This window comes from Benincasa hispida, chromosome 11 (genome assembly GCF_009727055.1).
Source record: "Benincasa hispida cultivar B227 chromosome 11, ASM972705v1, whole genome shotgun sequence".
In the NCBI taxonomy this organism is placed as follows: domain Eukaryota; kingdom Viridiplantae; phylum Streptophyta; class Magnoliopsida; order Cucurbitales; family Cucurbitaceae; genus Benincasa; species Benincasa hispida.
Genome location: NC_052359.1, coordinates 64548167 through 64620255, shown reverse-complemented (window position 1 = coordinate 64620255; position 72089 = coordinate 64548167). Strand labels below are relative to the sequence as shown.

At 37.3% G+C, this 72089-nt stretch overlaps 2 protein-coding genes across 3 annotated transcripts in view; both read right to left on the bottom strand.

The window, feature by feature from the left end:
- The window catches only part of LOC120091274 (protein virilizer homolog), a 25856-nt gene extending 13371 nt beyond the window's left edge, over positions 1–12485 (bottom strand). Inside the window, exons 1-13 of the mRNA XM_039049232.1 lie at positions 12161–12485; positions 11951–12039; positions 11576–11699; positions 9417–10037; positions 8859–9227; positions 8635–8739; positions 8331–8513; positions 5902–6043; positions 1745–1926; positions 1527–1612; positions 1397–1445; positions 599–665; positions 40–503 (exon numbers count right to left, since the gene is read on the bottom strand). Coding sequence (XP_038905160.1) covers positions 40–503; positions 599–665; positions 1397–1445; positions 1527–1612; positions 1745–1926; positions 5902–6043; positions 8331–8513; positions 8635–8739; positions 8859–9227; positions 9417–10037; positions 11576–11699; positions 11951–12039; positions 12161–12235 — 2556 coding nt within the window. The 5' untranslated portion in view covers positions 12236–12485. The remainder of the gene's footprint in view (positions 1–39; positions 504–598; positions 666–1396; positions 1446–1526; positions 1613–1744; positions 1927–5901; positions 6044–8330; positions 8514–8634; positions 8740–8858; positions 9228–9416; positions 10038–11575; positions 11700–11950; positions 12040–12160) is intronic.
- A 31614-nt stretch (positions 12486–44099) lies between these two features.
- Positions 44100–61810, bottom strand: LOC120091280 (DExH-box ATP-dependent RNA helicase DExH1). Of its 2 annotated transcripts, XM_039049242.1 has the most exons (16): positions 61529–61810; positions 57659–57804; positions 57280–57379; positions 56968–57186; positions 56795–56890; positions 55982–56257; positions 50630–50833; positions 50389–50544; positions 49582–49674; positions 47843–48057; positions 47128–47287; positions 46573–46846; positions 46305–46497; positions 45961–46147; positions 44795–45163; positions 44100–44448 (listed from the first exon to the last, which is right to left on the bottom strand). In XM_039049242.1, exons 1-16 carry the CDS (start codon positions 61808–61810, stop codon positions 44317–44319), a joined length of 3102 nt encoding a protein of 1033 aa, XP_038905170.1. In that variant the 3' UTR covers positions 44100–44316. The 2 variants fall into 2 exon arrangements, with proteins under 2 accessions (XP_038905170.1, XP_038905171.1); XM_039049243.1 differs by lacking the exon at positions 61529–61810 and having other exon boundaries at positions 57280–57383; positions 57659–57799.
- Positions 61811–72089: the final 10279 nt, after the last annotated feature.

Sequence of the window (72089 nt, the reverse complement as noted above, 5' to 3'; positions counted from 1 at the left end):
ATAAAACAATTATAAATAAATAATAAGACAATAACATACCGAGTTCTCTGAAATATATGCCAAAATCTGGAATGCAGTTGTTAATTGTGCAATAGAAGAGTCACGAAGAGTAATACCATCAAATGTCTTTTCAGAAATGGTTTTACCAAGATTGTCCATTACATTAACATCAGGTTCTCCAGCATTATCTAAATCTGTTAACTCTGACACTAAAGTATTAGCTAAATTTGAGTTAGCATCGCCTCCAGATGCTAATACAGCAGCGTATCGAAGAAGACCAACAGCCCCACTCTTATGGTAAACAACACCAGCGTCTATCCATTCCAACAATCGAGTGGGAGCATCTTTTCTATTAGACCCTGGAGGAGAAGAATGCAAAGCCTTGTAAAGCTCCATGGCATGCACAATCCAAGAACCAAGAGAAGATGCAGTCGAGTCCGTTACAATGACTTCAAAGATCTCAGCAGCAGCGTGAGATATTGCAAGATTAAGAGGCAAAGCACCTGAATAACACCAGAGGTGGGAGAAATAAACATTTTCAACAAAAGAAAGTTGCAAAACTACAGAAAAATACTGCCGCCCATAAAAATAAGATTACCACTATTCCTGCTTCCTGACTCTGGTTCTTTAACCAACCGTAAGGACTCGATAAAAATGACAATGGCCTGGAAAAAAAATTGACAATTAAGTCACCTCTAAACTTCTTAAGTAACCATAATTGTGTGTTTCTTATAATAAGTAATCACAATTGTTTGATTCACACAAAAATAAATTAATTAATAAAATAGAGCCAGAGCAGTGAAAAATTATCAGCCAATCAATCGAGTGATTAGCGTGTACAAATCAAAATGCCATTCTATTTATCATAGGAATACAAGTTATCAATTTAATGTTGGTATCTAATGAAGTTTGTAGAATTTGATTTCATTAAATTATCTTCAGCTGCTTGGGGTGGCATAGACTTTTCTCATCTTCTGATTTTTTTTCTTTCAGAAACAAACATGGGAATTGATGTTGCAAAATTACAGTTGAAAATACATGAAGAAAACGATGAAACTCCCAAAAAAGAAAAAAGAAAATGATCCCAACCCCCACAAAGAGCCAAAAAGAACAACCCAATGTCAGAATTTGAATCAAGACAATTCATCAGTATCTTCTTCTGATATTTATGTTTGCTGAAACTCCATTATTGTAATCATGTTAGGAGGTTAGTAATAGTGTGCTTTAAAGGTTATATTGTCTGTTATTGGTACTGATCATTGTAACTTTTTAGCTTTTCACTTAAAGATGAAAAGTTCTGTTAAATAAATAAAAGTAGGTTACATAACATAGAAATTGTAAAGTAAAAACTTTAATTTCCTGAAAGTTGTATGACAGTCCAACAAGCCTTTAATACCTCAGGAAAGTATGTCAGAGCAAGCAAGGCCTGGCGTCCACATTCAGACCTGCAAAACAGAAGGTAGGTCAAATGATTGATTATGTCAAGTGGGCGAAAGTTAAAAGGAAAAGAAAATCCTGAACTCCACCTAGAAATACTACAAAGTTCCCACAAGACCCATAGAAATTCTTCTGAGTTTGGAGTTGTCATAAGTAAGCGATCAATTGCCTTGACCTGCATAGAGTATATGAAATTTTCTTTATATCACAATAACTTCATAGTTGAAATGCAACTTCGTAGGAGAAAAAGAATAATAACTTGAATCAATAAATCAGGTACCACTGTTATTTACTGAGGAGAACTTACCACTCTCAAGTGTATCCGTACGATCATAGAAACATTTGAGGGTTTACAAAAGAAATTGTTAGATATAAGGGTAGATGCATATCGAATGGGCATACACTCTTCCAAACTGGCCTCTTCATCACCCTTTAAAGCGTGAAGAATTGTAGCTGAAAGTTCATAATGGTGGAGTAGGAATATCAGACCTGAAAAGCAGACTTAATATCAATGGCTATGATTCCTGGATGTTAACTTAATATTTATGGCTGTATCTTTATGGACAAAAATGAAGCAACACAAAAGGATAGAATGGAAAGAGAATGGGAATGAGAATGAGAATGAGAATGAGAATGAGAATGAGAGGTAAAAGATAACGACAAACCTTAGCTATAGACATCGACCATAAATTTTATATCATAATTCAGACTAAAAAGAATAAAGCCTAAGCAGTCAACCTCAAAATGACTTCTTTCGAAGATATGGAGATCTTCTTCCAATTATCATGAGCATTGAGTCTTTAGATAACAATTATTGAGTTCCAATCCATCTAAATCTCAACCACTTCTTTTTTCCTTGTTGACCCAAAATGCTTGATGGTGAATCTGTTGTGGCTTGATTTGAACTATATTCAATGTTTTAAAAAGCCCTCCTAAGCGAGGCGCAAGTCTGGCACAAAATAAGGCACACACCTTTCGCGAAGCCCCAAAACTGAAACCTTGGGCCTTCAAATTTTTCACTATTTTTTAAAAGTAGTTATAATCATGGTTTTTCCTTCTTTATTAACTAAAAAAAAAGTCAATTTTACTAAGTCTAAATGAAAATTATCTTGTGTTCAGGTTCTTTTATTCATACTTTCACTTCAATTATGCTTTCTTCTCTTATTTATGTAGTACTTTTATATATAGTGCACCTTAATACACACGCACGCGCGCGCACACACATATATATAAAGATCCACGCCTTTTTTTTGCACCTTACACTTATGCCTAGAGGACTTTTGCGCTTTATTGCGCCTTAAGTGTTAAAAAAACATTGACTATATTATTGAAGAACACTGTTCTGTTTTTCTTTAGAACTCGAGGACACAGTTGTGCATCCTAAAAAATAGATCCTATTCAAGTAAGGTCGTTAGACTATCACATCTTTCTAAACTTCAAGATCTTCAACTAGATAAAGAATCATTCTTGATGTGTTTCATCATAGATTCTCTTACCATTTCCCAAATAAACGACCATCCCTTTTTTCATAAGAAACAAAACCATCTCACATTTGTTGGTACAATGAAATATATACAAAAGAAGAATCCTATTATTGATTCCATTGGCACTATTATGCAACTTCTCTTTCCAAAACTAGTTACGGAGACACATTCAAGGCTCTAACATCATGTTGATCATAATTATTTTTTTATGTAAGAAACAAAGAAAGCGTATTAACAACGATGTTGATTAAGCTTCTTTAAAAGTCAATTGATTCCAACTTCTCCCTTAGCTTGAAGTAGATCAACCAAAGCTTCTTCAAACCAATTGAGTTGTTTCTTATGAAGAGAGATATGAAAATGGCAATTACCTCTCTTTTCTTCCAGCTTAAAAAAAACAATTTGATAGTGGCCGGATGAAAAAATAACAACAAAAGAGAACCTCGAAAACTTCAAAACATACCAAAAGATTAAGAAGCTAAAGAGGAGAAAAGAGAGTGTTTCATTGCTCTATGGTTGTCATTCTCTTAGTCCATGAACATCCATCCTGATTGCTTAAACCCATTTGTTTCTTGTTCAAAAAAAACTTCAAGGGTTTTCGACTGGGGGTGGTAAAAGGCAATATTTGCTGGTCTCTTGACCCTTTGACTTTCTTTTCCACCAAATACCTCTTTTTCATATTGATAACCGAGACCAGCCTTAAAATGCTCCTTGTCAAAGTTGATTCAGAAGTTCAAAGTCCCCAAAAGGTGAAGATCTCCTTTTGGCCATTGGCTCATAGAAGTCAGAATACATATGATAGGATCCAAAGAAGGAATCCATCTCTCATTCTCGGTCCTTCAGATTGGCCCATGTGCTGGTGTTGTCAGAAAACGATAGACCATCATTTTCTACTCTGCCCTTTTGCTAGTCGTGGCCGGTGTAAGTTTTTGGCTTTGTTTGATGTGCAGTCTTCCTAATAAGGTAGATGGCTGGATGATGGAAGCTTTGGGTTGCTGGAGTCTGAAAGACAAAGTTGGGGTCCTTTGGAAGTTTGCTAGTGGAATTTGTGGCGTGAGAGAAACAGAAGACTTTTTTAAGGTAAGTCCTTGCCTTTCGAGGCTTTTTGAGATTTTGTACAATTAAGTACCTTATTGTTGGTATCATTTATAAATTCTTTCGTAACACCCCTCTTTCCTGGATTCTTTTGGATTGGCAAGCTATTTGTAAATAGTTCTTTGGGTGGGGGTTTCCTCTTCCCCCAGCCCTTAGGTTGTTGTTTTCACCCTTCCGAAGTAGAGAGTAAGATATCTCGATAGGTCAATATCCTCCCATGTGAGACTTGCCCAGCAAAAGGCAAGTAAAACAAAAACAGAGTGGAAATATTAGACCCACACAAAATAGAGAACTATAGAAAAACTCCATTAAAGGATTAAAGGTCCACAAATGAACATCCCGCAAACATGGCACCACTCGGCCAACAAAGAGAGAGACAAATTTTTAAAAAATGTCGGACAATGTGCACCCAAAACAGAAATTATGCAAGAGGGAAGCCACAAAAGAATGAAGGACGCAACCCACAAAATCAGACTGCAAGGGGGAATAAATGATAATGACGAGAGAAAAGAAGGTAAGGAAGTTATCATCCACCAACAATCTTCCTAAAAACAGATCAATGAATCACTGTGCCATCCTGATTAAAGAACCTTAAGATTTTTGGAAGTAACCAAAAAAGATGGACTTTCACAAATTTCTAAAAGTGCCTTCAACCCAACAAGTTTCTGAAGGTGCCTTCAATCCTATGACTCAAAACCCACTCAACTAGATGAAAATCAAGTATTATTGTTCATTGTGTATTCCATGCCACAAAACATCGATCTATAAAGAAAAACATCATAACCATTTAGTTAGTGAACCCACATTACAAAGTTCAAATTTAGAACTCCTCATACACAACCCACCAAAGCCAGCCAGACGGCACAATCTCTCACCTCACCAAATGAGACCCACCCTCGTGAATATTCTCACAACCCTTATTTATCCCTATCGATACCATTTAGTGGAGGATATGAACAACTACGAGGAAGAGGGAGGATAAGGAGGTCTCCTTGCTCACATCCCCAACACCCCTGAAAGATGATGTTCTCCCCCTAACTTACCATTTCTCACAAAATATTAAAGTTGGCAGCTCAACATAACGCTAAACATGTAGGATAAGGATCACTGATACATTTTATTGGTAGTTTTTTCTATTAGAATGTGATGAGAGCGCTACAGGTGTGTCAACCTAGTTGAGATATCCGGGTGTGCCTACTGATCCCCTGATCTTCTTGGATTTTCGCTTCTTTTCTAGTTATATCTCATTGTAATTCGAGCATTAGTCTCTTTTCATTTCATCAATGAAAAGTGGTGTCTGGGATCCTTTTCTCCAAATGTTTGGCATGTTGAATGCTCATCACTGGTGCTATGATCGAGGAGTTCCTCTTCGATCTGCCTTTTGGGGAGAAAGGCTAGTTTCTTTGGAGTGCTGGTGTGTGCGCGATTTTATGGGTTTTGTGAGGGAAGTGGAACAGCAGAGTTTTTTCTTTTTTGGGGGGAAATATAAACATGCAGAACAGCAGAGTTTTTAGGGGAGTGAAGACGGATTATAGGAAGCTTTGGTCCCTCATTCGTTTTCATGTTTCCCTTTGAGCTTCGATTTCGAAGACCTTTTGTAATTATACTATAGGCATGATATTGCATAGTTGGGATCCCTTCCTGTAAAGGGAGCCCCCTTTTCTCTGGGCTTAGTTTTTTGTATGTCCATGTATTCTTTCATTTTTCCTCAATGAAAGCCGTTTATTTTACATCAAAAAAATTTACTAAATGCATCAAAATTAGCTTAATTGCATTATTTTAGTTAGATTATTATAAAGAAACTTAAAGTCTATGATGTCTATTCATTTCAATAACACTATCGTATTGTGCAACACAAGTAAGAAAAAGTAGATGAAAGTTTGACAACCTGAGCGACAGAAAAGAAGTGAAAGGATAATGGCTTCAATAGAAGACACAATCTCCAAAAACACATCCATGATTTTACTCTCTTCTGAACGCCTTATGGAGGATGACAAAAATGCAGCTGAAAGAGAGAAAAATCCTCTCTCCTGCTTTCAAAAACATATTGCAACATTAGAATTCAGAAGATCATCTAAAACCAAGAAAATGAAGATCAAAAGTTATGGTGATCATGAAATTAGCGCTCAGCAACCAATGAAAAATATATACTTTAATTTAAACTAAGACTGTATGAAAATAAAGAAGGGGTGCCAGGACATTTGCAATGATTTCTTCAAATATTCCATAATTGTTAAAAATTGGTAACAATTGGATATTCTCTCTACACCAGCAGTGGGAACTGAGATGATCATGAAGCATCCATAGGAGGGCCAAGGTACTGATGGTATAGTTATCTTAGTGTAAAATTGAGTCCCTCATAAGGATAACTTAGTCAAGAGTAGGAAGATTGTTCGGAGATGGAAGAATTTTGAGATCCTTTTTTGGGAAGGACATAATGGTAGCAATCTCTCTCATTTAGTTAAATGGGATTTAGTCTCCAAATCCCAAATTGAAGGTGGTCTCAGTTTTGGTGGACTTGCAATCCAAAATCGGGTTTCTTGGCTAAATGGGGATGGAAACTCATGTTTGATTCAAATCCCTTTGGTGCAAAGTGGTTCATAGTATTCGAGGAAATGGTACAAATAATTGGCATACTTCTGGAAGGTTTGGAAAGAGTTTGAGAAGCCTGCCCATGGATTTAGTATATCCAAAATTTGGCTCCAATTTGAATCTGTTGCAACTTTCAAACTTGTCTCAAGAAGAAGAATCAATGTTAAATGATGTATAATTAAATCTACCTTCAACCACAAACTTAAGCTTTTGGGTCAATTGGTGATTTAAGATGGTATCAGAGCCCAAAAAGCCCAACCGGGTATTCAGTCCAATAAAAAGAAATTGAGATCCGATCAAGAATGGTGATCCCAAAAGAGGCACTATCTTGAGGGAGCATGTTGAGAATCCCACATTGAAAAAACCAAGGGAATTCACACTTCTTATAAGATAAATGGGCTACTCCTCTCATTGCCAATTGGTTTTGTGATGGAACCCCATATCATCAAAGATAGAATCAGAGCAGATTGGTTCAGGATGTTTTGTGTTCAAGCCCCTGCCACGTTGTTTCCTCCCCAATTAATATTGATTTCCACTTGTTGGGTCTTCTTCATATTTCAAGTTCACAAGTGAGGGAGAGTGTTAAATGATATATAATTAAATCTACCTTCATCCACAAGCTTAAGCTTTTGGGTCAATTGGTGATTTAAGAATCAGTTTGTTGGATACTTGGGCCGATAATTCTCCAAAGATTGATTTCCTCGGTAATACAGCATTGCTTCTCTTCCCAAGGGGTCAATCTTTGACCATTTGGATGAAGCTTCTTGTTCATGGAATATTTTCTTCAGAAGACTTCTCAAAGATGATGAGATTATCGATTTCCAACCGTTGCTTGGTGTTGTAGCAAGAAGAAAAGTTAATCACAAGCCAGATTTTCGCAGTTGGTCTCTTGACTCATCCGGCAAATTCTTTGTAAAATCTTTGAGAAAGCATTTGACAGTATATTCTCCTATTTGTGAAGAGGTCTTGTCAGGTTTATGGATGTCCAAAGCTCCCAAAAGAATCAATATTCTCATTTGGACAAAGAGTAATGATTCGTTGAATTGTTCAGATGTTCTTCAAAGAAAGCTCCAATGCATTATCTTTCACCTATTATATGTCCTATTTGAATAAGGAATAGTGAATCCTTGCAGCATGCTTTGACTGTTCGTATTCGAGCAATTGTTGGTGGAAACTTTTCTCATTTTTCAAACCGGGAAACATCTTACATCTATCAATTGGTCCATCCGTAGCTTCAAAGAAAAAAGTCATATGGTCTAATGTAGTGAACACTTTATTATCTGAGTTGTGGTTTGAACGAAATAAAATGGTTTTTCATAACAAACATCTTTCTTGGAATGATCAATTTGGCTTTTCTCGTTTGAAGGCCTCATCATTGTGTTGTCTTCCTAAAAGCTTTGTAGGATATAATATTCAAGATATTTGTCTTAATTAGAACGTTTTTATGTTGCTCTCATTATTTTGTTATGTTTTGTTGTTTAATTCACTTTCTATTATGATTTTGTATCCCTTTCGATTTCTTGTATTTGTTGGCCTTAATCTTTTTTCAACCTATATATGAAAAGTATTTTTTACAAAATTAAAATAAAATAATATAATATAATATTTTAAAAAATAATTAATTAATTAAAAAAAATAAGCCCCTAAATACTAGGCAAGACAATATAAAAATGAAGAATCAAGAATTGCTCCTCAAATACAGAGACAAGTACCACGGTTGCAGACCTTAAGAAGTGCAAGTAAATGAGGGTCTGCATCCCATTGTGAAAATCTACACTTCGACGAGGATATCAAGCAACTTGTTGCTTTACATGTTAATAACACATCAGTATGACCGAGAAACAATGAGTTCGTAGCACAGGAAGGTGGAGAAGGATCTTGAATTGGCCCACATAAATTTACCAAATTCTGCAATTATACTTGTTAATGGACACAAACTGAGAATTAACTTTAGAGAAGAAGTACCAGGAAAGTCAGTAAGCCGTAACTAGAATGGAAAAACAAACAAATGCAAGACAACAAAACTGACCAAAATTTTTTTTAATTGGGTCTTCATACTGATAAGCACGTCCAAATGAACATTTGAAACTCTGCCAGTGCTAGAAAGACCTCCCAATACAGACAAGATAGCACACTGCAAAAACGATATCACAATTTTTCCCTCATACAGAATGAAAACGTAGCCATCTATAAACCTATCATTTATAGTCAACAAGATGAACTGATGCATACATGTCCAAATGAGAAGACTACCTCATATCTTGAAGCAACTTCATAAAAGCTTAGGCGTTGAAGGATATGAGTTGCAAGTGAAGCAATATCATGACGTGGTTTTTGCAACAACAAATTCAACAACTGACTATAACCTTCACTAGCTCCAGATGGAACATTTTCGTCTTCACGAGGCCACCAACCTAAAAAGCCTTCACATCCAAATGAATGCCGGGAAGCATGTTCAATAACTGCAAGAAGAAGTAACGTGGCAGAGGTAGAATCTTGCAGCCCACTACACAGAAGATGCACAATTTGTTCCATTCCACCACCATTGACAAAATGGAAGCAACTCTCTCTAGCAGAGCACAAGAAGAGAGCCACACTCAACCCAAAAATGACACTGGTGTTCTGAAATAGGATAGAGAATCAAAAAATAAGCAGAAATACTTTTCTTTTCTTTTCTTTTTTTCTTTTGAAAAGACAGAAAACAAGCAGTTAAAACAGCAAAGAGGAGAAAATGTATTTTAAAAGAAAACAACTTCAACTAATTTGGAAGGCGTTCAACGTCTCAAATAAAAATAAAACATCTTAAAAAACCTTCGATTTCCAAGGACAGCCAACAGTTGAGGAGCTCAAGTTAAAATTCCAATGCTTGCTCAAAATATCCACCAGCTGTTTTGTAGAAGCCAACTCATCCTCGGATTCAAGGAAAGAAAACTCAACGGACAAGCGAGCTGATACATCCTTTGAATCTTGCATAGCTTTACACAACTTAAGAAGATCCTTTTTGGCATTATTGAAAATAGAACATAATCTTTCTGAATCTTCTGATCTCTCTCGTATGTAGGAGACATAAGAGGAAGCAGTTGAAATTACAATGACTAATATTTTATGAATTGCATCACCTAGACTCAACTGTTCCAACATGCTGTCCATTAACTGTAAAAATTGCTTAACCTCCACTGAAATGTCCAATACAACACCAGGCTGTGACAACTTCATCAGAGAAGTCATGGGCTCATCAATCATCAAACTATTTGAATGTAAAGCCAGAGGGAGATCTTCTAGGTTCCCTTCAGTAGAGGTAACAAGGTTATTTAATGAGCTATCATCTAAACCAATATTGAACTGTCCAAGATCCTCTGCTGTATTTCCATAGATCACCAAACTTAGGCTGCGGTAGCTGCCTCTAACAACTAAATGGTTACTTACAATAGCCTGTCAAACAAAATAAATACTATTCAACAGCAAAGAAGTCAACCATAAGTAATAATGCTACCGAGAAGTTAACATTCAAAGAAAATTTTTAATTTCAAGTAATTCAATAATATACCAGATCTAGTCGTTTCAAGAATAAATTAGAATATATATATATATATGGAGGCAATTTTTGTAATTTTTTCTAGAATATAAGTATATGTATAGAGAGAGAGAGAGAGAGAGAGAGAGAGAGTTTACAGACAAACAACAGAACACAAGAAGACATACAATCATCTTAATTCTTCATGAAAAAATCTAACAACCCTTAGTCATCAAATGCCAAAAAGTGATAGAAAGTGAACCTTCTCGTGCATCTCAAAAAATTAAAATAAATAAATAAAACAAAATCTCGGACCAAATAGTCCCAAAGAAACACAACTTAGAAACCATCAGTCCTTGAGAGCTCTAAATCATCCATAATATGTTTTTTTAAGTAGAACCAAACTTTCATTGAGAAAAAGTGAAAGAATACGAGGCATCAAGAAAAATGAAGTCCAAAAAGAGAGCCAAACAAGAGAAAAGGACGCCAGCAAAGTAAAATGAGATGTAAAGGTAATTACCAAAAAGTTGTCACTGATGCCCACACAAAATATATAGAACCTAACAATGGACCAAATATCAATTGAGTCCCTATCAACGCCTCCAAAGGTCCAACTATTTCTCCCTGCAAGCCCCACAAAACTGAACAAATGCCCACTTGTCAAAAAAGTATCCCCATCTCTCGAAAAGGCAAATAATGGAGGAACTCCTGGAGCATATGATGTAGTGTACTCTTTAGTATACTGTTTTTTGGTTGAATCTCTCTTTTATTGTGGCTTTACCGTGGCTGTAATCTTATTTTATTGTTGGAGGTTAGTCTTAAGCCTTTAACCCCTGTTAATGGCCAAAAGTTAATTGCCTAGTTACTGTTAGTTATTTAGTGAGGCTGTAATCTGTTGAACATTCAATTTTATTGTTGTCATTTGGCTTAGTTACTGTGCCAATGACTTAAAGGCTAGTTTGTAGCCTTCTAAATAGGGGTTCATATGTTGTAAGAGGTGTTATTCAATAAAGATTTGATTAAAAATCCACCCAGATTAATCCTACAATAGCAATCTCTCTATATCTGAAGAAACCAAACACATCAAAGAATACCATCCACTAGTAAACAACCAAATATGTATCCTTGAGCAATAGTCTCTTTCATTTCCTTAATACAAAGTTTAACATCTTGTTCCCAAAAAAAAAAAAGTGAACGATTCGATACTATCCGAAGCATCCCATTTTATCCTTATTCAAAACTGGCAAGGTCATTTCCAATGAAGATTGCAAACCGTGCTATTTGTCAAGATCTATCACTTCTAAGGGGAACAATGCTTTTGTAAATTTCATACATCAACGGAATTGTTCCTAATCAACTAATAATGGCCTAAACAACATAATTGTGTTGTTACTCAAAAAATCAGTAATATATCATCAACACTATGATAAATTTTACATCTCATACAATAAATTACCTCGACTTCCAGAACATTCGATGATGAATGAGAATATAGAAAAGGCTGGCAGAGGCGCCTAAATCTTGTCTCTCCCTCGCATTGAACAAACACTTCCACGGCAAATGAAGGGGGCAAAGTAGCACTGAAAATGAAAAGTAGATGCGCATTAAAAACGAACGCAACAAAAACTTGCTCCCAGGCCTCAATAACGAAAGAGAAGTTTGAGGGAAAGGATAAGAAGGGCATTACAGCCACAACTAATTAAGATGAGAATTGCACTTCACTAAGCAAACCTTCAATTTAAAATCGAGAATCAAACTTTCGAGTACAAATCTAAAAACCAAATGCTCAAGAGTAAGTAACAACAGGTTCAATGTTGCAAGATACACTTACCCAGCGAGTGCAACTGCTTGAGAGGTAGACGAAGCATTCTGTTCAATAAACTCACACGCAGTAATAACAACTGGCTCGGCAAATAATACCTGCGCTTTCATCAAGTAAGGAATGTCAGTTGCAGAGATGCTTATATTCGCATTATCAAACAAGAATGTTCAGATTTGGTAGCTATGGCATTGGACAAAATTTGAAAGAAAGGGTACTTGCCTCGTCAACGTACTCGTCCAGGTGGGGGTGAGCGAAGGTCTGGGCAAAGAGGACGTAGGGTTCCGGCCGACCCATCTGAAGAAGATGATTAGACAGTTAAAAGACCATGGAAGGGAAATGCGGGGTGGTGATTCTGCGACCTAGGGTTCCGGCGATGGGTAAAAATGGAGAATTTTGGTATCTGGAAGGGTTTTTGATGTTGTCGCCACCGACCTGAGCGAGGGAAATTGGGGTTTAGCGAGTCGGAGGAACAAACTGCTGTGAGTTGCGAACTCGCTCCTCGGAACCCAGTCCGGCGCGCCGACTTTTCTATTCTTTTTTTTACATTTTTTAATTTAATTATTATACTTTTAAATTTATAACTTTTAAATGGTAGGTATTGAGATTTAATCCTTATAATTTACGATTTTAATAATTTTAGTATCTATCATGAAAAGGTATCAAATGACATATTTTTTAAGATATATATTGATAAAGTGATTGAAAATTGAATTTATTTATATATTATAAAGACTAAGTCGTTATATATATTTGACATTCAATTTGGATGAAATTTTTCATCATAAAAATTAAGGGTTCATATGATAACGTTCTTGTTTCCTATTTACTGTTTTTCTCATTCTTTTAAAAATTCACTTGCTTGTTTTTAAAATTTAAGAAACTTTTATGAAAATAGGGTCAAATTTGACTCCATATCTGGTTTTCATTTTATATAATATTATTTCTTTTACTTACTAAAACTCATCATTGGCCTATTGGTAGTCATATATGCCTAAAATATTGTTTCACCTCTTGGTTATGTGTTTAGCTCCCAAATGGGGGAAGATCATAAGCAGTTTTTTGCTATTTTCTAGCATCAGGAATGACGAACTACTTCTATTTTGTTTTTTCTTTTTATATTTATTTCCAACTTTTATATTTTATTTATTTTCTTTATTGAATTTGTTATTGGCAGAATCTGCTATGTTTATATTTTTTTGCATTTTGAATTTTAAAATTCTCAAATATTTAAATTTATGTTTCTTTTATATATATTTATTGCCATCTTTTATGTCTTATTTATTCTTTTTATTAATGTTTCTATGTTCAAAAATAATTTTGTATATTTATATTTTATTTTTATTTTGAATTTTAAAATTCTCCAATATTTAGATATGGTTTTTTAATATATTTTTATTTTGAATTTTATATGTATATTATTTTTTTATATTTCAACTTTTGAGTCATGTTTATATATAATTTTACAATGTGTATTTTTTATTTTGTTTTTTTCTTTTTATATTTATCTCCAATTTCCAGATTTTATTTATTTTCTTTATTCATTTTGCTATTTGCAAAAACAATTCTGCTATATTTATATTTTATTTTAATTTTTAATTTTAAAATTCTTCAATATTTAGATTTATATATTATTTTAATTTTCAATGTGTATATTAATTTTTTTATATTTCAAATTTCAACTCCTAATATGTGCACTTTTATTTTTTTTCTTATATATTTATTTCCATTTTTTTATTTTATTTATTTTTGTTAATTGTTCAATTTACAAAAATAATTCTGATACATTTATATTTTATTTTAATTTTGAATTTTAATATTCTCCAATTATTTAGATATGTTATTTTAATTTTCAATATGTATGTTATTTCTTTTTTATATTTCAACTTTTGAGTGTTAATTTTTACAATATGCATGTTTATATTCTAATAATTTTAGTATGTCTGAAACAAGTAAAATTTTACCATATATAGATTTTGTTGATTAAGACATTCCTTTAATCTAATTTTAATATTTTACAACCACGAAATTTACATAAAAATATAATTAAATTGAATTTGACTTGACATCACTTAAGACAAACGACTCGAGTTACAGATGACGGTGTCGATCAAATTTTGATAATATGTGAAGGATATGATACAATTTTGTTATTATATTTAGTTGTCATCAAGATTTGTATTAAATGACATAGATTTTTGATAATATCTTTTTCGATGTTTAATGTATAATGTATAATATATCTTCTTGTTTTTATATTCTATTTAAAAAAAGAAAAAGAAAGAAAAAACAATAACCAATAAATAGTTATAAAACAAGTTTTCTGTTTCTAGTTTTTTTTAATAAATGGAGAACAATAATATTTATCAAACATATTCTTCTTTCTTGTTCTTGTAAAAGGGGAAACATGAAATAAGGAACGGAAAAATTATCAAACGGTCCATAAATTGTTACAAAATTATGAAGTATAGTGACCAAATCATTCCTTATTAAAATTTAGTGACTAAGGGCCCGTTTGATAACGCTCCTATTTTTCGTTTTACCGTTCCCTATTTCCTATTTTTTAAGAACTAGAAACAGGAAAATGTTTGATAATTGTTCATGTTTCCTATTTCTTGAAAAACAAAACATAAACTTGTTTCATAACTATTTATTGTTTCTTATTTTTCTTGTTTCTCTTTTTTCTTCATCTTTTTTCCTTTTCCCTTTTTTTGTAGTAACATGATATAAAAAAAAAATATGTCATACAATAAACATCAAAAAATAAATTACCAAAAAGTTTATATCATTCAACACAAATATGTCTCGATGCAAACTAAAAAAATAACAAAGCAATATCTATCTTTCAAATGTTGTCCAAATTTAATCGATCATGTCATCTCTTTCTTCGAACTCGTTTTCCATTTATTTTCATTATCATCTTCTTCACCAACAGAGTTTTATTTCTTCCAACATCATTTTCATCTTCAAAATCTTATCAAAGCTTTGTTGATGGGCAAACATTTATACTTTAATAGTAGTATCTCCAAAAATCCTCAGAAGCTTTGCGTAATGTGCAATCATTTTTTTTAAAACTTATTAGCTTTCTTATTCACCTATAAGAAATAGCACAACAATATATAACATAAACTATGATTCAATAGATGATTAGAAATGAAGAAGAGCACTTCCAATTTAATTATACCTTAAAAAGATCATTTTGTTGCTCCTCTTCTAGAGTGATAATGCCTAATAATAGATCTCAACCATTTCTTGTCATATCACCTAGTATTTTTTTGAAGTCTTTGTGAATTTGTCTTAATTTATTAAACTTGTTTTTCAATTGATCATGAGTATTAGTGTCACAATCGCTCTTTCGGAAGCTTCTCTTAGCGATTGTGCGGCACTTGTTCCCGCTCACGAACAAGCCAGCCAACTCAATTACGGACTGCCGATGGCACACCGAGTGCCTCTTGCAACCTCCACCCCCGTTTTAGGGAAAACGGTTTTAGAAAACGGGTTTGGAGAAAAGGTTTTCCGTTAAAGAAAATTTGTTGGAGGGGTGTTGGAATAAAGAAAGAAAGATTGTAGTAGACTAGAAAGCAATAAGCAACAACAACGGCTTTATAGAGTACTACTCCGGGTATGAGGAAATGATGGTTAGTCTTATCCCCATATAGTGCATTCTGACAAAAAAGCCAACTGGCGCCCTTGCATATGCAAAAGGGCGAGTGGTCACTTACAATGAAAATGTAAAGGAAGCAACTAACTACACTAATACAATACAGGATGTGAAAGTAAGCTAGAAAGGGGTTGGATTGGGCATGCGGCCATGGGCAACAGGCCCTGGACAAGCATGACCGTTACATTCTCCCCCACTTAATTGGTTGACGTCCCCGTCAACCGACCTTGTTCAAAACCTGCAATGGCTGGAGCTGCATTCTTCAAGTTTCGGCCCGCTCCCAACTGATCTTCTTCGTCGGGGAGATCCTTCCATTTCACTAAGAACTCTGTTAGTTCACGTCTGGGTCTTCCAATACGGCGCGTACGTTTATCCAGGATTTGTGCAACTTCTTTCTCAGCAGAACTCTTCATCGTGACCGGTGGGCGTCTTAGCATGTTTCACTGTTCGTCCTCGGGATCGGAATGATAGGGCTTCAGGATACTCACATGGATGACAGGATGAATCTTCATCCATGAGGGTAACTGAACCCTGTATGAGGTTCTCCCGACCTTCTCAATTATCTCCACTGGACCTTCATATTTCCTTACTAGCCGTTGGTCTCTCTGGCCGCGGAAACGAAACTGTTCCGGTCGTAGCTTGATCAGGACCTTGTCCCCAGCTTGAAACTCAAGGGCCCTCCGCTTCTTATCAGCCCACTTCTTCATCCTCTTCGATGCTCTTTCTAGGTAGGCCGAGCGATCTCAGAGGTTTCGCTCCACTCTTTAGTGAAGTTATGTGCCTGAGGACTTTTGCCTGCATAAGGGTGGTCCACCAAGTGTGGCATGAGTGGCTGTCTGCCGCACACGACTTCGAAGGGTGTTTTTCCGGTCGCGGAACTCTGCTAGCTATTGAAGCTGAACTGAGCCACATCTAACAACTGGACCCAGTTCTTCTGCCTAGCGTCGATAGAGTGACGCAGATATTCCTCGAGCATACTGTTGAAGCGTTCCGTCTGTCCATCGGTTTTGGGATGATAGCTAGAGGAGATATTCAGTGATGATCCCAATATTCTGAACAATTCTGTCCAGAATGCCCAGTGAATCTTCCGTCCCGATCGCTAACAATGCTCATGGGGACACCCCATAATTTCACGATTGTGTTTGAAGAACAACTGAGCAGTCATCACGGCTGTGCACATTTTCGGCGTTGGGACGAACGTGGCATATTTCGAGAACCGGTCGATGATAACAAGGACCGATTCAAACTCTCCCACCTTGGGCAAATGGTGATGAAGTCGAGAGACACACTCTCCCACGGTCTAGAGGGCACAGGTAGGGGTTCCAGCAGACCCGCTAATTTCGCCCTTCAACCTTATCTTGTTGGCAGACAAGGCAAGTTTGGTAAATTGCATGACATCGTCTCGAAGACTTGGCCAATAGTAGCCTTGCTTCAGAAGGGCATAAGTCCTCTGCCAACCATTATGTCCTGCCACGGTGTATCGTGACACTCCTTCATCAGTGACCTTCGTAACTCCCCGGATTGGGGATGTAGAGGCGATTGCCTTTGGTGTTATAGTAGATCATCTTCCACCCAGAACTGGCGTGTCTTCCCCCCTGGCCAACTGTAAGATGGCCTGCGCTGCTGTATCATTTGTCAAGTGAGTTTTGACAGTTTCTCGTACTGTTGCACTCAACGTACTTGCTTGTAGGCGGCGCGAACATGCACAGGGCCGCATGTTCGCTCTTTCGGCTAAGAGCGTCAGCCGCTTGGTTGCTCTTCCCCGGTCTATGTTCGAATTGGAAGTCGAACTCCGCTAGACATTCCTGCCACCGTGCCTGTTTGGACGACAACTTCGGTTGGTTGAAGAGAGTGACAAATGGAGTTATTGTCGGTCTTGACCACGAACTTGGCCCCAAGAGATACTGTCTCCAGGCCCTCAAGCAGTGAACTACTGCTAACATCTCTTTCTCGGAGGCGGCATACCTCCGTTCTGCATCATTTAGTTTTCTACTCTCGTACGCGATGGGGTGTCCGTCTTGGAGGAGAACACCGCCCAACGCGAAGTGGTTGGTTGATTCCCCTTTGCAACCTCTTCATCCATTATTATAATTAAAATAATTATAATAATGCTTTTGCTCCAAAACTCGAGAATTTAGACACTAATCTAGTAGCCATTGAATCCGCACAAGGGACAATAAAATAGGCCATCAAAGCCTACTTCATCAAGAAATCAAATTCCATAAATCAAGGAGATTTGAATCATCAATCACCAAAATCTTCTATATCTCTCCTTAGTTATCTAACCTAGTTTAGGGAATTTGTAGATCTAAAATCAAGGATTCATTTTTTTTTTTTTTTATCTACTCTCAGTTGAGAGTTGATTGCTAGCAGGACAATTTCACCTCCTTTGAATGTAAGTTTTTCAATCGATTGAAGCTAGAAATATACAAAGATTGTGAAATTGGTGCGCACCCAAATCTTAGAAAAAAACAACAATAACTGGAAAATAGACTAAGCAAACCTAATAACTTGAATTAACCGACTGCGATGATTCGGTTTAATCAGTTTCTTTTGGTTTTAGTTTACACCCTGGCGTCAATGCACAGTTGGAATTTTCTTTTGCACTGAAGTTCAAACTTTGATAATGGTCTTCACTCTTCAGGTAGGGAAAATTTAGTAGGAAGCATATTATGAAACAGAAGATGGGCAAGACAAAGACTCCAAACAGAATGTTGTCATTGATCTTTCTAAAAGATTGAAAGACTTCTTGTTGTAAACGGAAACTCTCAGACTATGAACAGTACAACAGCGAACGGTTAGGAATCGACAGTCGGACAAAGAACATAACTTGTAAAACAAAAGTTCGTTACAAGCTGAGTCGCGGATCTCACTTGCTTTAAGACGTTTCGTGACTCTGCTCAAGTGTGCATGTAGATCAAAGATTCTACCACGTCGTCCCAAGGATAAAATACCCAAAAAAGAAAACTCAACCGAAAATGCACCGTTGTCGACAGAAAAACACACCTTTAGACTGGATTGCACGGAAAACGAAAAAAAACTAAAGAGAGGGAGTGATTGAGAGAGTAGGGAGAATGAAAAAACGATATGATGTGAAATGCTTGATGGAATGGCGGTGGCGACGTGTGGGATTTCCACCGTACCCACATTGGTCTATCTTCTCACTCCCTCTAAAACATGGGTGCCCTTTGGACTCACGGTCCAACTTGGGAGTATAAAAAGAAGAGTGCATTCCCCAATTTAACCATTGTGGGGTTATGAAAAGCCAACTTTCTTTTAACATTCGTATTGTTGATTCATCGCCAAAGATGGCTTAGAACCAATAGTTCATTATCTAATGGATTTTCCATTCTAATACTCCATCCGAGAGTAATCCCCCACTTTAAAATTTAAAACCTAAGAAAAAACATTTTTCATCAAGCAGTTTCATTCTATACAACACTGTGCGTAGGCAAAGGTGTCTTACGACTTGAAACTTTACGTAGTGTAAATGATTTAGAACATACTAGAGTAACCCTTGGTTTTAAACTCTATCTCTAACAACATCTCACACACAGTGTCACTAGGGTGTAGTTCGAAAGCCCGTGCTTTAATGCCTGGCACGTGTATCATGGTTTAGTGAACGCTCTAGATAGTTTGCCTAAAATAAAACTCCATAGGAAGCGGCCCCCACTTTCACATTCACATAGGTAAGTCTATCTAGATACTCCTATAGCTAGGTACCCCCACTTGACATCAAGTATAGATCTCATTAAGAACTGAGTTCAACCTCTCTTATACTTCAGGATATCATGCTCAAACTCTAAGTCATATGAATTGAACTTTGTGAGTGTTTTAGCATGATTCACTATATATCACTTATGATTAGTTATTAGCCGTTGAACCTGTTTATTGGGATCTCCAGTCTACATGTTGGGTTTTCCTCACAGTGATTCATCTTTCTATAGGCATGAGTCCCATCTTTTCTGAGGTTTTGAAAACCTTCTCTCTTGACGGTTTTGAAACCTTCTCTCTGGCCAGCTCTTCGTCAAAGGATCTGCCAAGTTTCATCAATATGTATATGATCCACTCTAACTGCACCAGTAGTGAGAAACTCTCTAATGGTACTGTGCTTACGCGTATTTGTCGTCTCTTTCCGTTGTACAACGGTTCTGAACTTTAGCGATTGCTACAATACTATCGTAATGGATCAATATGGCTAGTACCGTTGGAATCTTTAAATAGCAGAACTTCTAAGTCAATCTACTTCTTCACTAGTTGTCGCTAGTGCTATCCATTCTAACTCCATCGTAGACTGGCTAAAAATAATTTGTTTCTTGGACTTTCAAGAGAAACTCTGCTGCTATATTAAAGAATAGCATTTGTAGCCTTTGAATCATCCGAAGAGAGTTCTAGTTCAACATCGCTAAGCCCTTCCAAGACAGCAGGAAACTTCTGATAATGTAATCCTAGGTTTGGTTTTCTTCACAGTACCTCATATCTCTCTCTCTAAGCATTCTAATGTTCCCTTACTAGTCTGCTTGTAAACCTATAAAGTAATCCTACAACATAACTATGTCAGGTCTAGTGCAGTCAATAGCATATCTAAGACTTCCTAGGATGTCATTAACCTTGAAACCCTTAGATAGGATTAGGTTATCAGACTTTTCATGTCACTGCTTAGAGATTGTTTTAGACCATGAGAGATTTGTAGTTTACCAAACCTTATTTTGCCTTCCTGGACTACAACTCCCTTAGGTTGATCTCGTATGCTAGATCCCTTCGTCGTCACCATTTGGGTGGTCTTACATCCATTGACCGTCCTCTATAAGGGCAAAACAAAGAGAATAGGACAAGGATGAGGCGTAATTCTAGCACAAGAAAGAAGGTGTCAAAGAAGTCTATTTTTCTCTTTGCTACAGCCCTTTCTGCCACTAACCTGCCTTTAGACTTGTCAACTGTTCCATCAGGTCTAAGTTTCTTCCTTAAGATCCATTTGCACCCTATTGATGAAAAGTCGGCATGCGCACAGAAAAGAGAATCGATTTTACTCCAATTTGCCCAAATTAAACATGCAACCCTAAATGAATTAATTAGGGTTATTTGAAATAATACCTTTGAAGCTCCCCTAAAAGTCCCTCTATCGTTGCTTGAACAGCTGACGGTACACAGCGACACCACTAGAGCTGACCCTACTATCCTCTGCTGACTCAAAACCGTGGTCGTGGAATTCGATGGATGAAGAACCCGAGAGAGAGAAAGAGAGATGGAAATAGTATAGTGAAATTTGGGGGTTTGTGGATTTTTCAACCAATTTTTAAAAACTAATTTTGCAAAATTTCCAAAAGTTTTTAATCCAAAATGACAAGCCCACTATTTATAGAAATGACCATGCAAAATTGCATGAAATAACTTCATAAAAAACCATACACTCAGAATCCACTATTTAAGTGGGCTTAATGCTTCCACTATAAGCCAACACGAGCCCACTATTTTGTTAGTGGAATTATCAACCAAAAGTTGTGGATTTCCCATTAACTTTAGTCAAAGGGCAAAATAGTCCATTTAATCAAAAGTCAAACTTTGACTGAAAAATCAAACATTTGGACTTTTAATGATTTTTCCCGTCGTGTGACTAATTTGACCTCCTGAGCATGGAATCCGCATTCATTTTCTCGAAATTCAAATCACAGTTGAATATAAGAGTCGATCAAAGTTTGACTTTTCAAAGTCAAAAGTCAACTCTTTTGACTTTTTACATCTTTGACCATTTTCCCATTATTTCCGCGAGCTTTCGAATATGAACGTATTCATATTCTTGATATTTAAATCACATTTAAATAATTAAAGTTGTATCTCTAAATTGAAAACCGACTACTAATATCACATATACTTGTCAGTTTCTCTCCCTTTTCACCTAATTCGAACAATTCGAATCATTCTATCATACTTTCTGAGTTTATTCCATATGAGCTAGTAGGGGAACCTAATGAACCTATAGATCATGGGCTCTCAATGATCCGAGATTAGCTGGCTAAACTCTTAAAGGGAGCTAATCAACATTCGATTAACTAACGGTCATTCCACTGATAGTCTCGTAGTTGCACTCCCCTCACAATATAGATATATGTGTCGCTATATATAACCATGAATTAGTAAGCTTAATCGGCTGGGTCATAAAAACTATTTTATCCCCGAGACTACATCTTATTCCTTAAGTTCCACTGATCCTCTAATGAACAATTGGTTTAAGGTCCAACCTTTAAACCGAACCCCTCTCGGGCCAATGAGAGGGTGGGGCCCCTTGTTCAAGACCTGGATTTAGTACTAAAGGGAACAACCTATCTACTATCCCTATAACGGGTAGGAGTGAATTTTGTCTTGCATCTTATGTTCCCAACTATCCACCTGATCTTACCCCTGAAATGGGAGGCTTATTGGGCCAGCAATAATGAGCTGCCTCACCTATGCAGATCTAAGGATAATTCCGAGTGAACAGGAGTTCATAGTTAGCTTAGGATTAAGATTAAGTTACTTAGGTCATCAAATAACAAAATAGTCAGTTTTATACATAAAACGACATTTAGAACGTAAAAAGTGACTATTTCATGGTTCAGTCTTATGTAAACTCTTTACATAGGATGCCCCCATTTTCATGTCTCCACATGAATGATTTAGGATCACATCGTTTATACTAACTACAAAATGGGCCACATCCATAGTGTCTCCAGAATAAGGCGCCCAACCTTATCCATATACTATAGACCATTTTGGCTATATATTTGAACTTGATCCACCTTTATGTCACAACATAAAGTTCAAACTACATTAAATAGCCTCAGGATCTTAGTTTATTGGATTCAAGATTACAAAATTTAAATTTACTAAAGATTTTCAATAACAGCTTTATTGAACAAGAATATGATATTACAAACTACGAGTTTTAGGACATAAAATCCAACACCTATTGCCTTGCAGCCTGGGGTAGACTTACTAAGTGTCAAGTCCTATTTGACTCAAAATAGTCCATCTCATCATTTATAGCTTTTTGCCATAAGTTGGCATCTATTGAGAACAAGACAACTTTTAGATCTTTGGGATCCTCTTCAAATTTATACGTTTGGAAGTCATCCCCGAGATTTTTAGTGGTTCTAGCTCTTTTACTTCTTTCAGGTTTTGGGTCAGTTTCCTCTACAAAGGTAGGATTTCTAACTAGGGTTAGACTACTGGATACCGAGCCCCCACTTATAAACCCCGAGTTCTAATTTACCTATTTAAGTAAGTAATAAGTATGCTGACAAAGATTAAGAGTATGTTAAGGAAAGTTGTAAAGGAAGGTTGAAAGAGTAGAGAAGGAAAAGAAGGGAATCCTAAGTGTTGGAAGCCTTAGTCTCGGGTAGTTTGAAGTTGGACCTTAATGATGACGGGAATTTGGGAGTCAATTTTACTCGACAACCAAACTCCCTTGGACGCAGTATGCGATGCATGTTCCTAAGATATGTGTTGATAGTCATGCGTCAATGGTCATGCGTTGGAATGATAATGTTTATCGAATGTATGTGATGACCATGCGTCCTGCCACAAGTTTTCTTACGCTCACGCCAAGTATAATGTGAACGCAAGTTTCTTGGGTAATCCGAGGTCGAACACGGGGACTTGTAGCTATATGTTTGCGGTGTTGTGCATACGGCGGTTTAAATAAAAGAATGGAGGGGATGTTGCTAAGTTAATCCTACTCCTACTCCTACTTCTATCTAACAGATAACGCAATGAGAATATGTATGAAAAGTAGAGATAAGAAAAACCTTGACATGAAATAAATGTGTGGGAAAATAGATAAAATGCGGAGATGATTTTCATTGCAACTCTTAAGAGTGACCGCAAGGGCAACCCTAGTCAACGCAAGTTAATGCACTCATGCTACACTCATGCACGACAAATCATTTTCCAATGCAAATGCGGTGCTCCTAAGTCTAGGATGCATGTGTTGAATGCAAAAGTGTCCATAGAGCTTATTCCTAAGTCTCTACTCTTTTCCTATGCGATGATGCAAAATGCACACAATGCTGCGGTGACCGCACTCAATCGTATCCTATCTCTAGGATGCATGCGATAGGTTAATAGCAAACAGTTCTTATTCCTAAGCTCCTATCTTTTGTGTTATGCGTTCTAATCTAACTCTCCCGAGCCGAGATTCTGATCTGACCTTCCCAAGCCTAGATCCTGCCTTTAGACTACCCTTTCGAGTATCCCTAATGGGCGAATGAAGCATACATACTACAAGACAATCGCATGAACTTGGCTAACGAAAGATTGTTACTATCCCTAGTGAACAACACATACATTGCTTAATGCATCCAACCACTTACCCTCTTGGGCAGTTGATTGTTGCTGACTTTACTCATAGACAAGCAATGCGTTAACCTATATACAAGCATTGCAGCAGCTTCACACTAAGCAAATAAGATTACTCACACACTCGCGCAACGCACACCTCTTGGTGGGTTGCTACATGCTTCATATTTCTAATCCACATGACTAAGTATGCAATACCCAAGCACTCTCACTAAGTGTTACAATGAAAGTAAAAATGCTAAGCAAAGAAGATGGATATGGAGTCGAAGGAGCCAGAGAAATGCATTGAAAACAGGTTGTATTAATTCCTTAATCACAAAATGTCATACAATACAATATAGGAAAAGAAAGGAAAAAAATGACGCGGTATTGGAAGCAAAAGCTCTTTGCTTTGGGTGGATAGTGCATCAAAGGCTGCCGATGGTGCCATGGATGGGCAGAGAAAAGCTGACTCTCTTGAGAATCGTAGCTCACTCGGAGTCGAAAGCTCCGGATTCGTCACTCTCGGAATGGTGAAGGAGGTGAAGAATTCTCAGCATCTTCTCCACTGCATTTTGTGTCTCAGATCATGGAGAAAGTCCCCAGTTCAACAGATCATCGTCCCCGGATGATTGTTAAATTTCAAGGCTCATCGAATTTCTATTATAGTGCCTTGAGTTTCATGCGACAACATTAATTAGAACTGCTACTGAGTCTGACACTTCGGTGCGGCTTAAGTTCCTTTTGTGAACCTCTGCCACTAACGACGTGGTAGGTGAATGTCCAGCTCAACTTTGGACTTTTCTCGAGGTAGATGGTTGATGCTTCATTCCCACCTACTTTGCCGTTTGATCCCATTAGTTTGCGTTGTTACGTAGATGCGCAATCAATTCAATGAGCGCGCATTCCGCGCTCAAATGCACGCACATCTACACACATGACCGCAATCGCCTGGCCAGCGGACGAGTCCAAACTCCATGCGATGGACGCATACGGCTGATTTATCGCGAACCATCCAGAGTTGAATTCGATGCATTTGGCCTTTTGCGAATAGAGTGATCTCGAGAGTGTACTATGCGGTGGTCTGGTTTCTGATTGTGTTCATTTTCTGCATTAGCTACAAAAATAGAACATTGAAACGTATAATTAACGGGCAAAAATAATGGGTTAACGCTCGACGATCGTCATGGCTGATCGCACACCTCTTTTTCTCATGAATTTTTAATATGATTGTCCGTATACTTTCTACCTACAACCTTCTACATTTAGGACAGCCTAAGATGACATAATTTTGCATGTCATCACTTAACAAGTGAAAATTTGGCTAAGTTCATGCAGTTAAACGTGGTATGCCATTGACATAAGGACAGCATTAACGCATGGGGCTATATGTGTGTGTTGGTGGCAAAGTTATAGAGGTGGGGTGGGGTTAGTGTTCGAAGCCAAGGCACAAATTATGCGTTGAAGCTAAGGATGAACGCATGAGTTGATGGATCTTTCATGATGCGTTGACAAGGCATACGACAGCAAGGAGCTTGCGAGGTTAGTGAGCGTCAGGCAAGGCATGCTGGGCGTTGGCACAAGGCTAGGCGCTAAGCATAGCGCATGCATACAAGAGATACACTGAGACTTGCATGATTGTGCAGCGAGGAAGAGCCACGCACAATGAGTAGGCCAGGACGAGCGAAGAACGCACGGTTGCGCGCGAGCAAGACGCTGGGCATTGAGGCATTGCACGAAGGTAATCGCATAGGGCATGTGGGGCTGCACGATAGGCGTTGGTGATAGGCGCTAGACGATAGGCACTAGCGAGAGGCGCTAGACGATGGGGTACACGATGAGCGCAAGGCTGAGCATTGAGGCTGGGTGTGCACGTTGACCAATTTGCGGCGTTGAGTGCAAGGTACGTGAAGTATATGATGGAGTGAGGAAGTAAATAATAAGGTATGCGATTGCATCGGAAGGCTGGGCGATTGCTTGGAAGTGTTGGCAGTCTTGACGCAAGGTAAACGAGGCATGCCATGCTTAGTGGTTGTGCATTGAGGAAGGCTTAACGTTTGGTTGGTGGTGTTCGAGACAAAGTTATGCGTGGACTAGAACATGTGTTGATCTAAAGTACACGACTATAGGAGGGACGCGATAGCCTCAAGGTGAGCTATGCGTTGGCCAATTTGAGCGATGCATGGTCTGAAGAAGGCATGGGGCCATGTGGTTGCAAGCGTTGGCTTGAGAGCTGACCCTTGCATTGATAACCAAGAGGAAAGGATCAACCTAGTGATTGATCAGCAAAGCCACCTATCATGCTTAGGTATGTTATTATTTTTTTAAGGATGAGGTGGCAGCTTATCGATGAAGGGTTATCATGCAGTTGCTAGTATAAAAAGGAAGCTTGGATTTGAAGAGAGGGTTTGAGCAATTTACAAGTGCAATTAGAGTGATTCCAGAGCCATTCAAACCCTGAGTGTTACACCCCCTCCCAGACTACTCTATGAGCATAGGAAAGGACATCACTACAACAGTTATCGACCCTTTTGCTGACACTTACTGCCTATTAACTCTAGTGAAAATAATTTGATACCAATATGTATTCTCATACACAGTGGCTGCCTCTATGGCCAAACTGTTGGGGTTGATGCCCTAAAGTATCGTGTTCTGTAGTTTGTAAACAGTTTGTACGAACTCTTGTGATGTATAATATATGATATTTACTTTACATCTTGATTTTGCTCCGTCGTTTGTTTTATTTGCTTTACCACAAACCAATGAACATAAAATCCCTAGTTATTAGTATGTAACTTAAGCATGTATGTGGTGACATATAAGTAGATCATGTCTTGAGTGATAACCAAAATGGTCTGTAGTATATGGATATGGGAGAGAAACCTTATCCTGGTAATGCTACGGATGCGGCCCGCTTTGTAGAATGATCATAAGTGTCATGACTTGTCACAGATGGTCTGATCCTGATCATTCGTGTAGGGGACATGCGAGCGGGGGCATCCTATACAAAGAGTTTGTATAAGACCTGACCATAAAGTGTTTGAAGGAACTCTTAATGAAGAGTATCCATGAGCGCGTTCAGATCTTTCCGATTTCATTGTGACCAAAATTACCACAAACACATTCTATCAAACAGTTATGCAATTTACACTAATTAACAACATGCTTTGATAACTAAAATACAAGGGATTGAGTTCACATACTAATTGAAGACTCTTTTCAATTCGAATTCAATGCAACGGAAGAATCTCTACGTTCTCTATCGCCTAAACAGTCGGCTACAACAGCACGATCGTCTACACGAATGACAACAACATGAACAAGCACGAGATAGCAGGAGCAAGGACGACACCACACTTAGAGCCCTTGGTATTCTCGGAGTGAGAATCCAAAGCGTGGTCTTTATTGAATTTGGTAGAGGTTGGAGGAACGGGCTAATCGTGTAGACGATAAACAAGTGGGAAAGAAAGCTATCATATAGCAGGGATGCTTATCATTTAGAGACAGCTACACGATCGTATAGGTTTTACTAAGCGAACGTCTAGTAATAGGTAAACGATCATTTAGAAAACACAACACGATAAGCGATCATATAGAAAAGCTAAGTGATAGTTTAGAGAAAAGCGTGCGATCGTTTAGACGCGGGTGTACAATCGTTTAAGCGATGAAGCTCTATCGTATAGGCTCTCAACTAAGCGATCAAGACGTTTTCACACCGATTGCGATTTTATTCGAACCTTTTGCAAAATGAAACAAATTTTCATTTTATTCTTTGGTTACAATAACCGAATACTGAATTCTTCCACTAACGCACAATTGAGGAGAATATTTCGGCCAATTATCTCATAATTAACCAACTGATTAATAAATGAATATAATCATATTATATTCTTACCCTATAGTTTGATATCATATATCTACTATAGTAATTTCTCCTCCACTTGATATAAATCATATTTATATCTAATTTCCTCCAAAATAATGTATTTCATACATTTAACTAATTATATCATATATAATTAACAGTTCAATTATATCATATATAATCGAACTCCCTCTTGTCAATTTGAACATTTCAAATTGACCCAAAAATGGATTCTCGACTTTATACAAGCTACCTAGGGGACCTTATGGATCTGTGGCTCGAAGCTCCAATGGTACGTGAATAGTTGATTAAACTCTTTAGCCATGAGATCCATCATCCGTTAATTGCCAGGCATTCCACTAAAGACCAACAACTGAACTCTTTTTACCACAAATATATTTATATGTCCATCGAATATAACCAATTATGAGTATGATGACCCTTCACAGATGCTCGTAAGTATAATTGGGCCAATTTACCGTTTTGCCCTTGTAGTTACATCTCACTCCTTAAGTACCACTGATTCCTCTAATGAACAATATAACATAGTCCAACTATGTGTGAACACCTCTCGAGCCAAGAAAATGTGTGTGGCGCCACATCGTTCAAGCCCTGGAATCAGACCTTAAGGGAACTATCTATCTACTTGCCCCTACTTTTGGGGAACGGAGTGAATTCTATCTTGTGTATACTGAGTTCCTTAACTCCCAAATCGACAAATCTCCGAAATGGTAAGGTTTGAATCGGCGATCGACTGGACACTCGCACCCATACAATCAAAAGGAACCACCCTCAATTGGCAAGAATTTCCCAACTCCAACTTAGGATTGAGGGTAAATGTTACCTATGATCATCCTAGTTGAAGTGAAGTCTCTGTCATGACGGTGTTATATAACGAAAATTAACACTTCGTGGTCAGGTCGTTGTGCATAACTTTTGTATAGGCGCCTCTATTCGCATGTCCCTAAACGATATGATCAGGATCGACCAACCTGTGACAAGTCACAACACTTGTGATATTCCACAACGCGGGTTTGCATCCGTAGCTACCCAGGATAAGGTTTTCCCTTCTATAATCATTACTACAACCATTTTGGTTATCACTCAAGATATGATCTACTTGTATGTCACCAGTATACATGCTTAAGTACATACATATAACAAGGATTTTATGTTATCGGTTGTGGTAAGCAAATCAAGAACATTACAACTGAGAAAAATCAAGATGTGAGTAAATAGTCTATATTATACAGACCAATCGTTCGTACAACTGTTTTACAAACCTACAGGACACGAGACTTTACAGGGCATCAACCCAACAATTCTCCCACTTGTCCTAAAACGCAAAGTGGGATGTACAATTAAACTAGTACAAAGCAATAATCATAGGGCATAAAACAGCTCAGTACAAGAAACATCTCCCGCACTTGCCCATAGTCCAGCCGTAAGGCGATCTCTGTTAAACCCGGCTCCGTAGGATGGATCTCAAACCTGTAGCTCATGAGAGCCTTCAAAACGGGCATCAGCAACATTTGTGCTTCCGAAGCGATTCTTGCGATGACAATCAGCATCTCCTGCGATGCATTATTCTTCGGCGGATCAAGATATACTTCTGCTCTATGTGTTTGCCATGCCTGTGACTCCCAGGCTTCCTTTGGAGTTTTGCCACTGCCCCCCACTATTATCACAATTAGGTAAGGGTCTAGACAATCTGGAACAACACTTCCAGCTCTGTCAAAGAACTTCTTGAGCCAGACGACCTCTTAGCAGCTTCGCACAAGACAGCTACGTATTCCCACCTCCATAGTGGAGGTCGATGCACCCTGCTTAGTTGGTTCGCTAGACTACAGCTACTGTTAACGTAATGACGTAGAAATGACTGACTCTAATTCTGATTGTGGATTGAGGTCCTTATCAGTCTAAAAGTCGGAATCCGTGTATCTAGTCAGGATCGAATCCTTAGATCCATACCACGAAGCTGTAGTCCTTGTTTTTTGAGATACTTTAAGGATGTTCTCTTCCTAACGGTCCAGTGACGCCTCGGCCTAGGTTTAGACTGATACTAACTGAACTATGGCCATAAGCGTACAGATGTCTGGATGAGTACAGAGCATCGCATACATCAAATTGCCAACAGCAGACGCATATGGGACCCGTCTCATCTTCTCAACCTCTTGAGACATCTTAGGACACATGTCCTTAGACAAAGTGACTCATACCTGAACGGCAGTACGCCCCTCTTGGAGTCCTGCATCGAGTACTTGAGCAACATCTTATCAATGTACAATGTCTGAAACAGTGCTAGCACTTTGTTTTTACGATCCCAAAAGATCTATATACCAAGAACAAACTGAATTTCTCCCAAATATTTCATTTGGAATTGGGTCGCAAGCCAGTTCTTAACTGCAGTCAGTAGACCTACATCATTTCCAATGAGTAGTATATCGTCTACATACAACACTAAGAAGACTACTGAAGCGTTGATGATCTTCTTGTAGACACAAGGTTCATCAACGTTTGGGTCAAATCCATACGACTTGATCGCAGTATCAAACCGTATGTTCCAAGATCGAGATGCCTGTTTCAGCCCATAAATGGACCCATTCAGCTTGCAAACATTTTTTTGACCTTGGGCTATGAATCCCTCGGGTTGCACCATATAAATGGTCTCCTCAAGATTGTCATTCTGAAAGGCCGTCTTGATGTCCATTTGCCAAATCTCATAATTATAATAAGTTGCAATGGACAAGAGGATGCGAATCGACTTTAAAATGGCAACAGGTGAGAAAGTCTCCTCATAGTCGACTCTCTCTACCTGGGTATAACCCTTTGCCACAAGTCGAGCCTTGAAGGTCTGTACCTTCCCATCGGCACCCTGTTTGCGCTTGTAGATACATTTACAACCTATAGATCTTACCTCATCAGGCTGATCTACAAGATCCCATACTGAGTTAAAGTACATCGACTCCATCTCAAGATCCATGGCCTTGACCCATTAATCCTGGTCAACATCCTCCATTGCCTTATGATAAAACAACGGATCCTCAATGTCGCCATCTGCTACCATAGCAAGGATTTCTGTGAAACCCAGATAACTAATAGGTGGGTTTGCAACCCTCCCACTACGTTTAGATTCCCTCAACTCTTGAGGTGGAACCGATTTACTAGATGAACTCCCATAAACAACTCTTGCTGATGTAGCAGGCTCTTCAACAACTCTTGTTGAAGTTTCAGTAGTTTCATTGGAAAGCTCACGCAACACGACTTTACTTCGTGGATTGTGCTCCCTTACATGATCCTCCTCCAGGAAAGTAGCGTTCATTTAAACAAACACGATATTTTCCAACGGATCATAAAAACAACCCCCTCGTCTACCTTTGAGGTAGCCTACAAAGAGGCATAACCTCGACCGTGGGTTCAACTTCTTGGGATTTGCCTCAAGCACATGTGCAGGATAACCTCAAATGTAGAAGTGACGTAAACTAGCTTTACACCCATTCTACAACTCCAAAGTTGTTCTCACAACACTCTTGAAGGGAACACAATTGAGTATGTATACCGCAGTATCCACTGTGAAACCCCAAAACGAGTCCGGTAAGGAAGCATAACTCATCATCGAACGAACCATGTCCAAAAGGTTCTATTTCTCCTCTCCGCTACACCATTCTGCTGAGGTGTACCCGATGCTGAGAGTTGAGAAACAATTCCATGTCCTATCAAATAGTCCTCGAATCCCGAGTCCAAAAACTTTCCACCTTAATCCGATCAAAGTGTTTTAATCTGTCTATCCAATGCGTTTTCAACTTCAGTCTTGAACTCTTTGAACTTTTCAAATGATTCAGACTTCTGTTGCATAAGATAAACATAACCCTACCTAGAGTTATCATCAGTAAAACTGATAAAATACTCATAACCACCTCGGGCTCGCACATTCATAGGACCACAAAGGTCAGAATGTATTAACTCAAGAGGCTTTTTGGCTCTATAATCTTTTCCAGTAAAATCCTATTGAGATTGATGTGCCCTAAACGAAGACGCCAAAGATGGGCATTTTCTTTTGGAGAAATACGTCGACGTTTTGATTGAGTTACGACCATTTTAAACAATTCTATGTTATGAAGGGAATTAATGGCTAATGGCTTTAGCACATATAAATTACTTTCTAGATTTGCTGTACAAATAATAACACCATTTTTATGAATAAATGCTTTATCCACATTGAAAGAAACAATTATTTACATTGTAACAAACACTTTACAGAAATGAGGTTCCTCTTAATTGAGACTTATGCATGAGAATCCGTTTTTTTTTTCTTAAGTCACTCACTAGGCTAGAAAGCTCATCCCATTTTCAATTTTTTTTCTTTCCCCTAGGTAGCGGTCAAATCCTCAGAAGGTAGCTCTACATCTGCTCTGCCACTCAAAGACAAGAGTTATTGTAACCCGCCTACCAGGTGGTTATTGTAAATATTGTACACATGTTATAGTTGTTCATGTAGGGACTAAGTTTTGGGTTTTCGGGACTTATGAAACTAGTAATGTAATCTCTGTAAATGTTTTGTGTTTAATACTTAATGTTGTTTGTGAAAGAACTCTTAAACAAGAGCATCCATAAGCGCGTTCGGATCTTTCTTATTTCATTATGACCGAAATTACCACACACACATTCTATCTAACAGGTATGCAATTTAACACTAATTAATGGTATGCTTTGATAAATAAAATATAAGAGATTGAGTATACGCCCCAGTTAAAGACTCACTTCACTTCGAACTCAACCCAGAGGAACCAAACCTCTATGTTCTTTATCGCCCAACAAATAGTCGGCTACCAGCAGCACAATTGTCTACACGAAAAACAATGCACGAACAAGCAGAAGCGGGGATGACACCACCATTTAGAGCCTTTGGTATTATCGGAGTGAGAATCCAAAGCGTGATCTTTGTTGGATTTGGTAAAGGAAGGAGGAAAGGGATGATCGTGTAGAACGACAAACAAGTGGGAGAAGGCTATCGTATAACGAATGCTTATCGTTTAGAGAAAGTTACACGATCGTGTAGGCTTTACTAAGCGATCGTTTAGAAAACTCGGCACGCAAAGCGATCATTTTGAAAGGTTGAGGGATTGTTTAGAGAATGTGTGCGATCGTTTAGATGCGGGGTGTGCGATCGTTTAAGTGATAGAGGCTATCGTTGTTAGGGTTGATGCCCTAAAGTCTCGTGTCCTGTAGTTTGTAAACAGTATGTACGAACACTTATGTTATTAATATATGATATTTACTTCACATCTTGTATTTTGCTCGATTAATTGTTTTATTTGTTTTAGATAAACCAACAAACATAAAATCCCTGGTTATCTGTATGTGATTCAGGCATGTATGTGGCGACATACAAGTGGATCATGTCTTGAGTTATAACCAAAATGGTCTGTAGTATATGGATAAAAGAGGGAAACCTTATCATGGTAACGCTACGGATGTCAGGTCGCCGATTCAAACCTATCATTTTGGGGATTCGTCTGATTTGGGAGCTGGGAACTCGGCTACACAAGATGGAATTCACTCCTTCCCCCGAGGTTGGGGTAAATAGATAGATGGCTCCTTTAAGGGCTGATTCCGAAACTTGAACGATGTGACGCCACACATCTTCTCTTGGCCCGAGAGGTGTTCACGAGTAGTTGAACTATGTTGTATTGTTCGTTAGAGGAATCAATGGTACTTAAGGAGTGAGATATAAATATAGGGGTAAAACGGTAAATTGGCCCACCTGTACTTAGGAGCATCTGTGAAGGGTCATCGTACTCATGATTGGTTATATTCGATGGACACAGAAATATATATGTGGTAAGAAGAGTTTAACTGTTAGTCTTTAGTGGAATGCCTGACAGTTAACGAATGATGGATCTCGTGGCTAAAGAGTTTAGTCAGCTATTCACGTACCGTTGGAGCTTCGAGCCACAAGTTCATTAGGTCCCTTAGGTAGCTTGGATAAAAGTCGAGAACCCGTATTTGGGTTAATTTGAAATGTTCAAATTGACAAGAGGAAGCTCGATTATATATGATATAATTAGACTAGTTAATTATATATGATATAATTGACTAAATATATGAGATACATTATTTTGGAAGAAGTTAGATATAAATATGAGTTATATCAAGTAGAGAAGAAAATACTATAGTAGATATGTGATATCAAACTATAGGATAAAAATATAATATGATTATATTAATTAATTGGTTAATTATATGATAATTAAGCCAATTTTTACGTTTGGACGTGGGTTAGTGGGGAACGTCGGTTATTGTAATTGATAAGTTAAAATGAAAAATGTCTTCATTTTAAAACCCCGTCGTTCAATCACCCGAAGAGAAAAGTGAGAGTGTGCATTGGTAGAAAGCAAAACGATCGCTTAAGCATTTCAAGAGACTATACGATAGCTCCTCGCGCCTAAACAATCGCACACTGTCGCCTAGACGATCGGATAGCTTCTCTAAACGATCGTATAGTGTGCCGATTTAGCTAAACGATCGTATACCTTTTCCTAAACGATAGTTCAGCATTTCCTACATGATCATGTAGCTCTTCTATGCAATAAGCACTTCTGCTATACGATAGCATTGTTTTCTCTCCCACTTGCTTATCGCCTATACGACTCGTTTTTCCTCTGTCCTCTACCAAATTCACCAAAGCCCACCCTTTAGGTTTTCACTACGAGAATACCCGGGGCTCATTAGTGGTGGTGTCGTCCCCGTTGCGGTGTTCGTGTTCGCGTTGATCGTGCTGTTGCAGTCGACGTTCCCGCCGGGCGTTGGTAGATCTCTTGGAGGGTTTTCGCTGCATTGGAGTTCTAGAGTGTGAAGATAGTCTTCAACTGGTATGAAACTCTATCCCTTATGATTTTGTTTGTTCTAAGCATGCTGTTAATTAAGAATTGTTTGCATAATTGTATGATTTGAATGTATAATTTATATTTCGGTCATGGTGAGATCGGACCGATCCGAATGCGCTCATGGAACTCTTAGATATGAGATCCTTCAATCGTATAGGCTCTCAGCTAAGCGATCAATACGTTTTCACACCTTGAGCGATTTTTTTTTCGAACACACTGCAAAATGAAAACCAATTTTCATTTTATTCTTCAGTTATAATAATCGAATAAAAATTTTCCACTAACGCACGATTGAGTAGAAGTTTTCGGCCAATTAACACATAATTAACCAATTAATTAATAAATGAATACAATCATATTATATTCTTACTCTATAATTTGATATCATATATCTACTATAGTAATTTCTCCTCCACTTGATATAAATCATTTTTATATCTAATTTCCTCTAAAATAATGTATCTCATACATTCAGTCAATTATATCATATATAATCGAATTCCCTCTTATCAATTTGAATATTTCAAACTGACTCAAAAACTGATTCTCGACTTTATCCAAACTACCTAGAGGACCTTATGGACCTATGGCTTGAAGCTCCAATGGCACGTGAATAGCTGACTAAAAAGTTTATGTACCTGTGGCTAAAGCTCCAATAGTCGTGCCTATCGCACAGCTCTCGCTGCCCTCATCGTGTAGCTCTCACTGTCGCTTATCGTGTAGCGCTGACGCCTATCGTCTAATGCATCACGCCTATTGTGTAGCACCATCGTCTAGCGCATCACGCCCATCATCTAGTATTGATGTTGATCGTGTAGTGCCATCGCCTCATCGTTTATTACTATTGTCCATCATGTAGTGTTATCGTCTAGCGCATCACTTTGCATCTTTTAGTGCCGAAGATCGTCTAGCGCATCGCTTAGCATCGCCCGTAACTACACGATTGTCTAGCGCATCGCTTAGTACTGCTCGTAGCTACACGGTCGTCCGCACGCGCAACTCCAACGCCCAGCGCCTACGCTCGCACACATCTGATGTTGCCGCATGCATGCTAACCTTTCAAGACTTGGCCACCGCATGCCTTGTCCATGCATAGCTTTTCTTCTCTCAGCCATACTTGGCTTCCTTAAATGCCCAACTAACCTCTCAAATGAGTAAAGCCAATGCCCTTGACTCAACTCCAACGCCTAGCACAAGGCCAGCGCATGGTCAAACACTTAGCCAATTTTTCTAGCTTCACCCAAGAGTCAAGCTTTTAAATTTAAACCTTCTAAATTTTTACCCTTTTCTCTATAATTACACATTAATTCTTACCTTAACCTACTCACCATACTGGCCTCAGTAGGGAAACATAATCAAGTAGAGAAATTAGGGCTCAGGGTTTACACTGAGTGTGTCTAGTTGCTGAAGTTGGATTGCCGAAAGGAAATTCTAGAGGAATCGGGCTGGAGATTAAAGAAGCTAACTGAAGGTCAAGCTCTTGGGTAAGCTTGGGCCAGTTTTGATGATTTGAGGATTCCAGCCAAACCACGAGGAATTTTGAGCTAAAATTAAGGTAAACTTGCTAAGACATTTTAGAGCAAGTTTGTATAAGGAAATTTCTTGAGAAAAAACCTGAAAAATTTATTATTAAAATTGTAAGTTGAATCTGGAAGTTATGAACAAGCAGGCAGCTCGACAGCCAGTATGTGTAGAAGAGCATGACCACGCGCCAACAGTGCGTTGAGATGGTGTAAGAATGCGTTGAGAACTTGGACACTAAAGAGGCAGGGTTGTGCATTGATATCCAGCACAATGGGCATGCAATGAGTGCATAAAGATTGTTGGTCGCATAGCCAATGTTAAGTCCACAGAAGTCCCTAAATGTACAACTCATGGTGAAGTATGCGTTAAAAGAGTGGGCACAAAAAGGAGGAACTTCAAACCTGTGAGTGACTCTTCTATTTTACTAATGATTTTGTTACACCATGTTTTGCTAGTTGCAATCTTTACATGCGTTTAAGTAACTAAATCATTATGCCAACAAGTATGTCCAACGCATAATGTGTTTTAAGCATTATTTATATAAAATATTTTCATAACTAACGCATGCCAAACTTTCAAAGGAATAGTAACATGATTTGAGTAAACTTACTTTCCAATGTACAAGCATGCGCTATGGTTTTATTGAAAGGTTGAGAATTGACCTATTATGATTTTAAGCAAGTATGTTTTAGCAATGCGTTGGTGTTTTCAAACACTTATATTTATGAACTAAAGTTTCAGTAAAACTTGTTTATGATATTATGTACCACAAAGTATTCTAACACGGTACTAAGGGACATTTGAGAAGGTACCCGAGCGGTATAACCTAATCTGAACTACTTAAGATACTGATATTGAGGGACGTTAGAAAAGGTATCAGTTGGTATACTAGAACCTTGATGCTGAGGGACAAATAGAAGGTATCAAATAGTTACACTATAACTCTGATACTGAGGGACAAGGAGAAGGCATCGGGATGATTTATCTAGTTGCTCTGTGTGCACATATGACAATTGAACAGTTCAGACTGAAGTGGTGAATTGACCAAAAGGGTTCTCTCTCACCTGAGATTTGATAAATTATGTTTCCAGAAGTAAAATGTTTTAAAGGTTAATGTATTTGTTTGATGGTGCAATTTTAGTGATTATTTACAGTATTTGGTTATAGCTTAACCTAAAAGTTTGATATTCATGTTTTAAACTGAGTCACTCACTGGGCTAGTAGCTCATTTTGTTTTATTTTAAAATGTTTTCTAGGTAGTGGTCAACTCCCTGAAGATAACTCTACTGCAGTTGCCACTCAAAAGGACATAAGTATAGCAGAAGGAATCTAGGTGTCTATATTATGTTTGATTGTACACATGTTGGGTTATATAGGGTTTTGTTATGGGTAAAACCCACTCGGTTAAGGTCATATGTATTTATATTATATATTAGGCTTGATGTGGAAATTTCCATTAATGTTAAGTTATGAATTATGTTGAGTGTAGTTAGCGTTGAATATTCTACCAATTTTTTCACACTAGTAGCAAGTGCCAGCGAGAGTGTTGGTAACTGCTACCATCACATTCCCTGTCAGGCTTAAGGTTGTCTGGGAGGGGGTGTGACACCACTATTTCTCGATTTAAAAATAAATTTATCCTTAAAGAAATCGACATCATTTGACTCAATGATAACTTGATTTACTATATCATAGAACCTATAAGCTTTACTATTTATGGCATAACCTATAAAAACTCACTTATACGCTCTACTAGCTAGCTTTCTTCTTTTAGGGTTTGGAATCCTTACATAGGCTAGACAGCAACAACTAAGGATGCTATGGAAGGTTGGTGTGGAGGGGATGCCATCGATGTCTCACCAGCTTCGTTTTGGTGCTGATTACAAGAACCAGCACCCAAATCGTGTGGGTCATGAACATGAGGCACGTGATTCGGCGAGGAATGGGATTGCAATGAAGGGTGGGGCGAAGTTGCTGGAGATTGATGAAAAGAGTCATGATGAAGAAAAATATTGGTGTAGGCTTCGGGGAGAGAAGATGAAGGAGCAGATGGGCTTGAAGGGAGAATGGTTAAAGGAGAAGGTTGATTTGTAGGCTTATCGAGAGGGATGAGCTCAGGGCTTTCTGGCGCAATTTCTTTCCCTTTGTTATTTCGGCACTGTCTCTTGGGTTGAGGTGGTTTCGCTGCATTTAGGTCGATGATTGGACGCTTGGGCAGAGGCTTAGGACAATCGACGAATCCTTCAGCAAGATTCGCAAGATCTTAGTGTTGATCATACCGTGAACTTCAGCCATGGGTTCTTCTTCTGTTTCATAACCCACTGATAAGCATAGGCTAGTGATGGTCAAGGAAAGTAAAGTTGCCCACGGGGTCTGCCAACATATCCACGGATTTTTTTCACAAGTAAACGTACAACATCGATGGGGATGCCACGCGTAATGCAATAAGCAACCATGATTGTATCCCTTGAAATCGTCTTATCATACATTTTTGGGATGAGTTACTTCTTCACTAAGTAAACCCATAGACGCGCTTTTGGCAGCAGACAGTTGGATGCTAAAGTGCGAATGCCGGTTAAGGAGACGGTCCACTGGGTTCCAAGTTGCGTCAATATTCTCAATGCATCCTCCAAGTGCTCGTCATCAGGATTCTCAATCAACCTATTACCGGGTGCTTCCGAAAAGTATTTTAACTTGTAAAGTTTGTTGATGTCCTATGCATTGAACGACACAACCCTACCATCAATGATCATCACACCCCTTGATTTATGCACGTTGCCTTGATAAAATGTTCGCACTACCATTGGGATGACTATGGATGGGCATTGGCAAAATACTTCCCATCCAAGTTCAACTATAATGCTTGTAATGAATTCCGGTAGTGGGGTTGATGCAGGGAAGAATCTCATCTCCAGGATTAAGTCGTCAGTTCCCTTTCTAGCCTTTGGGCGCCTTTGAGCAAGGGACGACCTGCTACCTTCAACCTTTTCCTTTCCCTTGGCTTGCACAGCACCAAGTCGAGCCTTCTGGCGGTTGGTACGCTCCTTCTCCCTTTCTTTGCCTGTTTTTTCTTTCTCCCATTCTTCTCTCTCTTTTCTTTTCAACTCAAGATTGCGCTGGACTTTTGTCCTACGGTGCATTTTCTTTTCCTCCTTATTCTTCTTTTCTGCCTCTTTGTCCTCTTTCAATTCCCTTTCCAACTGCTTAGAGGCAAGTGCGATGCTCTGCTCATCCGCAAGCTTTTTCTTAGCTTCTTCTTCTGTTATCGTATTCATGCGGCACACTTCTTCATCATGGAGTCTTCTCGCCAAATTCGCAGATGCGATGATTTGGCGTGCCTGCTCCCTTTTGGCGTCCACCACTTTCACCCCTTTAACTTCTTCAGTCCGAGTTCTCGGTCGCTGGACAAGTGGAGTGCCTGGCACGACATCATCTTCTTTCTTAAAACTTCGTAGTTGAGCCTCTGATGCTGCCAATCGGTCATGAGGGATTGTGGATTTGTCTTGCGTTAATATCTCCACATGCGTCATTTCCACCCTTGCGGTGGTAGATTCTCCTTCCACAATTGGGCTCTCTATCGATTATCTACGTTCTTCTTCGCGTTTGATGCGCTTTTCCTCTTTATTGCGTTGTTTCTTCTCAACTTTCTTCCCCTCCTTTTTTTTTTCTTCTTTGCGCTTGCTCCTCATCCTCTGAATCTTCTACCTTCTTAGCAAGCTTCCCTTTGTCACCCTTTCTCCTTACATTTTCCAGCATTGCCCTTATAGGTCCCTCATTGGAGTCTGCTAGTGCATTCTCCTTAAGATCCATTGCCGCATGGATTTTAGCTTATTATGCATCTTCTTGGGGTAGTGGCTGGTCAACCACTCCAGCTTCTGGCAGCCCCCTTTCACATTCCATATTGTTTAGGATCATCCCAAAAACTTCCTTGTCATCTTTCCTCTTCAGCTCACTTTCAGACGGAAGCTGTGAAGCGACCACCTCAGTGCTGATGGTTGGGGCACTCTCCTTGCTCAACCCCTCTCGACGAACAGACGGTGAAGCGTCGGTGGAGGAAACAGTTCTTTTTCTAGGTTTAATGGGAAGTCAGGGAAGTAGCTTTGGTTGGGCGGCGATACAACGGCTTACTGCCAAAATGGCAGCCTTTCGGGCGGAAAAAGGGGCTTTGGCAAGGGAAGATGGCTGGGAAGAGGTGTTGGGGGTTTGCTCGGCCATGGAATCTGGTGAGAGTTTGAAGAGCGAAGAAACGATCGGATGATAGGAATGAGAAAGTTAAAGGCTCGAGAGAAAACTAGAATGCAGATAAGCAAGAAGATAGGAATCAGATGTGTTTTTAAAGGTTAAGCACTTAGAAATTCCCAGTATCGCAATGATGTGTGACGGAAGACTTGGGAATCCCAAAAGCATACCCATCATTTAATGCCCGTTAGACGAAAAGACAATTTGTCTGCCAGTGCATTAATAATACCTCAAAAAGATAATCGATAACCCGTCCACAACGTTGATGCTTAATTAACACTTAATTGACTATGGGTGCAATGAGCGCCCACGACCGCAAGAATTAACGCAATTGTAGTTCAACCAACAATTTCTCAAAATAATAAGTTCAAACAAAAGAAAGAATAAAAAACTATTCTAAGAAAGCAGTAAAAGGGTAAAAATGGATGCCTTTGAAAGAATAAATCGTGATACCGCAAAACGCATCCACGCGGGCGATCAAGCTTGCCCGACTAGATCAATGGTCTCCTCGTTGCACTCTATCACGCCTCCATAATAAGGCTTAATGCGTTGACCATTGACCTTGAAGACATTACTTCCGTCTTCATTGGCTAGCCCCACTGCTCCATGTGGGAAGATATTTGTGAGGATGAAAGGACCAGACCATCGTGATTTTAGTTTCCTTAGAAACAAACGAAGGTGAGCAATAAATAACAAAACCTATTGCCCCACAGCTAGATTTTTCTTATAGATTTTGTTTTCATGCCATCTTTTTGTCTGTTCCTTGTAGAGCTTGGCATTCTCGTATACGGTAAAGCGCCATTCAGCCAACTCGCTCAGCTGTAGTTTTCTGGCTTCCCCTGGGCTGAATAAATCCAAGTTTAGCTTCTTAAGCGCCCATTATGCTTTATGCTCCAGCTCCAGTGGTAGATGGCAAGCTTCCCCAAATACGAGCGCAAACGGGGACATTCCAATGGGCGTTTTGTAGGCAGTACGATACGCCCAAAGAGCTTGTCTATCCGTTGCGCCCAATCTTTTCTAGATATGCTGACAACTTTCTCCATAATGGATTTTATCTCTCTGTTAGAGATCTCCGCTTGGTCATTCATTTGTGGGTGGTAAGCTATCGCAACCTTATGGCTGATATTAAACTTTATTAGCAGATTAGCAACAATGCGGTTAATAAAGTAAGTATCTTTGTCGCTTATCAATGCACAGGGAGTGCGAAACCGTGTGAATATATTTTTCTTCAAGAATTTTTCCACCATGTTTGTAACGTTTTTAGTGCAAGAGATTACCACCACCCATTGGGAGACATAATCGACTGCAACCAAGATATATTGACGATCTTCTGATGATGAAAAGAGGCCCATGAAATCTATACCCCATACATCAAACAATTCTACTTCCAAAATGGAAGTTAGTGGCATTTCATCTTTTCGGGACACGTTACCCGTTCTTTGGCATCGATCACATTTCATCACATGGGCTCGGGCATCTTTGAATAGAGTTGGCCAAAAGTAACCACTTTGAAGCACTTTTGCCACAGTCCTTTGCCCACCAAAATGTACTCTGTATGGGGACTCATGACATTACTCCAAGATGCGTTGAGTTTCGTGTTCAGGAATGCATTTGCGTAGAATGTGATCTGGCCCCAACTTATACAAAAAAGAATCGTCCCAGGAATAGAATTTTGCATCATGCCGCAACTTCTTCTTTTGTTGTGAAGAATATTCCTCTGGTATTAGGCCGCAAACCAAAAAGTTTACGATATTCGCGTACCAAGGTTCTTTGTCGTTTACTGCCATCAATTTCTCATCAGGAAAACAATCTTCAATATCCTTTTCTTTCCTTTGTGTCTCCAAATTTTCTAATCTTGACAAGTGGCCGGCCACTTGATTCTCAATTTCTTGCCCATCTTTAATCTCTAAGTCAAATTCTTGTAAAAGCAGGACCCACCGAATCAATCTTGGCTTTACATCTTTTTTAGTCATCAGATGCTTGATTGCTGAGTCACCACAACATTCGTCCCCATCAGGTATTGGCGGAATTTGTCTAACACAAATACCACCTCAAGCATTTCTTTTTCGGTGGTGGTGTAATTTTCTTGTGAGTCATTTAAGGTCTTACTGGCATAATAGATAGGATGAAGGATTTTTTCTTGTCATTGGCCCAGTATAGTTCCCATTGCATAATTACTTGTGTCACATATTACTACAAAGGCTTGCGACCAATCCAGCACAACCAAAAGGGGCACAGATATGGGCACATCTCTTAAAGTGTTGAATGCTTTTACGCAATCGTCATCAAAGTTGTACACCTGATCAACCTCAAGAAGTGCACTAAGAGGTCTTGCCATTTGGAAAAAGCTTCGAATGAATCGTCGATAAAATCTTGTGTGCCCCAAAAAGTTTCTCAATGTTTTGACATTCACTGCTGGTGGTAGCTCGGCTATCGCATCGATTTTTGCTTGGTCCACTTCAATTCCTACTTTGGATACTTTGTGTCCCAACACAATTCCCCCTGTAACCATAAAATGACATTTTTCCCAGTTCAATACCAGATCGGTCTCTTCGCATTTCTTCAGCACATTTTCCAGGTTCTTGAGGCACACTCCATGAATACCTCCATCTAGTTCTCCAAAAATTCGAAAAATATTGCCATCATACACCTCTGAAAGGTGTTGGCGCAGTGATATTCTATTAGTGCTCAAAGTAAATAAAACTTGTGCACCTTTATTGAATTATCAACAACATTATAAAGAGGCAAATATCAATAACAAAGATTACACTTAACCAATACCAGAAAAACAAGAAATTACATTTGGCTTTTGGCTTTTGGTTTTTGTTTTTGAAATTTAAGCCTATTTAAATTATTTGCATCTTTTTTAAGTACAATTGTTAAATTCTTAATCAAATTCCAAAAACAAAAATAACTTTTTTTAAAACTATTTTTTTTTAATTCTCAAAATTTTGCTTGGTTTTTTAAATCATTGATAAAAAATAGATGAGAAAAGAAGAAATTTAGAAGTAAAAATAATATCCATAGACTTAATTTTCAAAAAAAAAAAAAAAAACAAAACAAAACAAAAACCAAAAAACAAAATAATTACCTAACGGGATCACATCCCCCAGCTTTAATGAAAAATCTCCTTTGAAAGCACATTTAGAATCTAAGTAGTAGCCATAATGTTGCAATACAATCCATCAACAAGTCTCATCTTGTTCTTGACAGTCAGACCAATAATCATCACTCTACTCCATGAGGTATTGTTGGGTTCGATGCAAAAATCAAAGACAAGAATTAAGCTTGTACTATCGGAATGAAGAAGAAAATAGGGATTCAAGTATTGATCAACCATAGATTGAGGTGTAGGTTGAGTCGTTAACAAGGAAGATGAAGGTTCACTGATAGGGTTAAGAGAATCAGTCCCAACCATGGCGAACAAAGAACTAAGAAAGAAACCCACCGAGAGAACTTTTTATACATCTGAATACCAACCATATTAAATCTGAGAGTAAATAAATTCTCCCAATAAATTCTCCCACCTTTATTCAATGATCAAAGGCATTATAAATAGCCATGTGTCAGTAATAAAGATTGCTACTAACCAATAATAGAAGATCAGAAATTAAAATTTAAGTGACTAATGTCCTAATACCTTCACATAAATTGTGCAGAATTCAGCTAGCGCAAGTGTAATCACTTAAAAACAAAAACGTCAGCAAACTACTCCATACCGACAAAATGAATGATCTGTTCTATTGATTAGTGATATTATTTACCATATTCAGGCAAGGGTACCCAAGCATAAAGAACATATCGATCCCTTTGTTCTATTCTTAGTTGATACTAGAAGAAGCAATTACAACTAAAAGAAGCAATTACAACCAAAAGAAGCAATTCTGAATTAGTGATGTACAACTTGACTGTGCAGTAACTCGACTGCAGCTGCCACCACCCCTTTTCCTTCCGTAGTAATGTCGAAACCTGGCTCCTCAATCTTTCTATTCAAAAGCTTGTCTAGTTCACCGCGCAGTTTCTGAGGAAAGGAAAGAAACGAATAAAAGGTAAATCAATGCAATGGAACCCCCAAAACATAAATATACATCTGCTACATAGCTCCGTTTGATCGTTAATAAATGCAATGGCAATTTAATCCTGGCTATCAAAATTTGACATGCCTTCAATAAGTCCAAAAGTCCCTTTATTAAGAAAAATGAAAAATCCTTCATTGTCCTAGCCAAGATATTCAAACCCAACAATCACTTGTAAGAGCAAATGTCTCCTAAAACCCTCATCTTTGCAATACATAAATGTCCGGGTGGAAGAAAGCACTTGAAGGGCCAAAGAAGTGAAAAATAAATTAGACGTCGTGAAGAAATTACCTTTATTAAATCTAAAACGCTCTTTGATGCAGAGAAATGAAGGTAGCCACCCAGCATTTCAATGCCATCTCCAGTTTTGGTAGGTACAAGATTACCACCGAACAACAACAAGGCATAGTCCGATATATTGGTGGAGTCTCTAATGTATATACTAGTTGTTTTGACTTTCTCACTGTAAACCATGTAAGGCAGAGGGAAGATATGAACCCCTGCATTGACAGATCCGGGATGAATATCCACTTTCCCAACTTCCTTAGTATAGAAGGCTGTCCTTTTTCCTCTTCTTTTACATTGTACGACATTAGGATATAGTCCAGCACAAAGCACTGCACACACCATCTCCAAATCTTGGCTGTATTGGTTGTAAGCCTGCAGAACAAGTGACATCTCTGTTATCCTAGAAATGCCTGATATTCCTTTTAAAAAGAATAAACGAAAGATTTCTTCCAATCTCTAATCCAAAAAGAGAATGTACAAGGGGAAAGGGGGACAGAGATTGAAACCAATAGAAAAGGACAAGAGAGACGAGGAAAATAAAAATTCCAGCATGTCAAATTTCAGAACTCGTGAAAAAAAACCAAGTGCTTTTTCATAAAACAATGAAAAATTAGCAAAAATCGATCAAGGATGACACCTAAAAAAAATGTGAACATACGGCCAGCCCTCAAGGAATTGAAGTGCACTGAGATCAAAACTTAAGGATTTGACATAAAATAGAACTCAAGGTTAATGCCTTTTACTCAGTTGCAGAACCGTATGACAAATCTTCAAGCATTCAAAAGGCCAAAATCCCTCTTTTTACAGGCTAATTCTTCCATGTCTATGCTCTCTCTGTCTGTATTGGCTACATATACGTGTTATTAACCAAGAGCTAACTCATTAATTTCATTACTAGTTGCTAGGTTGCTACCTTACAATTCGATCACGTGGAGGTTTAGGTAATGTATCAATATATTTACCAAATACCAAATTCATAAATCTTGTTAAATTATGAAGTGAACTTTATTCTTTATTTATAGTTATTTATGCTTTGTTTCAAACTAACTTAATGCAATTGTACATCAAGATGAATCACTTCAATGAAATAACTGAGGTGCTGCACACCTTTTGATTCAGAAGGGACCCAAAATTTCCCTCCCAAAATAAGTTTTTGACAGAAAGCTTACACTTGGTCCCCTGGACTTGTTTACAAAGCCAATATCAGATAATAGATCTAGAAACTGCATTCTCATATCATCCATCATCTGCAAGGTTACTGGAGATAAGAAGTTATCCCAACAGAACGATCTTTCAGCTCCATTTCTTTTTGCATCCTTCCATCCTTCAAAGGCTTTAAGAAGAGCAACGTGATCACTGCACAGGTAGTTTTTAATTCCAATTTCAGAAATAGAAAACAAAAGAATCTCGCATAAAAAAAGTTGAAAATCCCCCACAGTAGTAGTAAGCTATAGCTTTTTATTATATATATTTACAAATAATATATATTTTTTATCACACCAAACATTGTCACCTGCAAGAATCACCAGCAAATGATTTCTTTGCATCATTTGCTTCCTCTTTCCTATTAATGGGCAAAATAAATGGATCGCGGTGAGCGAGAGCGGCAGCAATGGTCAAGGCAGGACTCAGGCATTGAAATATAGAACCCATGAGAAGCATCTTCCCTATATTTGGGTCCAGTGGTAGGGTGCAAAGATGACGACCTGCAACATGGCTTGCAAGATTAGTGATCACAATTCAATATTCAACAAGAAAATGAAAATCCATCCATTATATACCCAGTGGTGTAAGCTCCTCCATATCATCTAAAGCACCAATTGTTTTGAGAAGTTCAATGGCGTTTTGGACTGCAAGAGGATCTGGTGGTTGTAATGCCTGTGCCAAAAAGGATCCAACAGTTCCTAGCTGCAAACTTTTGATATTCAGACAAAGTTCTTGTAAAGGAGTTCTCAGAATTTCAGGTAACTGATACTGAAGCATTGCATCGTGGATAATTTTTGGATAGAGCCTATAACAAACACCAGGTTGCACACGACCAGCACGACCTCGCCTCTGAAAATTTTGCAATCATTCATGAGAAAAACAAAATCAATTTGTAAACCAAACAAACCTAAGAGCATTAAATTTGGATACCACAAATTTGTATTTGCAGTATTCTTCTTTCATTTATTTACTTGCAAGCAAGGAAATACTTGTAGAGCAGATTCCTTTAAATGGGTTTTTGATTCTCTTTCGGGGTTACCCACCCTCCTCATCTTTAATGGAAGTTTATTTTCATCACTCAACCAAAAGGGGTCATAAATTTCAATTTATCATTACAAGAAAGTGGATACCTGGTGTGCTGAAGCCTTGGAAATCCATGAAGGTAGCAGACAAGCAAGTTTGTTTAAAGCATCATAACTCGTCTCCTTTGCTTTTCCACAATCTATGACATAGACAACGTCATCTATGGTGATACTACTCTCAGCAATATTAGTTGCCAGCACAATTTTTCTACAAGAATAGACAAATGTGGATTGAAAGAAGGAAAATGTAGCAACAAATTAAGATTTTTTTTTTGGATAAGATATATTTTCATCCTCTCATATACAAATACAAATCCATGAAAATCAAGAAGAAAAATTACGAATTCTTCCTCTCATATACAAATATATAGAAGAAGAAGAAATATTAAAAAGGTTTCATGAATTTCCTGAGGAACTAAAATTTCCTTTGACATGATTACTCCCATAGGGGATCTCTTTTATGATGTTTAATGACTGTGCTACATTCTGTCATTTTGTTCAGTTTGTTATTATAAAAAGAAAAGAATAATACAATATCACAAAGGTTTTTTAATCCCATCATCTTTTAGCTGAACCTGAATCCAAGAGATCTTTACTACTGTACTACCTCTTGCTACTTTTCACAGTTTTTAAGGGTTGATGAAAATCCCTTAAACAATGATCAAAGTCTTGAAAAAGAAACAAAAAAATCCCTTAGCTTTCTTTTCAGCACACTAAGAAAAAGGGGATCCTATAAGTTAAACTAGCAGAGGGTCAAACTTACCTTTTGGCGGGGGGAGGACTATCAAATATTTCTCGTTGATTAATGGTTGGCATGGAGCCATGTAAAGGAAGGACTAAGAACTTTCCAGAATCTCCAAGATAATTGTTTGCTTTGACTTTGTCAAGTAGTTTAGAAATCTCATCCCAACCGGTAAGGAATACGAGAATAGCACCATTACCTTCATGGCGACAAATATATTCAACAGTTGATTCCACCTACAGATAATCAGCACAACTGGTTATATGAAAAGAAAATCTATGCTTAGAAGTAGCATGACCTAGTGAAGAAAAGGAGGGAATCAATTAAACTTGTACAGCTTGAAGATCTCAATTGTCAAATTGAAGCGAAGATCTCCAAAAAAAAAAAATAATAATCTCTACCAAGTGAATTGAATGAGCAAAAAACAGTGAGCATTTTTGGGATAGGAAAAACAGTGAGCATTTGAGTTTAGCTTTTAATCTCCAAGAAGGCATTTAGGATGCAGGAACGAGAATGTAATGGCGAGGAAGATTTGTTTAGCATGTATTAAAAATTGAATTGTACTCCTTACAAAATTTATTGGGTAAAGTTGAATAGACTTTATTGACAATAGTCGTTTAAAATTACTTCATTCATACAAAATATGAAAATTTTCAAGTAAGACGAATAAATTAAAATTAAAGAAATCAAATAGAGTAATAAGTTTTTATATTAACTATAGTTAGCGGGGTTAGCAAAAAAAAAAGAAAAAGAAAAAGAAAAAAGAAAAAACACCCAATCAAAACATAGATTTTTTTAATGCATTTTCCCTCCTCTCATATACTATTTTAATTAGTGGGTTTATACTATTTATGGAAGTTAAAATGTCTTTTTTCCTTAACATCTTGATGGTGAGAACTTCGCAGATTATTTCGCTCAAGTCAGCATCCCTTGTGTTCCTATCAAGTCCATTGACCAAAAAGGGCTTGAAATTCTTGACACAGAAAGAGATGTTCTTTTTTGTTGTTTTTCAGATGGTTTGCTGTTCTATTTGGATGGTTATGTCTTTTGGGGGTGGATCTCTTTTTGGTTTTCTTTAGTTCTTGTGGGATTTTCTTTGAGTTTTGGTTAATTTGTTGCTTTGGAGATTTGGCTAGCTTGTTGCTGGCTAGTCCGCTGTTCTGGCGAATTTTTGTTGGTTTTTTCTTTTGGAGGTTGCTTTTTTGGCTTTTTGTCTCCTCTCCCTTCTGGGATTTTTTGTTTTGTTTGTCTCCTTGCATCAATCGAAAGTTGTTTCTGGTTAAAAAATGGATTCCTTTAAAATCCACATGCATAGGTTACATGATGCAAGATCCAATTTCTTCTTGCACACTAGAAATAAGACATAATGCGCCAGTATATTTGGTACCTGTAGGGATTCAAAACCAGAAGAAAATGGGCCCAAGATCTAAAATATTAAACGTCTATATTTATGAAAAATCTCCCTGGAGTATCCAACATGGTTTGAGAAACGTAACCTTCCCATGGCCATCGTGCAGTGAAGCCAACGGGAGTTTTACACAATATCTCAAATCCTTTATCCTTTATTTCTCCCTTTTGTTTCAAATTTTTTATCTTTTGCAAAAGCTGAAAGAAGATTTCAGATTACTTATGTCCCCCATGTTTTGTACTTCCATCTCATCAGTAATATTGTTTTCTTTATTTAAGAGAAGAGAGAGAGAAGAGGACGAAGTAGCAATAGATTCATCTTCTGTGGTTCGTTATAACATCTAAGAACATACCAGACTCAAATCAAGTTGTGTTCCAGACCAGGCTTCAAGTGACTTTCTCGTAGATGAACTGTAACCTCTGTAATGAGTATCAATATCAACATCCTACAAAACAACAATAATGCTGCGGATCAGTATTACTGAAAATAATACATTGATTACACAACTCTAATCAGGAATGATTCTAATATTTTAAAGGCTATACGCAAAATGTCAACAGAGATAACTTGAATTGGTCCATCATTAACAAAAAAATACATACTAAACCAACAACCTACTGCTGCTTCCCGCAGTGCACTAAAATTAGAAATCCCACCAATCAAAATTTCAGTAATATGAAATTGAAATCCTCTGAGTGCATCAGAAATTACAATGTTACAACCGCAAAAGAATAAGAAAAACAAGCTACTAGGACTGCATGTTTCACTCTCAAAGAAAATTTTGTTTTAACGACTTACAAGAAATGAGCTTTTTATTGATATTTGAGAAGTTACAAACTACCGACTTTCTAAAGAGAACAAAACGAAAAAGAAGTCACAACTAATATCCATGGTGGTCACCTACCTAGGATTTAATATCCAACGAGTTCCCTTAACACCCAAATATTGTAGGGTCAAGTGGGTTGTCCCGTGAGATTAGTCGAGATACACGTCAGCTAGCCCGGACACTCACGGATATAAAAAAAATTTAAAAAGGACCCACAACTAAAACTATCCACGGTATAACATTCAAATATACAAAATAGCAATGTAACTAACCATGCGAATACACAACAAAGATAAATTAAACATTAAATGCAGCATTAGGGATAAAGAATACCTCAAATAATTCTGATAAAGGATCCTTCTTAGACTCTTGTTGTCTCCTTCTTCTCCTTGAATTTCCTTCAAAGTTTTCGAACTCTGACTTGATATTATAACGAGTTTTCTCCAGCACATCCTCTAGAAAGAACTCTGTCACAGCAAATGTTTTTCCCTGACATTTCATAGAAACACTATATATTATAATTATTAAATAAATACATATTAAAAATATGTTACGACAAAGATGTTATACATACTGGTATGTGTAAGGTTGGGGCATTTCCAAAGTATTTGGAGAACAAGTCTGCATTGATGGTGGCACTCATTAAAATAAGACGTAAATCTGGCCGCCGAGGAAGAAGGTTGCGCAGAATTATTAATAAAAAGTCCTCATTCATGCCTCTTTCATGTATTTCATCCACAAGCAAATGGCTAACACCAGTCAATTGTGGGTCCTGAACCTGAAATTCAAGACGAGGAGCCCCTGAGATTGTGTACCTATCACAGCTTTGAGCAGACTTAAGAGACCATGACCTTGCTAAAGCTACAACAAGAACAATATTCAGACATGCATTAAGACAGAACAGCAGAAATTTGAAGCCTATGAAGGGGCTGGAGAAGTCTGAAGATGTGTTCAGATGGAACATTAAATTTCCACTGTTGGAACTTCTATATTTGTATATTTTGGAATTTCTATTTTTGTATATGAATATGTTTTCCTTTATTGTCTATATTCTTTCAATAATTGTAAAAGATCTCTCTCCTATATAAGAAGACCTAAACTATAAGAAGACCTAACCTTCACATATTGAATAAGAAAAAAAGGAGATTAATATTTCCATTCCTCCAATTTCTACATGGTATCAGAGCCATCTCTGCGAATTTTCTTAGGTTTCACGTTCGAAATCCTAGTAAAAAAAATACAGAGCATTGAAACTTCAATCAACATACCAATTCGTTTGAAGGTGCGCATCAGAAAAACTCTATCTATGAACGGGAGCTTCACGTCCGAAGCAAATCCATGACTTATGAGGAATCATTCAAAAAGGAAGAAAATTGTAGCCAAGCTTCACATCAGAAGCAAATCACAGCCGATCGAAACCCTCTGAAACAAATCGGCCAAGAATCATGGATTGAAGTCCCGACTGAGCAACGAAAAGCTAGGGTTCCTCATCATGGGACAACCGGGTCGTCGGGTCGCGTGTATCCAAGTTGTGGGTTGAGTCCGTGCAACTGAGACGGGTCGTGGGCCAACTCCATTTCGATTCCAGGTCCAATTATGCGTCGTGGGTTGTGAATCAGGTTCACAGCGCAAGTCTGGGTCGGTTTTCGAAACACGTTCTTCGACCACGAAACTCGTTCATCAATTGAAAGCATCCAGCCGAATCGCGTTGTTGATTGTCAATTCCCGTAAGCATCATCGCCGATCGTGGGTGCCAATTGCCGTGAGCCTCGTGAAGTCAGAAAGCCGTAAGGTTGCCGTACTGTCGTGGGCTTGGTTTCCTATACTGTCGTGGGTGGCCAATTCTCAACTGGGTAGCAGATTAAATTGTGGGAAAAGTGTTTTATCGACTGGGTAGCAACTTCAACCGGGTCTGGTTCAATTTTTTGGTTCAGCATCCAATCTGTCTGGCTTGGCCAGCTGGTTTATTAAAAATCTATTTTTCTAGTTTGATTCACTCCTAGTTTGGGTTGCTTCTATTGGATTTGGGTTAAAACTCTTTCTTTTTGGGTGGATTTCTACTATTTGCTAAATCTTCTATCATGTTACAAGAGCAAATTCATCAAATCCTACAACTATCAACCACCAATTTTTCATCTAATAATTCATGTGTTTCTTTGACTTACACAGGTCCCAAGACATTCTCGTGTAGTAATTCATCTTTGTGGATTATTGATTCCAGAGCTTCAAATCACATGACTAGTTCTTCGTCTTCTTTTAATTCGTACTCTCCATTATATTGCAATGAGAAAATTAGAATTGTCAATGGTAATTTTTCTTCTATTGCAAGAAAATGAACTATTAAATTGACTGAAAATATTTCTCTCCAGTTTTGTCTTACATGTTCCAAAATTAGCCTGTAATCTTATATCCGTTTCTAACTTCCAAAGATTTTAATTGTCGTGTTACATTTTTTGAATCTCATTGTATTTTTCAGGATCAGGATTCGGGGAGGATGATTGGGTGTGCTAGGATGCTTGATGGTCTCTACTACTTTGATGAAGGTTATTTTAGAAATAAAGTAATTCAAGGTCTTAGTAGTATCAGTTCTCTTTTTGTTAAAGAACAAATTATACTGTGGCATCATAGACTAGGACATCCCAGTTTTCTTTATCTGAAATATTTATTTCCATATTTATTTAAGGGAATTGATTATTCATCTCTTGATTGTGAAAGTTGCATTTTCACCAAGAATCGTCAGTCTACATATTTTCCAAAACCTTACAAGGCTTCAAAACCTTTTTATTTAATTCATACCGATGTTTGGGGTCCTTCTAAAATTACGACTCATAGTGGAAAAAGATGGTTTGTAACTTTTATTGATGATCATACTCGTTTATCTTGGGTTTATTTAAAGAAGAAAAAATCTGAGGTGAAAGACATTTTTAAACAATTTTACAATATGATTGAAACTCAATTTCAAACCAAAATCTTCATTTTACACCCTGATAATGGAACTGAGTACTTAAATGAGTTTTTTGGTGAATTTTTGAAAACAAAGGTATCATTCATCAATCTACATGCCGAGACATTCCCCAACAAAATGGGATTGCTTAAAGAAAAAATAGGCATTTACTAGAAGTGGCACGTGCTATAATGTTTTCTATGCAAGTTCCAAAATATCTATAGGGGAAAGCAATTCTTACAGCTACCTACCTAATAAATAGAATGCCTAGTAAGATCTTGAATTTTAAGACTCCCATCCACTGCCTTAAAGAAGAATTTCTAACATCCCGCATATATTCTAAATTACCCCTCAAAGTTTTTGGATGTACTACGTATGTTCACATACCCGACCAATTCCAGTCTAAACTTGATTATAGGGCTATTAAATGCATTTTTCTGGGTTACTCTTCAAATAAAAAAGGTTATGAATGTTTTGACCCTTTGACAAAAAAACTCTCGAGTATGGATGTGACTTTTTTAGAAAATCAACCATATTTCCCCAAAATTCTCTTAAGGGGAGAAGCCAAATTTGGAAGAAAATTTTTGAGATGTTTGTATTCCTATTTCCAACCCTAATCATCCAAATGTTACTAGATCTATGATGTCAAGTGTAGAAACTTCTCGATCAAGGGGAGAAATACTACAAAATGATCATATTGATCAAGTGTCTGAGTTTAAGTTTTATACTAGAACAAAATTCAATCAAGGGAACCAAGACAAGATAGTTGATCCTTCACACGACCAATCTGAGACCCCGACGACTGAAACTGGTAATTCTTCTTCTATTCCTACCCCTTCAACTACTCAAAGTACTTTTCCAGTAGTGTCTGATCTCGACGTTCCCATTGCTCTTAGAAAAGGTATTCGTAGTTGTACCAAACATCCTATTGCAAACTTTGTCATATAAAAAATTGTCAAATAATCATAGATCTTTCACTTCCAAAATTGATGACTTGTTTGTTCCAAAGAATATACACGAGGCTTTAGATGATCCAAATTGGAAATTAGCAGTTATGGAAGAGATGAATGCTCTAAAACAAAATGGAACTTGGGAAATAGTAGAATTACCTAAAAATAAGAAACCAATGGGGTGTACAAAGTATCATGCTGATGGTAGTGTTGAAAGATACAAAGCCAGACTGGTAGCTAAAGGATTCACTCAGACATATGGAATTGATTATCAAGAAACATTTGCCCTTGTTGCAAAAATTAACTCTATTAGAATTCTTTTGTCTCTTGCAGTTAATTTGGATTGGCCGCTTTACCAACTTGATGTGAAAAATGCTTTTATGAATGGTGATCTTGAGAAAGAGGTCTTTATGAGCTTACCACCAAGTTTTGAGAAGGAGATTGGCTGTAATAAAATTTGCAAATTAAAAAATTTGGTGGTTTTGAGAAGAAGATTGGCAGTAGTAAAATTTGCAAATTAAAAAAATCTCTCTATGGTCTTAAACAATCCCCAAGAGCTTGAGTTAGGCGTTTTGGAAAAGTTGTGTCCAGTTATGAATTTCTTAAAAGTCAAACAGATCATACATTATTTTATAAACATTCAGAGAATAATAAAATCTCAATTTTGATTGTTTATGTAGATGCTATTATTCTCAGGGTGATGATGAAGCACGCTTAGCTGATCTCAAGAAAAAACTGGCTTGTGAATTTCAAATTAAGGACTTAGAAACGTTGAAATATTTCCTAGGAATGGAATTTGCAAGATCAAAAAAGGGGATCGTTGTTAACCAAAGAAAGTATGTCCTTGATTTACTTAAAGAAACAGGCTTGCTTGGTTGCAAGGTTGCAGAAACTCCTATTGAACCTAATATAAAGCTTCTAGCAGCAAAAGCAAAAGAAATAAAGGACAAGGAACGGTATCAGAGGCTTGTTGGTAGATTAATTTATCTGTCTCATACACATCCTGATATTGCATTTGCTGTGAGCATAGTTAGTCAGTTTATGCATGCTCCTGGACCGACTCATTTTGAAGCAGCCTACAGAATTTTGAGATATTTGAAAGGATCTCTTGAAAAAGGTATTCTCAAAAGGAATAATCACTTCCAAATAGAAGTCTATATTGACGCAGATTGGGCTAGAAGTACTACAGATAGAAGATCCACCTCTGGTTATTGTTTTTTTATTGGAGGAAATTTGGTTACTTGGAGGAGTAAAGAAACAAAATGTGGTGGCCAGAAGTAGTGCTGAAGCAGAGTTTAGAGCATTGGCTCATGGAGTTTGTGAAAGCATATGGATCAAAAGGATACTTGAAGAGTTGAAGATTTCTTTTACTATGCCTATACGGATTTATTGTGACAATAAAGCTGCAATTTCTATTGCCCATAATCCAGTTCTACACGATAGAACAAAACATATTGAGGTTGATAAGCATTTTATTAAAGAAAAAATTGGAGGAACCATATGTATTCATTATCTTCCTACATCAGAGCAAATTGCTAATGTGCTAACTAAAGGTCTTCCAAAGAAACAATTTGACAGAATGATTAACAAGCTGGCTATGGAAGACATCTTCAAACCAGCTTGAGGGGGAGTGTTGGAATTTCTATATTTGTATATGAATATTTTTTCCTTCATGGTCTTTATTTTTTCCATAACTGTAAAAGGTCTCTCTCCAATATAAGAAGACCTAACGTGCACATATTGAATAAGAAAGAAAGGAGATTAATATCTCCATTCCTCCAATTTCTGCATCCACCAACATAAGTGGCCAGGAATTAGTTTTCAATTGCTGACTCAGAATTAAGTAAACACTGGAAGTCACAACTCACAAGCATTGGCCTGGGATTCTTTTTTATCAAGCTAGTTTATGTAACACCCTTATTGTCTAATTATAAATATCCATAGCATAGACGAAATTATTGGGGAGTTAAAAAGAGATCCATGGGCTATTAAAAATAAATCAGAAACACATGCACATGAAAAGAATATATACCAACTGCCGCAGTAGAACTCCAGTGGTGCAAAATAGTAGTCGAGTCTGAGCTGATTGTTTTGCTTCCAATCGTATTTGATATCCAACTGTTTCACCAAGATTTTCTCCCCTTTCAGAGGATATGCGAGCAGCAACTGAAATAGCAGAGATACGCCGAGGTTGGGTGCATATTATTTTGCAGTCAGCACCACGAAGTTTTGATATCTCCTCTTCTAAAATAAATTGAGGGAGCTGTGTGGTTTTACCGCATCCTGTCTCTCCTGAAACAACCAATACCTGACATTCAAGACAAAAATTGTGGATAGCATTAACTAGAGAAATAAAGCCATAATGCCCCTTGAGTCAAACATTCATAGAAATCAATACTCTGTTGAAACAGTCACCTTTGAGAAAATAGACTTAATCAATCAATACAATAAAAACTCAGAAAAAGAAATAGAATACTAAAGGGAAATTCAAAGGTTGATTCTGAGAAGGCTGGCTCTATCTGTCTCCAATAGTTTATACCCAAATATGCCTTCTTTGTTCCATCATGACCGTGGAAACTAATAATCTCTAACAAATTAGTGCTATGTCAAGTTATTTCACATAACTCCTCACGTACAAACTAAGCTCTCTCCTAATCGAACTCTAACAAATGTTCAGCATAGAATAGTGTGTCACATATTATATCCTTTCTGTTATCTTTTTGGTCAAATCAGGAGGGGAGAGAAGAAAATGTTCAAATTTTCAAATATAAATGTTAGCTTCAAAATGAAGATAACTTTTTGGCTAAGATAAATATAAAGATTGATAGAGACAAAGCATTTGCACCTGGCTTTCTGTCATTGCTTTTATAAATTCAGATTTTACATTGAATGCAGGAAGCTTTTCCCTAAATGCCAACATTGCTTTTAAGCCATCGTTTCCCTGCAATGCACAATAGGTTACATTATATTTATGTTAGAGAGAGAGAAAGCATCATTAGAAAAGACTAGCAAATTTACTTTCATCGCTTCCTGTGTCTGCTTAAGTTCAGCACTAAGTTTCTCCTTTGCTGAATCAGTCTCCAACTTGTAGGCAGGTTTTATGTTATTTACAGAAGTTGGGAACTGTTTGCCTTTATCAACTGATGCAGTAGACGAAACACTGTGCTCCCTCCCCTGACACTGCAAATCATCCAAAAGATCTCCAACTCTCCTCTCTATATCTGTAGTCATTCGAATCTACACATAGATTAAAATGAGGTTAGACTCAGCTTAAACAGTTTGGGTAACCAAAAGAAGTCATAACAATTCATTAAAAGACAAAAAATGAACCTCCTTTTGTGTAGACCCATGGCGTTCATCAAGATCAGCCCGGTAATCTGGCAATGGAACTTTACTAACCACAAGGGTCTTCCCCTTATTATATACATGGCTTTCTTTCCACAAGCACAGAATCAGTAAAATAAAGTATCAGATCCCATCCGAGGTAGCATATTGCATATATAGTGTTTTTGTACCATAAAAAGTACAAAAGGTTGTAGGCTCGTAACACAAATAACAATGAAGTGCTAATAGTGAAGGAAAAAATATTCTCAATGATTAAGGGGACAAAAACTGAGACAAGTAAAAACTCAAGCTTGTTTTTGTACTTAATTATAGATTTCAGTAAGTCTAATATTAATTCTTGTTAAATATGGCAGCAGAAACGTACAAGTAAAGACCCTGTTGATAAGCCATGTCAGAAAGGATTTCTTGATCACTTCGACTATAACTAAGCTTAATTATCATCTCCTGTTCCCCTCCTCTTTTCATCTGGTCCATCTTAGTCCACCATTCATCTTCATTAAGAACCTCCATCTGCATTTAGGAGTTATTTTCAAGGGGGACATAGATTAAAATGCAAAATTATACATTACACGATTGAATGTTAAAACAAGAATATAAGATCAAACATTATCGAAGTCATACACTAAAAAGGAAATGAAACCCAAAATGCCTCACTTTGTTTTTAAAATATTGATTGTTTCATTCAAGCTATAAACCCAAATAGATGATACCACTAGAAATATGCCAGTGTTTGGCTCTTTTTTTTTAATTTTTTGTTTTCTTATTTAAAAAAAAAAAGATTGGGTTCTTTTTTTTGTGGGCTTTGGTCTTTTTGTTTGCGCTTGGATTCTTTCGTTTATTCTCAATGAAAAGTATTGCTTTTATCAAAACAACGAAAAAACAAAAAAGTTTGATGAAAGGACTTCTGGATGGAGAAAATGAGGAATAGATTTAGTTATCCACCAAACTTGATTCTATTGTATTGTTTTTCTTTTTTTTGGGTATCTGTGAGCATCGAGGCCAGCTAACACACACCTCGACTAATGTCACGGAACAACCTGTCTGACTCTACAACATTTGGGTGTCAAATGAAACTCATAGGATATTAAATCCTAGATTATTTCAATTGAAAAAATCCATATTCTATTAGATTTTTTTCAATTGCAATAAGATTTCACTGGAGTATTAAAAATTTACAAAAAATGGAAGGGAGGCCTTGGCCTTCCGATGTCTAAGCACATTATATATATATAATGGAGTCTTGGATGAAATCGTTTCTGTTAAATGATATTATATTAAGCTTTTGGGTCAATTGGTGATTTAAAATGGTACCAGAGCAGGTGATTTAGGATTTAAAATGGTATTAGACAACATGGGGTTCCTTCACAAAACCAATTGGCAATGAGAGGAGTAACTCATCAATCTTATTAAAAGTGTGAGGTCCCTTGATTTTTCCAATGCGGGATCCTCAACATGCCCTTCAAAATGATGCCTCGTTTGGGTTCACCATTCTTGATCGTATCTCAATTTTTTTATTGGACCAAATACCCATTTGGACTTTATGGGCTCCGATACCATATTAGATAACATAGAGTTCCTTATCAAAACCAATTGCCAATGAGAAAAGTAACCCAACAATCTTATTAGGAGTGGGAGGTCCCTTGATTTTTCCAATTTGGGATCCTCAACATTTTCTTTTCTTGAGAATTGGCAAACTTAAGACTCAATCCAATTACTCTAATGCTTGTCATTATGTGTGCTTGGAGGTCTAAAAAATGTTTAACATGTTCCAAATATGCGGTTGAATCTCATTTCCACAAACAACTTGAAAACGATGGCTATCATAGTCACTTTGGTGATAATCATTAGAAACTCACTAGAGGCTCATTGGTGGTAGCAAGAAAAAATAGAAACTCCACAATGTATGTGATGAATGCAAAGCTCGCAAACGGTCATGTAAATGCAGTCGAAAATGAGTCGCTCATGGAGCTATAGCATAAATGACTTGGTCACGAGTCAGAAAGGATTAGATATTCTTGCAAAGAAGCATATCATACCACCCAGGTCTTGAATGTGTTATAGAGTTTCTAGTCAAAGTAGAAAGAGAGATTGAGAGACAATTGAAATACTTAGAACAGACAATGGTGGTGAGTATAGAGATTCATTTGATGAGTATTGTAAAAGGCATGGAATTAGACATCAAATGACAGTTCCTAAGACTCCTTAGCATAATGGTGAAGTTGCACGAATGAATCGCACCATTGTAGAAAGAGCCAAATGCATGTTGTCAAATGCAAAGTTGTCGAGACATTTTCGAGGTGAAATTGTGAAAACTACAGTGAACTTGATAAATCCTTCTCCAACCGTTTCTTTCAAATGTGAAATGGCCCCAAAAGATATGGACAGGAAAGTATTCTTCCTATGATTATTTGAAGGCCTTTGGATGCCAAGTGTTTGTTCATATCCCCAAAGATGAGAGAACAAAGCTAAACAATAAAACCAAACAATGCATATTTTTAGGTTATGGATATGATGAGTTTGGTTACGGTTTGTAGATCCAGTTGAAGAGAATCTTATTAGAAGCCGAGATGTTGCATTTCTCGAAGATCAAACTATTGAAGATATAGAGAACAAAGAAACTACAGCCTGAAAAAGATGATCTAATATATATGGGTTCTTCTTCTTCACATATGGAAGACAAAAATGGAAATAACAGTATTGATGATATTGTGCCCCCTGATGAGTTGCCAGTTCTAGAACACTGGTTTTTCTTGGTGATATTGTGCCCCCATGTGAAAATCCACCCTCTAAATCACCAAGAAATTGGCCAATGATGTTAATTCTAGAAAATCCACTTCATGGTTTTTTATTACATATGTAAGGGGCATGGAGAGTTACATTGTGGCAATCCAAGTTACAAAAGTGTGTTGCTCTTTAAACTATAGAAGTTAAGGTTATAGCGACGACCGAAGCTTGCAAAGAAATGCTTTGGATGGAGAAATTCTTGCAAGTGTTAACAAAGGTATGTGTTGTGTACTATGACAGACAGAGTGTTATTCATCTAAACAAGAATCCAAATTTTCACTCGAAGTCCAAGCATGTTGATGGCAAATATCATTGGATTCGGGACGTGTTGAATGATAAGTTGTTAGAAACTGAAAAGATACACACAAATGACAACGACTCAGATATGATGACAAAGGCCTTACCTAGAGGAAAGCATGAATTATGTAGATTGATAGCGGGTATGGTTGGCCCTTCTATGTAGTCAAGTGGGGGAGTTTCTTGGGTCCTGACAAAAATCACAGGAGGCCCAAAGTTTTGGTCCAATATGGTCAATTTGCTTTTAATGGAATGGAAAAATTAGAAGCTTGTTTAGCAAGCTTGCCTCCTCTAGTTTTTTCTAAAGAAGTTGAAAAAACGTAGGGAGGTGAGAAGAGAACAAAATATATGTGTGTGAGTTTGCTGCATAAGCTGGGTTTTGGTGACTTCGTTCAAGAGAAGAAGATAAGAGGAGACGGTTTTGATATTGTACTTGACGGTTTTGATATTGTACTTAGTGCAGTTTGTGTGGTGGTCGAAGAATCAGTTTGGTTCATCTTTATTGATTTCTCTGAGTTGTCCTCACCGATGAGATCTCTCCTTTATGTTTTTGTTCCATCTTTACTTGATGAAGGGTATTTTTATGCACCATTTTGTTTACTAGTGATGTATTTTGTTGATGGTCGTTGTATCCTCGACTAGGGAAGAAACTTTTGTAGCTCATTGCATTCATAGTGGAATTTTTTGGAGCCGTCTCATGGTTTTTCCTCTTACTCTGAGGGTTTTCATGTAAATGTTGGTGTTGTTAATTTTAGCTCCTTTGTGCTTGTGATTTAATTGACTTTGTATTTATTGGCTACATATTAAAAATCCCAACCCGTTTAACCATACTTTAAATAAATCTAATGATTTTTCCTTCACCTTCTCGTATTGATTTCTGTATTGTAACTACAGTAGCTTTTACACGTTGAGATTAGATTGGAGGGGCTTTTAATACGCATATAGAGAAAGAAAGAACGATTGAGTCGATGATCCGTCCCAAACATTAGACACAATCGGTTAAACCTAATGCAACAACTAACCCAGCTAATTAAGCTGAACGGTTCTTTAATTTTCGTTCCTCCCTTTCTCTAACCCACCGAACAGATCATCACCGTCCTCGGCCACCTTCCAACTCTTGAAGGATAAGTTATAAAAAACGTGTAGAGAGTACCTCAGCAGCCTTTTGTCGCAGACGCTCAGCACGCCAGACTGGGTCCCACCAACGTTGCTCCCCTCTACCGCCGCCGCCTCTACCTCCGCCACCTCCACCTCCGCCTCGTCGACCACCGCCGCGTCCTCCTCCGGAGGAACTACCACGACGGCCACCTTGATAGTTGGGCCGATATGACATTGCAAATGTTGAAATGAATGGCCGAAGTACAGAGAGTCGAGGCGCCAGAGATGGGTGCTTGCGAAGCAGAGAGTGATTAGAGACGAAAGTTCGCAGGGACATGAGTTTATAAAGCGAGTGAAATCGCACCCGACGGTCGTGGTACGTGGCGCCACGAGCGGCTGGCGTAATAAATAGTGAATGCTCTCACAAAACAACTGAAGTCGCTTCCATAGTTATTTTCATTTTTCTTTTTCTGTTCTACTTTGGTGGGGGAAAAAAACATTCCAATCATATTTTTGTTGTAAATTTGAGAAGTACAACCGTCCACGACGAAAATATAGATATGGAGAAAATATAATATAGTAACATATATGAATATAATATAATATATAAAATAAATAAATAACAAAAAGTAAATAAAATAACAAATAATTGATTTCTTCACTTTTTCCAATCTTTTTGGATTGAACACCAATATGTGTATCTTTCAAAACTCACCAAATGTCATTATTTATAGGCAATTTGACAAGTAGGAGGTCAATTACATTGACACTAATGGTGTGTAATCTTGAGACACTTGGACAACACATGGATATGTCTCGTTAAAACCATACTATGAAAAAACCCACTGGGAAAAAATCATAATGAACGAAAAAAAAGTACATAATTCATAAAATCTATACTAGTTACTCCCCCTCGTGGAAACATCATTTGAGATCTATGAGTTGTCGCATTTCAATGTTGTTCACCGATTTTTCAAAGGTTGCGGTAAGTAATGTCTTTGTAAATAAGTCTGTCTGGTTATCTTTCGAACAAATTTGTTGTAAAGTGATGTCATCATTTTCTTCAAGATAGTGAGTGTAGAAAAGTTTCGACGAAATGTGTTTTGTTCTATCCCCTTTAATATATCCACGTTTGATTTGGGATATGCATGTTGTATCATTTGAAAATTTTTACTAGAAGACAAACCACGTGTTCCACGAATGTGTTGGGTCATTGATCTTAGCCATACATTCTCGACCAGCCTCGTGAATTGCAAGAATTTCAGCATGATTTGAGGAAGCGGTTGTTATGGTCTATTTCACCGATTGCCATGATATAATAGTTCCTCCATGTGTGAACAAATAACATGTCTGAGATATAGCTTTGTGTGGATCAGATAAATATCCAAAATCTGCATAACCAACTATATCAAATTTTGATTTATTTGAATAAAACAAACTCATGTCGATCGTTCCTCGAAGATAACGAAATATATGCATAATTTCGTTCCAATATCTTTTTGTTGGAGAAGAAACATTTCTTGCTAATAAATTTGCTGAAAATGCAATATATGGTATTGTATTATTAGCAAGATACATAAATATACCAATTGCACTAAGATATGGTACTCCAAGACCAAAAAGTTTTTCATTATCATCTTGAGGTCGATTTCTATCTCTTTTTTTTACATATAGTGAACGCACTTCTATTGGAATGTTCAACAAATGTGCTTTATCCATATAAAAATCAAAACCTTTCATGTATGAGTTGACCGATAAACAAATATCTCATCTGCTAAATGCTTAATTTACAAGCCAATAAAAGATTTTGTTTTTCTGAGATCTTTCATATCAGATTATTTCTTAAGATATTATATTGCCTCTAAAAGTTCTTCAGGAGTTCCAATTATATTTAAATAATCAACATATACAGTTATAATAGTAAATTCTGATTGTGATTTATTTATAAAAACACATGGACGTATAGGATTATTTTGATATCCTTCTCAAATATCCACTGAGGCGATTGTACCACATTCGTCATGATTGTTTCAATCCATATAGCGATCTCTGTAATTTTATTAATACAATTCCCGAGAATTTGGTTTATATGTTTCAAGCACCTTAGATCTTTATGGGGTTCTTATATAAATAACATTATCAAGAGATCCATATAAATATGTCGTGACTACATTCATAAGATGCATATCCAGACTTTCATATACGGTTAGACCTGAAGGATCCCAAATTGAAGGGAACCTGAGCGGAAGAACGATTGTCCCAAATCCATTTTTCATTGAATATAAATTTTACAGTAAATAAAGAACTAGATATGCATTTATATAAATTACAGCATGCTGTTAAAAAGGTTTTAGAAACCTTACCTTTGAAAATTTTTCTTAAAGAATCCCTTGAATAGTACACGAACGCCTTGAAGACTTTCTTCTAGAAAATCTCGACGAAAAGCATGAACACTACCACAAAGACTTCCACGGTATTCTCAAGTAGAGAACCCAATAGTGGTGGGCTCTGACTATTTTGGAATGAGAGAATTTTAGTAGTAAAGATGAAGGTTTTAAATTGTTCACAAAAAACTCAAACTTGCACACAGAACTCTTATGTTGTTTTCCAATGTATCCAATTTGATGATCAGATCGTCGAAAAAGGAGACTCTCTCCTGTCTTTCAAAAAACCAAATACCACAACCACCCACTTACGTGAGTGGAGAGAAAAGAGGGGGAGGAAGTCTCCCTCATTTTTATTTAAAATAAAATATAAATTATATTTAATAAAAATATGATAACTAACTTATCATATATATATAACATATAGATTTAATATTTTATCACATACAACATAACCTATAGTTTCTTTTCTCTCTTATATGGCATCTAATATAATTCACATTTATATTAAATTCAACAATTATGAATCTAATTCATATTAATAATATTTGAATCTCATTCAAATATTTATATTCTCCCAATTAATCTATAATGTATCAAACACATTATAATAATTATATCACATATAATTAAAATAACTTAATTATATCATATATAATTAAATCCCTCTATCAATTTGAACAATTCAAATTAGTCTAAAAACTGATTATCATTTAATCTTATTGAGCTACCAAGGGGACCTCATGGACCTGTAGCTTGAAGCTTATGGACCTATAGCTTGAAGCTCCAACGGTACATGAATAATTAATCAAACTCTTTAATTAATTTATTCACCACTCGTTAACTATCGGGCACTCCATTAAAGACCGACAGTTGCACTCTTCGCACTTAAGATATATTCTGTGTCCGTTGGATATAACCAATCAACAATACGTTGACCTTTCACAAATTGCTCCTAAGTACAACTAGGCCAAAATTACTGTTTTGTCCCTGTAGTTACATCTAACTCTTTAAGTACCACTGATCCCTTTAATGAACAATAGATCATAGTTCAACTATGACTAAACCCTTCTCGGGCCAGGAGAAGGTCTTGCGCCACATTGTTCAAGCCTTAGAATCAGCCTTTGAGGAAATAATTTATCTATTTACCCCGATCTCGGAGAAGGAGTGAATTCCTTCTTGTATAGCTATGTTCTCAGCTCCCCAATCAGACGAATCCCCAAAATGGTAGGCTTGTTGAGTCCGCGATTTGGCCACTCTCACCTATACAAATCAAAGGACCGCCCTCATAAGCAGGAATTCACAACTCACTCAAGATTTAGGTCATGTTACCTATGTTCATCCTAGTGAAATGTAAGTCTCAATTATGAACAGTGCTATATAGTGAGACTAGACATTTCGTGGTCCAGTCTTATACAAACTCGTTTGTATAAAATATCCCCGCTCACATGTCTATACATAAATGATCATCGGATCATTTGTAGCACTTTACAACAATTGTAACACTTACAAAGCGGGTCATACTCGTAGTGTCACCAGGATAAGGTATCCAGCCTTATCCATCTACTACATGTCATTTAGGTTATCATTTAAACACGATCCACCTGTATGTCTCTACATACATGTCTAAGTTAAAAGATAACCTGGGATGTTAGTTTATTGATTTGTGGTTAATACAACAAAAATATGGAATAAAATATCATATATTTTATTAAATAGACAATTAATTTGTTCAATACATTTACAAACTATAAGACCTTACGAGATTTAGGACATCAACCCCAGCAAGACCAATTAAATATCTTAGTGTAATTGCATTTACCACCGTATAATACGTCTCCTCATAATCAATACCAAGTCTTTGTGAAAAACATTGTGCAAATAGTCTTGCTTTATATCTTGTGACTTCATTATTTTCATTTTTTTTGTCCTCACAAATACCCATTTGTATCCCATAGGTTTGACACTTCTGGTGTTCAGACTACTGGTCCAAAAACCTGACATTTCGAAAGTGAGTTTAATTCTGCCTCGATTGTTTCTTTCCACTAAAACCAATATTTTCTATGTCGACATTCTTCAACAGATTTTGATTCATAATCCTCATTTTCAGATATAATATCAAGAGCAACGTTATACGCAAAAATAGTGTCAATAATTACACGAGTTCAGTTCCCCTTTTTTTTTGTCATGACATAGTCTATTGAAATCTCATTATTATCTCCTCATTAGTAAATTTCTTCATGGGTATTTACATCCTCAACCAAGTCTTCTTGAATATTAATTATTTTATTTTCGATGATTTTTATCTTTGGAACCCATTGATCTACCACGCTTCTGGCGTGTCCCAGACTCATTAGTGACAACTTGCTGTGTTGGGATATCAATTTTCAGTGGAGCATCTGCAGTTGGTATATGTGACTTAGTTGCTTTCTTTGCATATATAAATGCATATGGTAACTAATTTGCTATATTTTGCAAATAAACTATCTTCGAAACTTCAAGTTCACATTGATATGCATGAGGATCTAAACGAGATAATAATGATGCATTTCATGTAATTTCTTTTTCCAACTTCTTAAATTTCTCCCCTTGATGTTGAAAATTTGTCTCATTAAAATGACAATCATCAAATCATCCAGTAAATACATCACCCGTCAGGAGTTGAAGATTTTTTATAATTAATGAGGGAATCATATGCAATATATATTCCTAACCTCTTTTGAGGACCCATTTTAGTACGTTGTGGTGGAGCAATTGGAACATATATTGCACATCCAAAAATCCTCATATGGGAAATATTTGGCTCATGGCCATAAGCTAATTGCAATGGTGAGTGTTAATGATAAGATACCGGACTTATGCGTACAAATGGCATTGCATGCAAAATAGCATGTCCCATACAGATATAAGAAGCTTAGCTCTAGTTTAGCAATTAATTACAGACGTTTTATGAATGATTAAGCTAAACCATCTTATGTATGAACATGAGCTACAATATATTAAACACTTATCCCAATTGACATACAACAATTATCAAAAGCTTAGGTTGTAAATTCACCAGCATTATCAAGAAGAATGATCTTAATTGTATAATCAAGAAATCGTGCTCTTAACTTAATTATTTGACCATCTACTGGATGCATTTATTAATACCATAAAATATTTAAATGGTCTATTTGGTGGGTTAATAAGTCCACATATATCATAATGAATTCGTCCTAAAAATGCAGGTGATTCAATCCACACTTTGATTAGTGATGGTCTAATAATTAATTTGTTCTGAGTGCAATCATCACATGATAATTCGTCAAATTGAAGAATCTTCTGCTCTTCAATGGATGTCCATTTGAATTCTCAATAATTATTCTCATAATTATATACCCTAGATGACCTAATTTGTCATGCCAAATTGTAAATATATCTAGATTCATGAACATCGGGTTCATTGTTGCATATGTTTCAATTACTCGTATATGAGTATAATATAATCTATAAGATAAAGCAAGCAACTCTTCCAGTCTACGTTTTTCATATGAGACGGTAGATATGATATAAAGATACTCCATATTATTCTTTCTATTAGTCTTAATATGTTAACTACTGCATTGTATATCTTTAAAACTAAGTTGATTTCTCTTTGGTTGACTAGAAAACAATGCATTGTCAATTGTCAATTTTGTTCCTCGAGAAAAAATAATATTTGCTTTTACAAACCCTTCAATTAGGTTTGCAGAACCTGAAATTGTATTGATTTTTGCTTCTCACATTGTCAGTTTGGAAAAATATTTTCTACTTATAAGTATTGTGTAGTTGCACTATCTTCTAGACATAAATATTTTTTTCTCATCTTTTAGCCACCTTGTTGGGGTTGATGCCCTAAAGTCTCGTGTCCTATAGTTTGTAAACAGTATGTACGAACACTTATATTGTTAATATATGATATTTACTTCATATATTGTTTTTTGCTTGCTTAATTGTTTTATTTACTTTACCACAAACCAATAAACATAAAATCCCTGGTTATCTGGATATGACTCAAGCATGTATATGGTGACATACAAGTGGATCATGTCTTGAGTGATAACCAAAATGGTCTGTAATATATGGATAAAGAAGGGAAATCTTATCCTGGTAATGCTACGGACGCGACCAACTTTGTGGAATGGTCACAAGTGTTGTGACTTGTCACAGATGGTCTAATTCCAATCATTCGTGTTGGGGACATACGAGCGGGGGCATCCTATACAAAGAGTTTGTATAAGACCTGACTAAGTAGTGTTAACGTCTCGTTATATAACACCGTTCATGATAGAGACTTCACTTCACTAGGATGACCATAGGTAACATGACCTCAATCCTGAGTGAGTTGGAAACTCCTACTATTGAGGGCAGTCATTTGATTTGTATGGGTGCGAGTGGCCAGGTTGCCGATTCAAACCTGCCATTTTGGGAATTCGTCTGATTTGGGAGCTGGGAACTCGGCTACACAAGATGGAATTCACTCCTTCCCCCGAGGTTGGGGTAAGTAGATAGATGACTCCCTTAAGGGCTGATTCCGGGGCTTGAACGATGTGGCGCCACACACCTTCTCTTGGCCCGAGAGGTGTTCACACATAGTTGGACTATGTTGTATTGTTCATTAGAGGAATCAGTGGTACTTAAGGAGTGAGATGTAAATATAGGGGCAAAACAATAAATTGGCCCAATTGTACTTAGGAGCATCTGTGAAGGGTCATCGTACTCATGATTGGTTATATTCGATGGACACAGAAATATATATGTGGTAAGAAGAGTTTAGCTGTTGGTCTTTAGTGGAATGCTTGATAGTTAACGGATGGTGGATCTCGTGGCTAAAGAGTTTAGTCAGCTATTCACGTACCGTTGGAGTTTCGAGCCACAGGTCCATCGGGTCACTTGGGTAGCTTGGATAAAAGTCGAGAACTAGTATTTGGGTTAATTTGAAATGTTCAAATTGACAAGAGGAAGCTCGATTATATATGATATAATTGGACTGGTTAATTATATATGATACAATTAGCAAATGTATGAGATACATTATTTTGGAGGAAATTAGATATAAATATGATTTATATCAAGTAGAGGAGAAAATACTATAGTAGATATGTGATATCAAACTATAAGATATAAATATAATATGATTATATTAATTAATTAATTATATGATAATTAATCACTTTTCCACGTTCGGACGTGGGTAGTGGGCAACGTTGGTTATGGTAACTGATGGGTTAAAATGAAAAAAAAAAAGTTTTCATTTTGAATCATGCAATCGATATTTCTTCTTCCACCCAAAAGATTTTGTGAAACGATCGTCCGAGTCTATACGATAGTTGCTTCTCCGCCTAAACGATCGTCCACCACGCGATTTAACTAAATGATCGTATACGTTTTTCCTAAACAATCGTTTAGCATTTCCTACACGATCGCGTGGCTCCTCTATGCGATAAGCACTTCTGCAAAGCCCACCCCTTTGGGTTTTCACTCAGGGCTCATTAATGGTGGTGTTGTACCCGTTGCGGCATTCGTGTTCGCATTGATCGTGCTGTTACAGTCGACGTTCCCGTCGGGTGTTGGTAGATCTCTTGGAGGTTTTTCCGTTGCGTTGGAGTTTCGGAGTGTGAAGATAGTCTTCAACTGGTATGGAACTCTATCCCTTATGATTTTGTTTGTTCTTAGCATGTCGATAATTAGATTTACTTGCATAACCGTATGTGATGAATGTATATTGTTATATTTCGGTCACGAGCGATCCGAATGCATTCATGGAACTCTCGGTATGAGATCCTTCAATTGGTATCAAAGCCAGGTTCTGATACTCCGATTTCATCTGTTGCAACGAAATGACTTTTACATTCATGGTGGGTGCATTTCTACGTTGTTTTAATTGTTAAATTTGCTGTGGATATGCCGGATTAATGGATGTTTTCGGGATGTTTAGCCCCGGTTTGATTTAGATCCTTTTACATTTGTGGTTATTTGTAAAGGCCCCAATGTTTTTAGGTATTAATAATCGTTATCGAGTCTGTATTCAACGTTTGTTTGAAGTTTTAAGTCGTTCGTCGAAGTTCTGGGCAAGCGTTTCGACTCTTCGAGGACGGAGGCGATCTGGGGTTGATCGCATCGTGCAGAAGAAGTTTTACGCGATCGCCGCCCATCGTATCGTAAAGATGAAGGAGTACACGATCGTTGATGAACGTATCGGTAAAATGATGGGGAATGCGATCAAAAGTTGGTCGCATCGAATTGACGGTTGAGTATGCAATCGCAAAGTATCGCGTCGTGTAGACGATGAGATGCTCGTGGATCGCTTAACGCGCAGGTGCGCTAGGCGATCGTTTAAGTCAGCAAGCTTCATCGCTTAGTAACTGACTAAATGATCGCTTCGTATCACAAGGTAAATCGTTTACCTGTTTGCACGCATCTGTAAACGATGATATGCTCGCGTATCGTCGAAAGTGCACGCGCTAGACGATCGTTTAGGTCAGCAAGCTTCGTCACTTAGTAATTGACTAAACGATCACTTAGTAACTCAAGGTAAATCGTTTACCTATCGTTGTGCTACACGATTGCATGGACGGTCAGGCTTCACAGCCTCGTCGTCGTCTACGCGATCGTTTAATTATGTTCCCATCGTCTAGTGCATGTTGAATAATCGTTTAGCTACTGGAGTATGCTACACGATGAAGACCTTTGGCGGTTCAAGACCCGGTTCACTTGTGAACCGGTTTGCTCAATGAAAAATGTAATAGATAGGGTTTTTCATTCCGGTTTTTTGTAAAGGCTCATCCCGGTCCATTAATCCTTTGTTTATTACATGCGATGTATGTTTTTTATGTCATATGCACATATAGTAAATCCCACCTTAGGTTATGCAATGGTCATTCTGATGGAAAAGTAGGCATGCACAGCGGAATAGAGGATCAATTTTACTCTAATTGCATAAATTAAACATACAACTCTAAATTAGTTAATTAGGGTTTTTTAGAAACATTACCTTTGAAGCTCCCGAAACTCGTCTATCTCTGCTCGAACACAAACCAGACAACAACTAGAGCTGACCTACAGTCCTCTGGACTCAGAACCGGGTTGTGGAACCCGATGGATGAAGAACCCGAGAGAGAGAAAAAGATGAAAATAGAATAATGAATTTTGGGTTAGGTTTAGGGTTTTTCAGCCTAATTTTTAAAAACTATTTTTTTCAAAATGTCCAAAAGTTTTTCAACCAAATTGAAAAGCCCATATTTATAGAAAAGGGCCATGCAAAATTACATGAAATAAATTCATAAAAACCCAACACCTAGTATCCACTATCTAAGTGGGTTTAATGTCTCCACTATAAGCCAACACTTAGCCCACTATTTTGTTAGTGGAATTATCCAACAAAAGTTTGGATTTTCCCACTAACTTTAGTCAAAGGGCAAAATAGTCATTTTATCAAAGTCAAACATTGACCAAAAAGTCAACATTTTTACTTTTTATGATTTTTTTTCGTGTTGACTAATTTTGACCTCCTGAGCATGAATCCACATTTATTTTCTCGAAATTCAAATCATATTTGAATATAAGGTCGGTCAAAGTTTGACTTTTTACATCTTTGACCATTTCCATTATTTTCGAGCTTCTGAATATGAACGTATTCATATTCTTGATATTTAAATCACATTTAAATATTAAAGTTGTATCTCTAAACTAAAAAACCGACCACTATATCACATATACTTGTCGGTTTCTCTCTCTTCATCTAATTCGAACAATTCGAATTATTCTATCATACTGTTCTAAGTTTATTCCATATGAGCTAGTAGAGGAACCTAATTGACCTATAGATCATGGGCTCCAACGATCCGAGATTAGCTGGCTAAACTCTTTAGATGGAGCTAATCAACATTCGTTAACTCACGGGTCATTCCACTATAGTCCCGTAGTTGCAATCCCCTCACTATAGATATATCTGTGTCCATATGATATAACCATGATTAGTAAGCTAATCCTTCACAGGTTGTTCGTAATCTCAGTTTGGTCATAAAAACCATTTTACCTCCGAGACTACATCTTATTTCTTAAGTTTCACTGATCCTTTAGTGAACAATTGGTTTAAGGTCCAACCTATAAACCGAACCTCTACTGGGCTAAGGAGATGGTGGGGGCCCTTGTTCAAGACCTGGATTCTGTACTAAAGGGAACAACCTATCTACTATCCCTATAACGGGT

What these genes read in the sequence shown, in the direction of transcription:
- LOC120091280 (XM_039049242.1), bottom strand. Translation starts at nt 61,810, where the DNA reads ATGTCCCTGCGAACTTTCGTCTCTAATCACTCTCTGCTTCGCAAGCAC. An exon ending in TATCAACAGGGTCTTTACTT is followed by an intron (nt 57,380 to 57,658) that starts GTACGTTTCTGC and finishes GTGGAAAGAAAG; the next exon opens with CCATGTATATAATAAGGGGA. An exon ending in GCGTTTTAGATTTAATAAAG is followed by an intron (nt 44,449 to 44,794) that starts GTAATTTCTTCA and finishes TCCTTTCCTCAG; the next exon opens with AAACTGCGCGGTGAACTAGA.